Source organism: Cydia fagiglandana, chromosome 26 (genome assembly GCF_963556715.1).
Source record: "Cydia fagiglandana chromosome 26, ilCydFagi1.1, whole genome shotgun sequence".
Taxonomy (NCBI): domain Eukaryota; kingdom Metazoa; phylum Arthropoda; class Insecta; order Lepidoptera; family Tortricidae; genus Cydia; species Cydia fagiglandana.
Window position 1 is genome coordinate 3582061 of NC_085957.1, and position 72089 is coordinate 3654149.

Here is a 72089-nt window from a genome sequence, read left to right on the forward strand (position 1 = left end):
TGGTGGGCAGCCAACGTGTTAATTGAAGGAGGATATCACAATTCACAATATGGGACCGGCAAGAAACTTGGCGGGACACATCGGACTGGGGATACCTGGGCGCGAATTTACAAAAGCTATACTATTTCAGTCACGACACAGATTCTAATAGGGGAGCTTTTGTTTATGCATATTAAGTAGTTAACAATATCTATACCGTGTCGGTAAAAAGTAATGACTGAAATGGATAAGCTTTTTGCTTACACATTCAAATATTATTCACCACAAAACCTAGTCGAGTTTAGTAACGTCAACGTCAGTCACGTTTCAATGTCATATCTAATTTTTAATAATACTCATATACTGAAATGGATTAGCTTTTGTCGCGATATATACAAACATTTTGCTCTCACAAAACCTAGTCGAGCGAGCGGCGGAGTCTCGCCGCCGTCGCCATATTAGTTTACTGTAAACATTGCGCAGATATGATTCGCCAGCGCGTTTCGTGCCTTACTTCGCATTTGTTGTGATCGTGATGTTTAGCGGCAGTGAGTAGTTTTGTCTTTTTACGGTTATACGGTTATAGTAGCTTTTGCCCGCGAAATTATTCGCGTGGAAATTTATGTTATTTACTTGTTATAATTGAAGGGATGTTTACAAAAACAACATACCTGGTCAGAGCGGTTGACACTTTTTTAAGAACATTGTTAATCGTTTCAGGTGTCAACCAGTGTAGTCAGTTATGTTGTTTTTGTAAACATCCATTCAATTCTTGTCCAATTGAGCCTAAATTCCTTGTTTTTTTAATAAATCTTGTACACAGTTTCAAGTCTCTTACTTAACACATCTCCGTACGAAATGTCAACCGACTTTTTTAAACGCCTTAAGGAAAGAAATAAATAAATAGAAATACTACTTTAGGCAATGTTATAACATGTCAAAATGTTAAATACCTCATAATATACTTTCACGAAATTTCAGAACACGATTTACTTAGAATAGTAATAACCTATATACATCCCTTATACATATTTAGATTGGGTTTTACAAACTAATTTAATATATAAGAAATCTGCTATACAAGTTTCAAACTTCTATTTTCCGTAGTTTTACTCTGCGTTAACGTGTTAGGCTGTTAAGCAAGACAATCTCTTTTTTATTTCTTACCTATACGTACCTACCTATATATATAGGAAATAGGTAGAGAGCAGTAAGTAGGTATAATATACGATGGATAGTTGGTAATTTTATCGTATATCGCACCTACATCATTATTAGATCATAACAGAACAAATAGTCTATAGGTGACAGTCCATTTCCAACGACAGCAGCACTACCATTCATTTTACTATGGGAATTGACAATAACGCCGACGCGTTTGGTACTAATAGTGCAGCTGCGGTCAGAAATGGAATGTTACCTTATGACAGACGCTCAAAATACGACCATCATATCCTTTAGGTATTGATTAGAATATCGTTTATTTTGGATAGAACAATTGTTTTCAGTTTAATCTGGGATTCTATTTAGTCCAAAGGGACATAAAATGGTATGGTATGGTTCATTATCTCTTCAAAGTCTTACCGATTTTTAAAACTACATAGTAAATCTTGGTCCTGAAATAAATCAGCTATTTAGTTATCTATCTATTACCATTTCACACCTAATAAGAAGTATTAACGGAAATAATTCTTCAGTGAAAAAAAAAGTTTAGGCATTGTTAAGTAATTGCATGAACGGTAATTTATTTAATACAATCGGAGTCGTTACTAAAATATTATTCAAGTTTTAGATCGCAGCAGACTAGCATTTGTAGCAGCAATAACCGTATAGATTTAATTAATAAAGCCTATACGATTTCAATACTTTTCTGTACTATAATAGATTAGGGTTTTGTTAAGTTTTGTCCAAACAAAAGCTAATCCAGTTCAGTTCGCATCTGAACCCTATCAGTATAGCTTTTATAAATTCGCTAACCGTATGGATTTAATTAATAAAGCCTATACGATTTCAGTACATTCCTGTACTATAATAGATTAGGGTTTGGTTAAGTTTTGTCCAAACAAAAGCTAATCCATTTCAGTTCGCATCTGAACCCTATCAGTATAGCTTTTGTAAATTCGCTACCTGGGCTATAACCGCGAAAATCGAAGTTCGTAAATTGCGGGCATTTTTCTCTGTCACTCTTATTACACCTTCATTGGAGTAAAAGAGAAAGATTCCTTCAATTTGCGAATTTTGGTTTTCGCGGTAACCGCTCTGGCCGCGTAGCAAAGATGCCGATCGCTTACGCTCCGTAGCGATCGAAACGCAACTGTCACTGTCGCACCAATATGGAAGAGTGATAGAGACATAATGCTTTTCGTTGTCGATGCGATAGCGATTGTAACCTTGGCTAGGCCGGCTGTTCACTGCTATTCGACGCTTGCGCTGCGTCGTAGACGAAATCATTGTTTTCCCGCTATTACGTAGCGAAAATGCTGCGTAGAAAGTAATATGTGTCGTGATTAGGGTTTGCACGACGGATCCGAAATGTATGGGAAGATCCGCGGATCCGGATCCAGTTCCGGATAATTTCATACATTTCGGATCCGGATTGCAAACCCTAGTCGTGATTAGTCAATCAAATGGGTTCAAAACTTGTCAATTAAATATATTGCGAATGTGGAGTCCCCCAAACAACAATACACATGAGAGAGTGTTCTCTCTGCTCAACGACGTGCACTGAGGAAGATCTCCTGAGGGCTACACCCCGAGGGCTCGAAGTGGCAAAGCATTGGCAGACAAAAATTTAGTTTTAAGAAGTTTGATCCCTTTACACGAAAAGAAGAAGAATTAAATATATTTCAACGTAGGTATTTATTTCTAGAAACAAACGGCATATACGTGATGTATACTCATACACTAAACGATTTAGAAAATAGCAAAATCTACTAAAGCAGGAGCACTCTACTATCATATGTTTTGACGACCGGTCTGGCCTAGTGGGTAGTGACTAGTGACCCTGCCTATGAAGCCGATGGTCCTGGGTTCGAATCCCGGTAAGGGCATTTGTGATGAACACAGATATTTGTTCCCAAGTTATGAATGTTTTCTATGTATTTTAAGTATTGGTATATTATATATATCGTTGTCTGAGTCACAACACAAGCTTTCTTGAGCTTACCGTGGGACTTAGTCAATTTGTGTAAGAATGTCCTATAATATTTATTTATTTATCAACAGCAAGAAGATGCCTTGTAAGCGCTGCAGTCGCGCGCGTGGCACCAAAAGTATGAAGTTGCCTCTGGTTTAGTAGATTTTAGCTTAGAGAATATAACCAACGGAGTGGTCATTAACAGGCGTTCCCCTCTGTCGAAAATAGGCAGCCAATGGTCAACGACATGTCAACCACATGTATGGACTGACGTTTATCTGACATGGTTATGTTTACGTTACGTATACATTTGATGTGCCCCTCCCCCGCAAAAAACGGCAGACTATTTTGTACCGAAAATTATAGACATGGCGTCTCCGTTGGTTATATCCTCTAAAGATTTTAGCGAATTTCTAAATGATTCCGCTTTCGAAATACCCAAATGCACGTTAAAAACATTACATACCTATCTAAATGTGTTTATCTATACAATTATTTATTATCAGGACTGCCATGAATGAAAAGTCTATTGAATCGGTGGCACGCAAGAACGCAAGAGCCAACCTTGACACGCCTACCGTTCGGCCCACATGCTTGTGTATTCTCAACTCCAAGTTGATCTGGTTTAATTCTTGATGTCAGATAATCTTTAACAAATAAAACTACTTCACAAAACATATGCCATCATTGCATGGTCTTCATCAGCAGTTCCACTTCACCAAATATAAAATTTATTGTTAAAAGTCTCGTAAACTTTTTACTATAGTCTGATTTTTTGAACATTTGCTGTGCATTTCCTATGTAAGAAACAAATGAGCGTGTCATACTATTTTCTATTTATAGTTCTTTAAAAACAGACAACTATAATATGTATAATTAATTAATTAATGTACTTATAAAATTGTATGTACCTATACATTTCTTTAAAAACAGACAACTATAATATGTATAATTAATTAATTAATGTACTTATAAAATTGTATGTACCTATACATAGGTAGTTAGATAGTTAGGTAGGTACAAACCGAAGCGTAATATTTTAAACATTTTTTTAAGTATTGAATCTTAATTTTGACGTTGTACGGCGTTGACTTTTTATTTGACTTCCGCAATACAATTGGCAGTACCTAACATACATGCCTAAATAAAATCAATATTTTAAGGATTACATTGTAAATTGAGCGTAATATTCGTAATCAAAACAAAGTAAACGAATTTCATAAATATTCATAATAGTCTTAGAAATTTTTCATAGAAATTTCACGATTACGGTGGCGCTGGCGATCCCATATTTTGCCGACTGCTATGTCGGGCTGTAGACTTTTAGACCAGTTAAACGGCCTTTTACTCCTTAAATTTAATATTTAAATATTGTGCAAATGTAGGTCCGGGAAATCCTAGCCCAAATGTCAATGTCATTGACATATTCTAGATAACACCATTTCGATTCTGCGTCTCAACTCGCACCAAAACAACACGTCACAGTGCAAAACATGTTATCCTGAAGTACGCGTTGTTTATGTTATGGTATGATACATCACTTATTTTTATTATGAGAATCTCTATTTACTTATTTAGGAGATTAAAATATCAGCTGATATCACGGCCTAGCGGTAAGAGCGTGCGACTTGCAGTCTGGAAGTCGCGGGTTGAAAACCCGGCTCGTACCAATGAGTTTATGGGAACTTATGTACGAAATATCATTTGATAGTTCGCTTTTGTAAAAGCTACTGCCTACGTCAATTCTTGGGATTAGTTGTCAAGCAGACCCCAGGCTCCCAGGAGCCGTGCAAAATGCCGGGATAACGCGAGGAAGAAGAAGATCACGAGCACTTTTTTTCGTCGTTTCGTCGTGATTTCGTCGCTTTGCTACAGGTAGCTAAAAGTACATCAGTTCCACCCCAATTTTGGGGAAAGCCATAGGCCGCGCGTGGCGCTGTCGCCACCTAGCGGTCATATCTGTGCTGATCGGAACAGACGCGTTTTGTTATATAGAGTGAATCTTCTGTACCTTATACTGTTATTTATTCTGTGGTCTAACGGGATTAAGTTTCATTATTTTCGGAAGACCGTGACGACAGCTAGTGCAACTTGGCTGAAACGTCGGAAAAAAGTTGAAAATTATGGTGGAATAATGAAATTCACATACAAACATGAACCCTGAAAACAATACTCCTTTTTTTGGGCAGTCGTGTAAAAATGAAATTTTATCGCATTAGACCCGTTAATGACTTTAATTATTTGTACAAAACGCGACAGTTTAAAGTGTTACATATAAATGCTTACATATTTTTACAATTTGAATGTTATACCTATACCTAGGTACCTACCTATCTATTACGTCAAGGGGTCTGTTTGGTGAATTTAATACCCGTATCATGTTGTAAATTTTTCCTTCTAGGAAAAACCTAGTTTTATGCCAGGACACGATTTAGGTTTACGTAGCCTATTTTATAATATTAAAAAGAAAATCATGTCAGCAAAAAATTTGAAAAAAAATCGGCAAAAAAAAGCGAACCAATCTTCCTAACCTACCAGAAAGTCTAGACCGTCTAGTCCACTTTTAGTGCCAATTTCACAGGCACCATTCAGTCTGAAGTACCAGGCAACCATGAAACGCAGAAGCTGGGGGCGAATTTTCAAAACACGCAGGGTCACTGACCTCACACGAGACGTCTAGGTTTTCGACCTTGGAAGTCCTGGCCGATCGATCGGTCGCCTGGTACCGAATGTGAAATAATTTATATGTAGCTATCTCTTTCTTTATGTGGCTTCAGTGAAATAAATATAGGTATATATCTTTATTCAGACCTCGCAAAAGATAACCTTCAGTAGCGGCCAAAAGTCTAGACATCAATAATATGTACAACACCTACGAAAATGTTTACAAAGAGAAATCAATCCGAAAATAAAATGGGATTGCACCAATCGTATTAATATTAACACAGTATGTATAAGTATGAATATATCGTGTGAAATAGTTATTTGTACAACAAGAGATCAAAGTTTGATATTTCTTCGAGTGCTTATTTTGAGTCCCGTGCAAGCGAAATCTAATTTAGAATCTTGAGCGTAGTAAGGGCTTCAAAAGCGCACGAGATGTAAATAACTTTGATCTCGTGTAGTACACAAAATTTTCCACCCTAAGCAGTGAGAACATACCTAGAGGGACAGAGATAATAGAACCCAAGTATATCGAACTTGTATTAGACCCCGCATGTTGAAATGACATTTGACTATAAAAGTCACTTGAATGACATTTTGTCTCACTCAGTGAGCAAAATGCGATTTTGCTCACTCATACTGTCTCACTAAGTGAGCAAAATGCGATTTTGCTCACTGAGTGAGACAAAATGACTCAGTGAGCAAAATCGCATTTTGATCACTGTTTTTAAGAAGCAAAGTACCTACCCTTGTTCGAGCTGCTGAGTTGAAAAATTAATTTCACAAAGTCTTAATTAAATCAAATGTAGGATAAAAGGCCCAACCACACCGGAGGGCCGGAGGCCCTACTACAAAATCACATGTCTCGAATTACAGTGAAACCTGGTTAATTGGCACCTGGATAAATGGAAAACCTCAATAATTGCAACCAAAAGTCCGGTCCCGGTCCCTTGAGACCAAAAGGCCTCTATAATTGAAATTTTGGAACCTCTATAATTGCAATTTAGATTTTAGTGCTTTTCGTTATTTTGCCTCTGTAATTGACCACATCGCAACTTAAGACCTCTATAATTGACACTGTGCTAAAAATCCGTTATTTTTGCTCTTGTTTTTACCTCTATTATTGAAACGAGTCTTACTTATTACCTCTGTAATTGAAATAATGTAGTTGTAAACAGCAGAAACAATATTTTAATAGCAATGATCATTTTATTTATATCTCTATCCAGAATTCAATTTATTTATTGGGTATCTATCACAGCCTGTAGTAGGTGAAATAGTTTTGATCAATAAAAAACAAAGTATGCTTTTTACATTCTAATAAAACTTTCTTCTACAATTCAAGGAAATTTTTAAAAACCCAAATGAAAAGAAAATAAAGTGGTAATTAATGTAGTGTAAAAGTGCAAGTATAGACAGAAGCAATATATAGACCAGAAACCCAGAACGTAAGCGTGTAAATCTACTTTTCTCAAAAATGGACGGCAAAGTAGACTTTGCTGTTTAAAAAATAGGTCGCGAAGCGCGTAGTTTATGGTCAGTCAAAAATTAAAAAGTTAAAAACATTGCAGTCTCGATTTTGGGACTGCAATGTTGCATACAAATTCCATTATTTGTCGAGTTCCAAACTTTTTAAAAGTTGAAATGGCCATATCAAATGAAGGCACAGGCCCATTAAACAGCCAAACAGATGATTAGTACCGCGACTATTTAGTTGTCTCAAATAGGTTGGCGTATTTTCGGCAGAAAAATACACTTCTATTTTTTTATAAAAAAAATAAAAAGGCGGCAAGGGCTTTTTTCTGTGAAAATATATACGTAACAACGTTGCTTTTGTAAAATATTTCTATGATATTTATATTTCTTGCACCATTTTTGAGAAAAGCACTATATATGTCTCGGCTGGAAGGCTACTTGCTGGCTTCGGATTCAATTAAACGGACTCCCAAGGTCGTCCGTTTAAAACGAATCCTCAGCCTGCAAGTAGCTACTTCCGAGCCTCGACAATAATGTACTATTAAAGGGTTATTTGCACCTCCATAAAAGAAATTTGTCAGAACGCAACCTCTATTAATGAAAACCTCTATAATTGACACAACGATTTTTTGAACCTCGTTAATTGACACGACCTGCTTAAATGAAAAACCTGGTTAATTGACAAAAACTGGCCGGTCCCTTGATATTGCAATTATCCAGGTTCCACTGTACATATAATAATTACGCACAGGCCTTTAGTACCCCTTAGCAACATTGCATTTTTATGATTAAGTATACATATAAATGTAAAAACAAATGGACATTTTATGAATACATCTTTGTACCTTTTAAATTAAACTCCAAGCCGTGTAAAAACAAAAAGGAAAGATTGGAAAAATACGTTTACGAGTACATCTACGCTTGAGAAAAACAGACCGAAGTGATCCCATAAGTGTTCCGTAAACAAAGTTTTGTACGGAACACTAAAAATCCAAAAACTCCTTATTTGCGTGCGTACTTTGTTAAAATAGCTAATAATATAACATGCAATAAGTGCATCCTATCATGCAGCACCGTTTAAATAAATTCGAAAATCGAACGTCGTTTCCCGCGCTTATCAATACAAACTTATATTTACCGATGCCCAAAACACTTTTCCTTTCAAATCCTTGGCTTCCTCACAAAGTATAACTGCAAATATATAATTGCCGGTCTAACATAAAAACAAAGTTATCTTTACCGGTGGCTAAATCGCGGACTAACAGTTTTGCATGCAAATATTTGGCTTCAGCGTCAAATTGAACTGTAAATGTAAAATTGCGGTTCAAGTTCAACGCTCGCCGCCATTATTGTTTACGATGCAGTGGCAGTTTGACCTTCAAGGCGGGCAGACGTGCTGATAGATATTGTTTGGCTACGGGAGACGCCTATCTTATTTATTGACAGTTGTAGGCAAATTGTGGATGCAAATTAAAAGATGAGTAACAAAATATGTTTTGTACACGCACACAAACAGTTTTCTGTTTTTCAGTTGCATAGATATAGTAAGACTAGCGACTTTAAACTTTCAACCCCAACCCCCCTTTGGGATTCCATTTCCATAACATTCGAAGTAGGTAGTACAAATAACGGTACCTATATTATATTTCTAATTCCTATGTTTAGGTTGTGTGTTGTCTATCAGTATCTACCTAGGTCAGCTTTTGGAAAGCGAAATATTTGACGGAACCCCAAATTAAATATTTCCGTTCGTCACTGTCGACCAGATATACCAATTGTTTTTTTCTTATTATTAGAAGTATTTTCGCGGAACCCCAACAGAGGCTTTGCGGAACCCTAGGGTTCCGCGGAACACACTCTGAGAATGGCTGACCTAGGTTATATTATGAATAAAGTTACATACTTAAAGCCAAGTCGTTCAGTGATAGATCCACGCGGTTTTGTATTTGGTTTGTTAACCAATAAATGTTATAGCCACCCAAAAATGTATGAAGTTTGTTTACGTTTATTTAAATACCTAAAAGTACAGACTATGTTGACATGTTGCACAAAGTCGAAGCGACTTTCAATATTTAGATAAGGTAATTAAAATGAAAGTAGTAAACACACGGATTGTAAACAGGTAGTTTATTTTTAGCTGGCAATGGCAGTGAGGAAAGAGTGTTTTTGTTTATATCAGAGCAGCGGTTAACAACAGACGGCCCGCGGGCCGCATGAGGCCCGCGAACCTCTCACTTGCGGCCCGCGAGCCTCCCTGTTTAAGCATGTTTTTGTATGTAATATCAGGCGTGGCTCACTCCGCGATTTCGTCGCTTTGCTACAGGTAGCTAAAAGTACATCCGTTCAACCCCAATTTTGGGGTTTGCCATAAGCCACGCGTGGCGCTGTCGCCACCTAGCGGCCATATCTGTGCTGACCGTGACAGACGCGTTTTGTTAGAGAGTGAGTCTTCTGTACCTAGTACTATTATTTATTCTGTGGTAATATTGACAAACGACAATGTCTGATAAAGTCATAAATATTAACAAAGTGCGGCCCGCGCCAGCTTCGTTAACTACTATGTGGCCCTTGGTTGCTAAAAGGTTGCCGACCGCTGTATAGGGTTGCCAGATGGTCGGGATTTGGCGGGATTCTCTCGATTTTTACCATGTGTTCCCGATTCCCGACAAAGTGAAACTTGTCCCGAAAAACAGCTTCACGTTATAAAACAATAATTTCAAGTTCCGAACTGTCGCCGAGCAAGCGAGCTGACTTAGTGCCAATAATGTAAAATATCGTTGTTTTTAATATAATCACTTTAATATGAATGTATTTTTTTTTCCCGAATTAAGTCCCAAAATCCCGAAAAATTGATATTGTTTCCCGATATTAGCGCCTTTCAATCTGGCAACCCTACCGCTGTATGAGAGCGTAGATAGATTTAAATAAGATACGTAGGAAGATACATTTACGTCGTCAGCATTCGCAGATTCACAAATATACAAAACAGATCATTACTCGTAGTATTAAAAATAACTATGAAATAAAGCGGAAACTGTACCGATTGACACCACACCACAGGCAGGCGTGGCTCACTCCGCGATTTCGTCGCTTTGCTACAGGTAGCTAAAAGTACATCCGTTCCACCCCAATTTTGGGGAAAGCCATAAGCCGCGCGTGGCGCTGTCTCCAGCTAGCGGCCATATCTGTGCTGATCGTAACAGACGCGTTTTGTTAGAGAGGGAGTCTTCTGTACCTATGTAGTACTATTATTTATTCTGTGCCACAGGTGCGGAAAATATACGGTGTAACATGAGGAAACCGAATAATTTTAACAGCGTATCGTATCTTGATCTTATTTAGAGACAAAAATGTCTTATAAACTTTTTTGATATTCACCTAGTTTCAGATTTCATAACAATTTAAAAAAAAACAAGTTGTTATTGTTACATAGTGCAAAACGTCTTTTTGGTGGCGATATTGCTACTATGGGACGTAGTCTAAATATCCTAATCGATAGATGTCAAAAAGTAACAAGTAAAAACTAATTTTAAGTGACATGTTTACCAATAACATTTACTTTTTATGTACAAAATACAAATACATTCAAAAAATTAAAAAAAAAAACAAACAAAAACAATTTTTTTTTGCCGAAACTGACCTAAACTCATATTACATTTTTTCCTTCTTTTAAACTCAGAAATGCGTGGCTAAAATCTTTCGCATACCCCATGAAAACCTTGTATATCAATGGCCTTATTAGAATCGATGGTGAAATGTAGTGGGCACTTGCCAAAAGCGTGCAAGTATGGCGTCATAAGTGAAAACATTTTTATTTATAGAATATTCATATTTAGCAAATAAACTGCTCGAGTTAGACCATGAAAAGTCTGCAGCGATTTTGACGCAGTGCACATTTTTTTTTTTATCTTCGTATTTTAAAGGGAACCTTTATCAAACGGACATGTCGGCTCCGTTGGGCCTCTACATTACCTACATCGCACACACATCACATTACATTATCTAGTTTCAATAAATGTTATACTAGTTATCAAAAAAATGGTACACTAATTTTGCAGTTTTAGATAGGGGTTCCGCAGTGCACATGTTATTTAGAACGTCAAACTTCTATGAAATTATGACGTATAAATTAAACATCCATTGCGTGGGCTATCTATACGGCTATACGTGTTTCCTAATAGATTTAGATTAGATTAGATTAATTTATTTCTTATTGTAAAAATACATTAAATTTTACATGACAAAATAAAATGCATTTCACAAAAAGATCGTCACAACAAAAATATCAATAATAATAATAATAGTCTGAGTCCCCTGTGGTTCTGCCTAGCTCTGAATCCTCTCAGTACCTTGTTGAAGGATTTAGAACTAGGTTGCCGGCTTCGGAGAGGGGGTGAAGTCATTTCTCACCTTCTGTACATGGATGACCTCAAATTATTTGCACCAAATAGCCAAGACTTGCTGGAGCTACTGAAAACCACCGAAGTCTTCAGTAATGCCATCAACATGGAGTTTGGTGTCGATAAATGTGCGGTTATGCACGTACAGCGGGGGAAAGTTGTAAATTCAACAAATTTACAACTTTCTGAGACAATGTCTTTCAGATCCATCTCTGAATCAGAAACCTATAAATACCTTGGTATGTCACAGTCGTTGGGTATTGAGGAAGAGAGTATTAGACGGTCGGTGAAGGAGCGCTTTTTTAGTCGGCTCACAAAAGTACTTAACAGTCTTTTGTCAGGAGGCAACAAAGTGCGCGCCTTCAACGCCTGGGTAATGCCTCTACTCACATAATCCTTTGGCATACTAAGGTGGACTCAGACCGAGCTGGATGCCCTGGATCGGAGGGTCCGACAGCTGCTCACCACACACCGTATGCTGCACCCACGCTCGTCTGTTATGAGATTGTACATCCCACGGAAATGTGGAGGTCGCGGCTTTCTAAACGCCAAAAATCTCCACAACCGTGAGGTGTACAATCTCAGGAATTATTTCCTCAACAACGAGTGTGGGATGCATCGTGATGTGGTGGCAGCTGACAGGGGCCTCACGCCGCTCTCCTTGGCGAACGAGAACTGGCGCAAACCTGTAGTACTAAGCACCGAGGACCGCAAGGCGGTATGGAAGGATAAGCAGCTACACGGGCGGTTCTACAAGGCCCTCATGGGACCCGATGTAGACCTACCCGCGTCGGTGAACTGGCTACGATTCGGGGACCTCTTCGGAGAAACCGAGGGTTTTGTCTGTGCAATTGCGGACGAAGTTATCATGACGAATAACTACCGGAGATATATCCTGAAGGACGGTACGGTCGACATTTGTCGGGCATGCCGCCGTCCCGGAGAGTCACTCAGGCATATTATCTCCGGTTGTTCTCATCTTGCTAACGGCGAGTACTTGCACAGACATAATCTCGTAGCCAGAATTATTCACCAGCAACTTGCCCTCCTATACGGCCTTGTGGACCGTGAAGTGCCGTACTACAAGTACTCACCTGCGCCAGTTCTCGAAAATGGTCGTGCCACGCTCTATTGGGATCGATCTATCATCACTGACAGGACTATTGTAGCCAATAAGCCTGACATCGTGCTGATAGATCGATCGCAGCGCCGGGCCGTGCTCGTCGACGTCACCATCCCCCATGATGAGAATCTCGTGAAGGCCGAGAAGGACAAATCCAGCAAGTACCTAGACTTAGCTCACGAGATAACCGCCATGTGGGATGTTGACTCGACGATCATTGTTCCTATAGTCGTGTCAGCGAACGGTCTCATAGCGAAGAGTCTCGACCAACACCTAGAGAGACTCTCGCTAGGTGGTTGGATCAAGGGTCAGATGCAGAAGGCGGTAATTTTGGACACGGCGCGTATAGTACGTCGGTTCCTCACTCTGCGGCCCTGACCACCGGCAGCTTGGGCCCTGCCCCGCTGCCGGCGGCACCCTAGGTTAGGTTTTTTATAATGTGTTTATAATTTTTTTTATTGTTTTGTAAGTGTTTTTATATTTTACTTTTATATTCATATTATAATTAACCTAACTTAAGAAGAAAAATAAATAAAGATAATAATAATCTGCGAATGGTCTCATAGCGAAGAGTCTCGACCAACACCTAGAGAGACTCTCGCTGGGTGGTTGGATCAAGGGTCAGATGCAGAAGGCGGTAATTTTGGACACGGCGCGTATAGTGCGTCGGTTCCTCACTCTGCGGCCCTGACCACCGGCAGCTTGGGCCCTGCCCCGCTGCCGGCGGCACCCTAGGTTAGGTTTTTTATAATGTGTTTATATGTATTTTTTATTGTTTTGTAAGTGTTTTTATATGTTACTTTTATATTCATATTATAAAAACCCTAGCCTAAGAAGAATGATGAATAAAGAGAATAATAATCTAAAAACAATAAAATAAAAAAACAGTAATATAATATAAAACGACTTTCTATAAAATAGAAAAGAGTAGGTAAAAAGTAAAAATCAGTCAAATTATAAAAAATATAAAAAATAAAAATGTCCAAAAATAATAATAGTTTCCTCTCAATGTTCTCCTTCGCCAAACAACTGGTTAAAAACCACATGATATTCCCAATCAAACGCCTACACAACTCCATACATGTTATATACCAGCAACGATAAGTATGCTAATTTAAAACACACATGATACGCTTTCGAGAGCAATATGCAGTCCTGAACCAGAATGGCTTATAAAAGTGCAGTTCAGCAAACGATTTTAGGCCTAATTGCGAGAGGATAGGGTAAATATTTGTGTGTTGTTGAGAACAGAATTAGGCTACCATTGCTATTTGAGATTAAAATTGAATGCTTCTGCAATCTTAGTTTATTGCAGAGCGAATGGTCAAAATAGTGCTATTACGTTCAACTATGTGTTGCTATTTTACAAATGCCTACTAATAATATTATAAACGCGAAAGTAACTCTATCTATCTGTTACTTCTTCACGCTTAAACCGCTGAACTGATTTAGATGAAATTTGGTTGGTATGGAGAAACTTTGAGGTCCAATTGTAGGACATTTGAAATTCCCCGTGACCGCTTCCATCCGTATGCTTGTTAGCCACCAGCGTGATATAAAAAAAACCGGGCAAGTGCGAGTCGGACTCGCGCACGAAGGGTTCCGTACCATAATGCAAAAAAAAAACGGTCACCCATCCAAGTACTGACCACTCCCGACGTTGCTTAACTTTGGTCAAAAATCACGTTTGTTGTATGGGAGCCCCATTTAAATATTTATTTTATTCTGTTTTTAGTATTTGTTGTTATAGCGGCAACAGAAATACATCATCTGTGAAAATTTCAACTGTCTAGCTATCACGGTTCGTGAGATACAGCCTGGTGACAGACGGACGGACGGACGGACGGACAGCGAAGTCTTAGTAATAGGGTCCCGTTTTACCCTTTGAGTACGGAACCCTAATGAATTGATTTCCTATAATTAAAGCAATATCAATACATCAAGTAAAACGGAGCGCGTCCCCACGGATGATTGCCGTACGAACGAATGCCTTGCGCAATTGGGTTATTTTTAAAAGTTCGACGGCCTCAGGCCCCCTGTACGAGTATGATGGGATCTTGCGTTTATCTACAGTCACAGAATAAATAATAGTACTAGGTACTCAAGACTCACTCTCTAACAAAACGCGTCTGTCACGATCAGCACAGATATGGCCGCTAGGTGGCGACAGCGCCACGCACGGCTTATGGCAAACCCCAAAATTGGGGTCGATCGGATGTACTTTTAGCTACTTGTAGCAAAGCGACGAAATCGCGGAGTGTGCCACGCCTGCTACAGTCGCCCTCAAATATATAGGAGCAGCCAAGGTGCTCATAAATATCTGAACATGCACTTTAACGTTGATAAAAGAGGCTTTGTTCAGATATATTTGAACAGATTGGCTGCTCTGATATATCTGATGGCGACTGTACTTGTACAATGTTATATTCATCATCATCATCGTCTCAGCCATAAGACCTCCACTGCTGAACATATGCCTCCACCTTGGATGGACCTCCATACGGGCCGGTTGGAAGCGACCCGCATCCAGCGTCTTCCGGCGACCTAAGACGAACGATCCGTAGACGAACTAAAGTCACCGACATAGCCCACCGGATTAGCAAGCTGAAATGGCAATGGGCAGGCCACATTGCACGCAGAGAAGATGGCCGATGGGGTCGAAAAGTGCTCGAGTGGACACCACGGACTAGCAAGCGCAGCGTAGGACGTCCGCCCACAAGATGGATAGACGACCTTGTTAATGTTATACACGGTGTAACATGAGGAAACCGAATAATTTTAACCACGCATTTCTGAGGTCAAAAAAAGTAAAAAATGTAATATAAGTTAAGGTCAATTCCGCCAAAAAAAAATTTTTTTTGTTTTGTTTTTTTCACGTTTTTGAATGTATTTGTACTTAATAAATAAATGTTATTGGTAAACTTGTCACTTAAAATTGATTTTTACATGTTTTTTTCGTAAAACCCACTTTTTGCAAAGTGTTACTTGTCACTTTTTGACATCTATCGATAAGGATATTTAGCCTACGTCCCATAACAGCAACATCACCATCAAAAAGACCTTTTACACTATGTAACAATAAAAACTTGTTATCTTCTTTAATTAATAATATCTCTGAAAGTAGGCGAATTTCAAAAAAGTTTATAGGACATTTTTGTCTCTAAATATGATCAGGAATACGCTGTTAAAATTATTCGGTTTACTCATGTTACACCGTGTATTATAAACCGAAATAAATGTCATAAACAAAGAAAAGTGACCAAGGCCTCCAGTGCCCTAGGCTGGAATCGAACCAGCGTCCTCTGCTATCTGCAGGTGCCACTCGGGTCAAATTTTTCCAAGTACTTATGTTTATTTAAACTTTATTGCACAAAACATAAAAATAATGTACAAATGGCGGACTTAATGCCTAATAAAATAAATAAATAAAATAAAATTCATTTATTTCGGACCATAGAATCCATATCGTAACTAAAATTCCATTAGATTTAAAATAATTAAATTAAATTAAATTAAAATTAAAACTTATAACATTGTCAAGATTTACAATAAAAATAAAAATTAAAAATATTATTTAAAAATTAAAAATTATAAAAATTTAAAAATTAAATTTCAATAAATTACAATCCCGTAAAATTTATACAAATAAAAATATTACATTAAACTAAATATATTACATTAAATTAAATTTATTATTGAGGCTAACGTGCATAGAGGACCAGTGTTTCAGAAGGCCACTGTCCCACCTGTTAGCCACGACGTCCACGTCCACGTCGACGTCCTAATGGCATTCTCTACCAGTCAACCATCGGGCCAAACAGAGATATACAATATGCAGTTTCCTGAGGGCTTATGGCGCCCCCTGGCGATCCCTAAGGACGCTGGTTCGATTCCAGCCCTGGGCACTGGAAGCAGAAAGTTGAAAAATTCAATAACTAACGTACCTACGCCAGGCGTGGCTCACTCCGCGATTTCGTCGCTTTGCTACATACATACATACATACATCACTGGCTCAGTGACCCAAAGAGGATCTTGGCCTCTGACACAAGAGAGCGCCATTCTGCCCTATTCTGCGCCACTTCACGCCAGTTGGGTATTCCGAGGGCGGACAGGTCTTTTTGGGCTTCGTCACTCCAGCGGTATCTGGGACGCCCAGGCGGACGTTTTCCGCCCGGGTGCCCCACATACGCTCTTCTCACAGCACGATCCTCCCCCATCCTCTCCAGGTGACCAAGCCAGCGGAGTCGTGTGGCTTTGATCTCGCCAATTATATTAGGCATCGCAACGTCGCTTTGCTACAGGTAGCTAAAAGTACATCCGTTCCACACGAATTTTGGAGGCTAGCCATAAGCCGCGCGTGGCGCTGTCGCCACCTACCGGCCGTATCTGTCCTGATCGTAACAGACGCGTTTTGTTAGAGAGTGAGTCTTCTGTACCTAGTACTATTATTTATTCTGTGCCTACGCGTTAAAGTGCGTATAGCGTAACGAACTAATACTTATCGGTAACTGATAGCTTATCAGTAGTTATCAGCGAGGTTACTTTAACAGGGCCAGGATTAACCGATAGTGGCAAACTATAAACTAGGAAATACTTTTACATGTATGTACATGTACAGGCAGGGGTGCGAAACTTCTGACTTCGGGCAAACTCGGCTCCGTTCGACTCAGCATTGCTCCGAGCAATTATTAGGGGTGACACATCTTGACGTCCCTTTGCGTGCACGACCACAGATAAGATAATCCGCCGTTTTGTCGTCTAAATAGTGTTAACTTTTAAGTTTATAAAATACATATGTATGTTAGTCTGTAAGGTATTTGTAATATGGGCCTTGTTGCCTGAATTAAATATCTAAATAATGGCTTGAATTTTGACAACCCTAAATAGCCGAAAGGGATAGTGCCATATATTAGAATGGGACAGCAGGATTCGGACCCTGAATCGCTGTCACATTTCGGTTTTGTAGGAAGCAATTATATTATAACTTTTCCAGGTAAATTATACTAAAAATAAAAGAAACGACGCGTATTTGCCTTATCAAAGCAATAAAAATGATTTATAAGCGTTTAAGCCAATGACATATTAATTGGGAAGGAATGACGGATGGCATTGTAATCTCATTATTGTTAAGATTTAAGACGTGGAATGTGCAATTGATTATTGACCATAGACTAGGAATCCTCTAGACCGAGTTTAGAGCAATTATTTCATGCAACCGATGATGCCAAAAATGCGGGGCTGCGCGGGACGAGGTGAGCGAAGTCCCATGCCGTGATTGGTCCGGTCAAAGACACGGACGTCACACAAAGACACTTTCGAGAATTACCGTATGCGTGGCAGAGGGGGTAGCGCTACTATGCTCAGTCTGGTGGATGTTTTGTCTGTGGACATGACCTACTTCAATTCATTTAATCATATATATGGTACAAAAACAAGTCAAAAAACAATAAATAAAAATAACTTAAAATTAAACTAAATACAAACTATTCTAAAATAAAATAAAACTAATCTAAACTAAATCTAAAAAAGGCCCCTGTGGCAAGGTCCCCAAGATGCTGGCTGCGTTACCCCGCTGAACTGCCAGACTAAAGCGTTGAGCGAGGTAACTGCCAGCTCTCGGGTCCCCAGTTGCGTCCCTGAGTCTCTTTGAAAGGTTTCCAAAGAGACTCAGGGCGCCAGGACCCCACGGACCCAGGGTCTCGACGCCGAAAGGAACGAAAATGTATTCATTTAATTACTTTGTATTTGACCTGGACTATGGAAATTTTGAACTAAGCTTTGTTTTTATACCCTATAGTCTGTATCTTTAGGGCCCCCCCACATCTGGCGTCTTTCGAGCGTCGGCGTCTACAATTCTATGGCCGACGTCGACGCAACGTCGACGCAGCGTCGACGCAACTGCGCAGCGACGTCATTTTCCATAGCGCTGAACCGACGCCGACAGACGCCGACGCTCGAAAGACGCCAGATGTGGGGGGGGCCCTTAGGTATTTAAATAAAAGTAAACAAACAATTTGTACATTTTCGGGTAGTTATAACATTTATTGGTTAACCGACCAAATACAAAAGCGCAGTAGATCAATCATTGACTATGACTAGTGACTTTCTACCATTGAATAAAATTAAACTCACAGTTGATTGTGATCATCTATTTAATTACAGATTACCCCCCAAAAGGTTTAAGGGGTAAAAAAACCGGGCAAGTGCGAGTCGGACTCGCGCACGAAGGGTTCCGTAACATAAAGCAATAAAAAAACGGAAAAAAATGCAAAAAGAAAACGGTCACCCATCCAAGTACTGACCACGCCCGACGTTGCTTAACTTTGGTCAAAAATCACATTTGCTGTATGGGAGCCCCACTTAAATCTTTATTTTATTGTTTTTAGTATTTGTTGTTATAGCGGCAACAGAAATACATCATCTGTGAAAATTTCAACTGTCTAGCTATCACGGTTCGTGAGATACAGCCTGGTGACAGACAGACTGAGAGATTTTGCACAACTAACATCAAACAATATTGTCTGCATTGTATGAATCAAATACCCAAACTGTTGTAACAATCCAATTCACCCACACATTCTATTTTCAGATATAACCTCTTAAAGAAATTAATATATGACTTACATTCATATGACCCCGCAGTCACATGAGATCCGGCAATCATACAAGAATAGCAGTCTCTATTGGGTAAACGCTCCAAATATATATGGGTCTATGGACTGAAATTGGTTACAAATTGGCTAAATTGGTTGCAACTGTAGAATGATTGGAGAGTATATTTTCAAAGGAGCTTATTTTGTATGGTTTGTAAAGAGAAATAAGCCCTTTTGATAAGATACTCCTCAATTGGTGTTTTGAAATGGGAAGATTTGTAGTTCCTTTTTAGCTTTTATTGAACTTGCAATGTATGTTGCTATGTAGTTTCTTTTACAGATATAGTGCACAATATATTTTTTCAGAAACATACGTATTTGTCAACCTCATTACTTTTTGTACTGAGATTGACTGAAATTGCAAGACACGTTCGTATGTTTCCGTGAAAATAGGATGGAAAATGATATATTTCCGTCAAGGGCGTACATTGAATCCTGAATGAAGCGATGGATTCTAAAGTAGAATCCTGAGCGTGATGAGGAATTCAAGTGTTAACGACCAAGACGAAATAATTTTGATACCGTGTGACACATACTGCTTTTCACATCAACTATGAGGAAAATAAAAAAATCTTTATGTTGACACAATCTGATGCTTAAACAGATTATTTAAGCTAAAAAAAATGATGTACAAAAAAATGTAAAAATAGTGTGCTTGAACCAGCGAAATGCTATGATCGCAGGCTTGAACAGAAAAGTGTCACTTTGATCCCTCCTAGCAGGGAGGAAAAGTGGCACTTTGATCCCTCCTAGCAGGGAAGAAAAAGCTCTTTTCCGAATAGGTGGTGTGAAAAGATTATATTGTTATAAACTGATATTTCCTGTGAATTTACATTGATCAATGTTTCTCAGGAGACAGGTAAGCAGAATCTTTGTTTACAAACAAAATTTGTAAACAAAATGTCTACCGATCAATAGGTACAGGTACCAGGAAATCAGCATTCACCAAGAGGCATTTTACTACAGAATAATACACTACCAAATTAGGATGTCCACACTTCCTACTCAGTACAATGATATATACGCATTTACTACATAGACGGTTTCTATTCGAAGTAAACTTAATCACGTACGCAATCTCTAACATTAATTGCATGACGCAAATGTATTGCAATGACCCTTCTGCTATTTAAAAAGTTCAATGCTTAATGACGCCATATTTGAGCGCTCTCATCGCTCAAGTAAACAAAGACAGCTGTTGCAAAATTGTACTAAATTAACTGCGTAATTGATCAAACAGGAGCCAAATCGCAATTAATCAAGCGTATAACGAGCTAACGAACCGCACAGATGTCGGAAATCTAAGTGTAAATAAAATAAATTTCGTCACAGCTCGGAGCATCATTGTTTATTTACGGTGTACTTACCGCTCAAATCTTCGATGGTATTCAGCTTCCGCGTCGCCATTTCAACGATAAACGTGAACACTACACTTGAAAATTCGTTTTTGGATATAGATAATCACTTGAAACAATGTTTCGCGAACTTTTTGCGTATTAATTAAGACGAACCAGGCGTACGTGATCGTGCGCCTTTGTTTTCTGTTTTGACAGGATGGAGGTGCAAAACCAAAATATGGTGCGAGATATTGAACCAATAGCAGCATTATTGGTGACGGCGGCACGTTGTGATTGGTCAACATATTGTAAACAACAATTAATGTTACCGGTGGAAAAAAAATACAAAAAAACTGATTTTTCTTTCTTTTTGGTGTCTAAAAATAATTTGTAATAATTAAGTGCAAACAATCTAAAAATATATTTTTTTACGTTTATATTCCGTGCATAGAAAATTGGATTTTAAGGTTCTATGAATTCAGTACATTTATTTGATGCTCACGTCCACTTACGTCATTGTCCTTCCAAAGTAGCGGTTATGTCTCTGTGCTAGTAAAGAAAAGCAACTATGAATAGTTCTAAGTAAAAAGAAACTATTTTAATATGATTTTAATAGCTTTTTTGAAAAACTATTTCATTACTGTTAAAAAAATTAATATTGATGAACCGGTTTTTATATGGCAACATTAACTGATCCACTCCACTTGTCTATGTCTAATTACTCTAATTGTCTATTTTTCGCTGTGCTGTGTGACGTGATGTGCGATCATTAACCGCTAATTTTGCGTGAAATACTTTTAATTTTCATAACGTAATGAGCGTTAACAATTTCGACGATGTGCATCCTTTATCCAGTGGCCTGGACGAAGTGGATAGTCCTCGGTAAGCTGGCTGTTCCTCTCATAAACCCTTTAAACTTCCACCGGTACCTGTGACAGCTGATATTTCGGCGCTAAAAGTCAAAAGGCGCGAAACGTGTCGTGAATTATTTTAGCTTAATAATCAAAATATACTGATGCTATGTGTATTTTTAGGAAACGTATGCGTATTGAAAGCCCAGCACGCAAAAGTTGGAGCTTAACGGACAGGAAAACTGATCAGGAGGTAAGTTTTTACGCCCTAATTTTGACAAGTGCCGGTCGGTTCCCGCTTTTTTTTCTAGCCTGTTATTCTAAATTACACTTTTCTTCAAGATTCAATCTTGATTTATAGCGCATTAACTATGAATTTCATATCTATTAGGATACTTAAATGCATTTTGACGTCATAATGTGACACTAATGCAGGCTAGAACTTATTTAGAACTCACGGTACATGTGGCATGAAATCATAATCCAGAAATATCGAATTTATTGGCATTGGCACATAAGAAAGCTTGTAAAATTACCTACATCATGTAATTTATGTACCAAACCATCATGTTTTATTCAAAACATGTTTTACGTCTTCCTGATTTTGTATGCATTGAATTTATACTAAATTTAGCCTGTCTGTGATGGACAAAATCATTCAGAAATCATGCTTTGTACAGTATTCAGTATTATAGGTATTACTTTTTATACATTTTCAATGATTGTTTAATTTTTATTCATTAGCATTTTAATGTGTTACACTGCCTTTGCATTATTAAAAAAAATATGATTAATGTTCTTTTTTTAATTAATCAGGTGTTGCAAGAGATGGGAGTTAGTTTTTTAGATTCAGATGAAAATGAGCAGCCTTGTGAAACGGAAACAGTGGGCAGTCCAGTAAGTGTTTTCTGAGTCACAAAATGATCATTATTATAATACTTGTTGGTCTAGTTGATATTGTAATGTAAATCATTAAGAGGATAGGGACAAGTTAGGAGCTTTTAAAAATCTTATAATAATTAAAAAAACGAATTATTAATTCAAATTGTGTAAAAATATTTTCCATAATGTCAATAGGGGTCATCCATTAATTACATCACACGTTTAGGGGGTGGGAGGGGGTCAAGAAAATGTGACATATTGTGACATGGGGGAGGGGGGAGACACAAACTTTGTGACGTCACTTTAACTTCATCAGTAACCGAAAATTTATTTAAATTATTTGATTTGCTGTACATTTAAATAACAACTTTTTAAAACGATAATCGTTTTTATTCGCTTAATTTTCTTTCATAAGCAGTTTTGGGTTATAAAATTACTAATATTTTATATCGTCAAAAATATTTTGATAAAATATTAATAATACTTAGGTACTTACTTAATTCAATTGGCGATTTCGTAGAAAAAAATGTGACGTCACACTAGGGGGGAGGGGTTTGCCAAATGTGACCAAGTGTGACAAGGAGGGGGGAGGGGTCAAAAAACCTAGAAATTAGTAGAGGAAAATGGTGAATATGTTTGTATGGAAAACCGGTTTCGAGGCAGTCATCCCCTTCCGTCTTAAGTTGGCTGTCCTGCTTGTACACTGTGTCTAGCAATGTGTGTTACCGCTTTTTACTTTATTTTTATTGTCCTACCAAAACATCGGTTTTTGCCCCAGTTAATAAAACGTATAGGGTCTCTATTGTTACCCAAATAGTTTTAAGTCATAATGTATTGTTTGTCCGAATTTTCGTTAGTCATAATTTGTTTTTCTCAGAAACGCGTAACTTTTCAGGATTGCCATAAAACAAACCTAACCTTACGAAAATCCTGAAAAGTTAACGGTTTCAGTTTTATGACAAACAATACATTATGGCTTAAAACTTTATGGGAAACTAAGGGACCCCAAACCTATATGCTGGTTTGCATCTATGCATTGCAAACCTTTGACAGTTGCAAACCCTATTATACCTCCAAAAAGCCGCAGCCTTTCCCGACCTTTAACTTGCCTATTCTAATAAAATCACACGCACGCACGCTCGGCAGTGGTTACATATTTGAGCCTTTTGGGGTGGAGACGTTAGGGTCATGGGGGCCCAGCGCCCGGCGCTTATATAAGGATTTGGCGTCGCGTTTGGTCGATGCCACGGGTGACCAAAGGGCTGGCCAGTATTTTGCCCAGAGAATTAGCATCGCTATTCAACTGGGAAATGCGGCCAGCCTGTTGGGTACACTGCCTGCTGGTGGCGAGTTGGAGGGTGTATTTTATTTGTAGGTTTTTTTTTGTTTCTTATTAATGTGTATTTTTAGAGTAAGTGAGTTGACGAAGCCTGTTGCGGATTTTATAGCTGTAGTTTTTTGTGACGATGCCTGTAGCTGATTGTAAATTTGTGTTTACCTGACGAAACCTGCGTTGCAGATATAAAAGTTTGGTCTCTGAATATTTTTTTTTTATAATAAAATTATTTGATTACAGCTTAAACCCAACCTCAAGCGGAAACATGACATAGAGAATGTGAACCCGAACGTGAACAGTATCACTTCACCGCGCTCCAAGTACAGCCCCCGGAGCCCCCGAGGCAAGATATGCAGCCCCAGCCCGGGGCCGTCTAAAGCCAAGAGCCCTAGGAGCTGTGAGAAATGTATGTATTAATATTAAGCATAGAGATAAAGATGATTTGTTAGCGTACCATGACTACGCAAAAATCGGCAAATAAATCACCTTTCTTGTATCGCAGCCCCACTTAAATATTTATTATATTTTGTTTTTAGTATTTGTTGTTATAGCGGCAACAGAACATACATCATCTGTGAAAATTTCAACTGCCTAGCTATCACTGTTCATGAGATACAGCCTGGTGACAGACAGACGGAGAGTGGAGTCTTAGTAATAGGGTCCCGTTTTTACCCTTTGGATACGGAACCCTAAAAAGTAACACAAGCCTTATTGAGCTTACTGTGGGACTAGGTCGATTTGTGTGTGTCCCATAATATTTATTTATTTATATCTTAATCATGACACCCTATTTCTAGTTCATTGGTGTTTACACATTTTATTTAAAAAAATGTGACGTTCCATGGGAAAAGGTACCTTATGGCGGTCGGCGCATACGTCACGTAACACCGTATTAGTATTGGAGGTACCTTTACGAGTGGAACGTCACAAACATTAACACTGATGCTGACGATGATGCTATAACACCAACCTACTTTAATTTTTGTTGACTACCAATATTTCTGATGATTCTGTGTGCTACTTGAAATTGAATTACATGACTTGTTTATGTTACGATTTGCTGATGAATGTACTTATTTATTTGCTGACACCTTATACAGTCAGGGTATTAAATATCACCACTGAAAACGTGCCAAAAATATGTACACACTACCTTAATGTATAGATAGACAATAAGGTCGTCAATACATCTTTTATATTGTCCTGAATTTTGTACATTATCACACAAAATTTTAACAATTTTATGTGCCCAATCTGTTACAAATGATGCCATTGCGAATCTTTCGAATAAACATGCGCTTCTATGAACTAGTAGTATGAAGTATGCTCCCATTAAAAGTGTTATCTCTGGGTGATATACAGTGTGGAAAGATAAGTCGGGCCCTGGGGGGAAACTACCTTAAATCCTTAAGCTGGCTCATTTTACTTAAAGGAGACATTCTTTTATTTTTAAAAAGAAACAAATTACATTCAAAGATTTTCTAAAACTCGCTTGCCTCGCCCGGGACTCAAACCAAATAAAAATTCCAAAAAATAAAAACTCTCAATTTTATTCTACTAGTCAATACAGTTAATGTTAATGATAACTTTTCTCCAAGAAACATTAGGTCTTACACTCGTCTTTTGTACAAAATACTCATAAAATCTAATATTTAGTACTCAAGTTTTTTTTTTGACAAGCTAAATTGAAGAAAAAAGGAAACATTCTTTGAATGTATATTTGTTTTTTTTTTTAAATTAAGGAATGTCTCCTTTAAGTAAAATGTGCCAGCTTAAGGATTTAAGGTAGTTTCCCTCCAGGGCCCGACTTATCTTTCCACACTGTATAAATTAATCAATTGCTCAAACGAAAACCGAAACCGATAACTTTGTCTCAATGTAATGGAATGATTAAATGAATTATTATTTTATAAATGAATTGACATTATTATTATTATAAATAAATTGACACTATTATTATTATAAATGAATTGACATAATTAGTTATTGTATCGCTTAGTGTTAGTATGATTCACGACAGCTTAAATTTGATTATTAATATTTGACATCATTGCATTATAAAAACAAGTATAGCATTTAAATTCGTATTGATTATTATTAGTGTTAAATAGATTCCATAATTATTATTTACTATGATGAAACTAACTAATTAAGCAATACGTGTAATATGTTTTGTAAGGTAACTTTAAGTATTTAGCTATTAAGGTTAACTTGCCATACCCTATTCAGGGTCCATGTTGTACAATTCAATTTAAAATACCATCTGTAAATACCATGGAATGCAATAAATAAATGAAATGAAATGAAATGAAAAAGTACTAACACACCTATATTTCAGCAAAACCCCTGCACCCGACGGACCTGGAATCCACACTGCTCCACGACTATGTGATCGAGGAGGAGACCCCGATGGGACAGTCAGTGGCCGGGGCTCCGCGGTACCTGCCCGCGTCGCCGGGGCAGTCCCCGCTGTCCATATACACCGACACCAAGGACGGACAGGATAAGGATGTCTGCCAGTGTAAGCATAAACATATATTTAGCAATTAGAGCGCAAGGCAGTAGTACTATCTCTGTCAAAGCTAGCTTGCTAGACTATGTGATCGAGGAGGAGACCCCGATGGGCCAGTCAGTGGCCGGGGCTCCGCGGTACCTGCCCGCGTCGCCGGGGCAGTCCCCGCTGTCCATATACACCGACACCAAGGACGGACAGGATAAGGATGTCTGCCAGTGTAAGCATAAACATATATTTAGCAATTAGAGCGCAAGGCAGTAGTACTATCTCTGTCAAAGCTAGCTTGCTAGACTATGTGATCGACGAGGAGACCCCAATGGGCCAGTCAGTCGCCGGGGCTCCGCGGTACCTGCCCGCGTCGCCGGGGCAGTCCCCGCTGTCCATATACACCGACACCAAGGACGGACAGGACAAGGATGTCTGCCAGTGTAAGCATAAACGTATTATTTTAGGAGCCACTTGCACCATCCCACTAACCCGGGGTTAAGCGGTTAAACCATTAACCTAGTGTCAAATTGTACTGGTAACCATGGTAACACCAGGTTTAACCGGTTAACTCGGGTTAGTGAAATGGCCCTAAGTTGTGTAGTACCTAGTAACAATTGCTTCATAAGTCATAAACGCGCATGAGACACTCTTAATATAGCAACGTCCATAGACTACGAAAACCACTTAGCGTTGCTTGTTAGTCTCCATAGGCTACGGTGGCCAAAGTCGAGAAAACAACTGTCTAAAAATTTAATTTAACACGGAGCAAGTACCAGGGCCTCATGAGTTACGAGAAGGTGTCGTTGACCAACGCGGCGGCCGGGGCCCGGACGAGTATAATAGACAGTCAAACTGGTCAAACCTAACGACACCGAAGCACAGAATAAATAATAGTACTAGGTACAGAAGATTCACTCGCTAACAAAACCCGTCTGTTACGATCAGCACAGATATGGCCGCTAGGTGGCGACAGCGCCACGCGCGGTTTATGGCTTTCCCCAAAACTGGTGTGGAACGGATGTACTTGTATCTACCTGTTGCAAAGCGACGAAATCGCGGAGTGAGCCACGCCTGCCGAAGGCGAAAGTTCGGTTGGACATTACTTTTTAAGTCAGGGCATTTTTGAGATCTTTTTGTACACTGTGACAAAGCATACGACCTGCCTGATGATAAGCAGTCATAGCCTATGGACGCCTGCAACTCCAGAAATGTTACATGCGCATTGCCGACCCCAACATCTTTTTCAGTTTCTGTTTTTTTAAGTGAAAACTTCTTTAGCGGCGATGAGCACTTTTTGAGGTGGGGAAAAAATAATAAACTCGAGACAGCGTAACGCGTAACGCGCTGACACCATGCGTGACGGACAATGTTATTCACCAAAGAACTTTAGTCATAACGTATCAGGTCAATTATTTAAAACTGGACTTTTATATTAAGCAATAAAGCTCTTGTAATTTCGGAACTAAAGTTTTTCAATAGAAAGGAGGATGGGTCAATTATACATAGTGCTGCAGACATTTTGGACTAGTCATTGAGTTTTCACTTCTGTCAGAGATATATATAACTCCGTATAAGATAAATAAAGTCTAAGAAAAAACGTGCCTCGGTGGTCAAGCAAAAGTCACTCTCGAATAGATGGCGCCATATACCTTTGGCCTATTGTCGGTTAGATGGCGTTGGTGACACCGTTTGATATTTAACAATTTTAACACGTATCAGTGAAAGAACATGGGTCAGTGTGGAACAATAAAAATTAATAATCATATATCCGTAAACATATTTTAATTCATTTATACATTTTCAATTTTATTTTAAGTTTTAATCGTGTGTCGATAGATGGCAGTAAATGTACCGTGACTACAAAATTTACTTTGACAGGACCCCTCTATACTATCTATTCTTTTTGCTTCTGTCGACACTCCCGTTGTTTTTTTTTTCTCAGCACCCATAGCCGAGCTGCAACTGGCGAACTACCAGACCGGCGTAGATTCCTTCTCAGTATTATCAGATGAGATGATGCTTAGTGTCTTCCGGTGGCTCCCAAAGAGGACCCTGGCGCACTGCATGCTGGTCTGCAAAAGGTGAGCCCATAAAAAAAATATCAAATAGCTTTTGCCCGCGACTTCGTCTGCAGCTAAAGTAGGTATAGCGCCTAGATAATGATAATAGCAATCATTGCATGCTTGTCACGCCTTAAACATAACAGAATTCGCAATACATTGCGTCTTAGAATAAACTTTAAAGTGTATTAAAAATCAAACCACAAGTTATTTTTAAAAGTCGCTGAACAAATGTCGGTCAGTATGAGGAGTACAGTCTACAGTTTAATTTTTTGCTCGTATTACAGGCCACACTCGGTATATATCTAAGATATCTAAGCAATGTATATAAATAAATAAATAAACAAGAATTGCTCATTTAAACGTATTAGAATTCGGACCACGCAGCGTAAGGGTATTATTAGGCAACTAACGGCCCGGCCACGACATAGATTGAAGGGAGACAGTGATCGAAACTTTCGGTCCCATCTATCCCACGGCCGGTCGCTCAATGTCGTGGCCGGGCCGTGGTGTGTATAGCCAGCTTTAAATATTACTAGATGAGAACCCGGCTTCGCTCGGGTATAATAAAAGATAATACTCATTTTGGATTAAATAATTATTTCATTTTAGACTAAACGTTTATCAAGGCGGCGGTTAGCTATCCCATCTCCGAAAACTTTATACTTATGCGTTTATTAAAACCTCGATCTTTCCCCTTTTTACCCGACTGCGCGACGCAAAGGAGGGTAATTAGTTGACCTTAATAATGTTTGCCCGAACAATCATTGCCAACATTTTCAAGAGCCCGGTTTATTGCAGGTTTAGTTCGAAAATGATTTTTTTTGCATTTCTATAGTGACTATAGTAACCTCTATAGTGATTATAGTAACTGATATTGAAATAACCGGACCTAACCTAACCGGACTTAACGTAATCGTTTTTTGTCAATTTTTGACCCCCCCCCCCTAAAATCATCCAAAAATTCGAAAATTCTTCGAATGACCCCGTTTCCTCCTACGTCATGCTACCATCATCCGATGTCCCGACCCCCCCCCCCTAATTTGAAATGACGTAATTTATGAATAGCCCCTAACGGCGTAACCCACTTTTCAATCTCAAAGGACGGAACCCAAATTTCATAATTTCATGCACCCATCCAACCAACCCAAAGTGGGTTGGGTTAAATAACCTGACCTAACCTAACCCACTTTTCTGTTAGTAGTTTGGTTCTATAAGGATCGCAGTTCCAACCTAACCTAACCCCCTTTTCTGGTAGCAGTTCGGTTCTGTAAGGATCGTAGTTCTAACCTAACCTAAACCATTTTTATGGTAGCAGTTCAGTTCTTCAAGGATTGCAGTTCAAACCTAACCTAACCCACTTTTCTGGTCGTACGTAGTTCTGTTCTGTAAAGGCAGCAGTTCTAACCTAACCTGCTTACTTGTTGCATTTCGGTTCTGTACCTCTCACCTAAGGGGCTGTCCATAAATTACGTCATCGTATTTGACCATTTTTGAATTTTTGACCCCCCCTCCCCCTAACATCATCCAAAAATCATGCTTCGAATGACCCCGTTTCCTCCTACGTCATGCTAGCATCATCCGATGTCCAGACGGGGGTGAGGGGTCCCCCTTATTTGAAATGACGAAATTTATGAATAGCCCCTAACGGACTAACCCACTTTTCCATCTCAAAGGAGGGAACCCAAATTTCATGCACCCATCAAAATCTCAGTATGGAAGTTGTGAGTACAATTTCATCTCAATTCACCTGACGATTTATAAAAAGACATGCTGACGTTATTTTTATTTATTTTTACTAGAATTTACAAAAAATATATCTTATATAAAAATAGTACAATTTACTACAACAATCAGTCTTTTGCAATTAAATACATATAAATAAACGAATTAAACTAAGTATATCATATAAAGTTAGCCTTTCACAAAACCAAGTATAGTAAGGCTATGAGGTATTCCACCAAAGATTAGCAAGGACCATTATTCCATCAGAGATGTGCAAGGATGCGTAGAGAGGTAGATTTGTTTCTTTAGAGTGAATATTAGAATTACTTCAATTACCTATCCTCACTCAGCGCAGTCCTGGAGGACAATTTGTATTGGTTCTTACAAACACATTCCTCGCTATGCATCCCCACATCCCAGAAGAAACCGCAGCTTTACCATCTGTCAAACACATTCTTCTCAAAACATTTTTTTGTTTCAAAATGTCTAGAACTTGAAATGACTTACAATTTCTTAAAACATTAAAGTTTTTATCTGAATTTTAATTTTGGATTTTCTCCCCTTAATACAAATTTGAAAAGAACTGAACCTAGTTAATACATTTTCATCATTTGGGTGGTCTTCGGGCCGTGATGTTTAACTTTGTTTTATAATACCGTCCTGCTCTTCATCTCCTTTTAAAGTGACATAATTAATTCCTTCAGCATTTATGTCAAGATAAGTGACCTTAAATAAAAATAAAATACCTAATGTAATAAATACATGTCCATAAGAAACAAAACTTTGTGCATATAATTATCATTATACATACCGGAAAGTCATCAAAAAAAACCAGAGAGCTCTTCGATATAGAAGCAAATGATTTTGAGATTTCGGATGCTGTAGTGTGGATGTATTTTTTTTTTATCTCCACAACCTTATTAATCCACATTTGTCTGGCAGTCTTCTGGCTACAGCATTCAAAATACTTGAAACTATCTGCAAAAAATGAATATTGTATGGGTATATAAATACAGATTTTAAAAGTATAACTGGAACTGGAAGGGAGGATTAGAGCCACTTGCACCATCCCACTAACCCGGGGTTAAGCATTTAAACCGTGAAGGCAGGCGTGGCTTACTCCGTGATTTCGTCGCTTTGCTACAGGTAGCTAAAAGTACATCCGTTCCGCCCTAATTTTGGGGAAAGCCATAAGCCGTGCGTGGCGCTGTCGCCACCTAGCGGCCATATCTGTGCTGATCGTAACAGACACGTTTTGTTAGAGAGTGAGTCTTCTGCATCTAGTACTATTATTTATTCTGTCGTGAAGGCCCACTTGCACCATCTCAATATCCCGGGGCTAAGCGGTCAAACCGTTAACCCAATGTCAAATTGTACTGGTAATCATGGTAACTCCAGATTTAACCGGTTAACCCCAGGTTAGTGGAATGGTGCAACTGAGCCTAACAGTGTCAAACTGTACTGGTAACCATGGTAACTTAACTCCAGGTTTAACCGCTCAACCCGGCCTAAACCGGGATAGTGAAATGGTGCAAGGAATAATTTCACTTTTTTTTTGGGTGATAGAAAGAGTTTATACATATTAAGTAGCTACATAAAATAATAATAATTATTCATGGATACATGTGTGTGGACACAGCACATTAAAGTTCAATTTAGATTTAATCTTAGGAAAAGCACTTACCAAGATTTATATGACTTATATTTATATCACATTATATGTATGCATCTGCTGCATATTATATTTGCAAGTACTTTGTGTACAGTCGGCAAAGCTATTAGCTTGGTATGGTACCCCTGTATATACATTTGTATGCAGAATGCTAAGCTAATTTTTGCTGATGGTACCTGGCAAATATTTTACCGTGACAATAGTTACATACAGTAAATAAATCTTTACGAACCGCCCTTCGTTGCATTGTTTTTCAGCGTTTGTGGCAAGGTTTGTTCAGGTAACAAAATTATTTGTCAACAACATGACAACAATAATAAAAGATTGAAACAATTATGTCGGTTAAAGATACTCACGATTTTCGGCATAGGTTTGTTTTACGCGGCGGTGCCGTGTCATCGTTAGTAAGTATAGTCCTCCTCCTCCTCATCGTTTTCGATGACGGCGACCCCAAATAAATCGTTGACGTTGTCTAGCGTGAACCCTGGCTGGCCAGGCCGAACTTGGCCTTTAATAGGTACTCTATTGCACGCGTGACAATAAAGTTGGCTAGCTGCGTCGAGCGTGTACACGTAGGAGGGCTTAGGTTAGTCACAAACATTTAGACCCTTTACTGAATATTAAACTTAATTTCAGACTGGTAAAGCACAAAGTTTTGGTTTTACCATGGTTTTACCCGTCAATCAATGCACAATACATGTAACATGTTTGTGTGTCATCTGTCACCAGTGTCATCTTACACTGACAGTAGTCGTTTTTTTTAAATAGGCTTACCCACACTCTCACCAGCAATCTGTCCAACATGCATGACGGACGTAAAAATATTTACAATTTCTGAACGAAACCATAGAGCTGTCAAATGTCAAACAACAAATTGAACATTTGCATTCTTTGTCGAAATTTTTTCACTTTTAAATGCAAAATACTCGACAATACGAATTTTGCGGATACATGTTCTCGATTCTAAAGTGATATTTTTTCAAGCTCTTTCGATTGAGCATAATTTCTTTTGGTTTTTCCGTCAGAGCCGCTCGCGTTTATATATAAAGAAGATTTCAGACTGGTAAAGCACAAAGTTTTGGTTTTACCCGTCAATCAATGCACAATACATGTAACATGTTTGTGTGTCATCTGTCACCAGTGTCATCTTACACTGACAGTAGTCGTTTTTTTAAATAGGCTTACCCACACTCTCACCAGCAATCTGTCCAACATGCATGACGGACGTAAAAATATTTACAATTTCTGAACGAAACCATAGAGCTGTCAAATGTCAAACAACAAATTGAACATTTGCATTCTTTGTCGAAATATTTTCACTTTTAAATGCAAAATACTCGACAATACGAATTTTGCGGATACATGTTCTCGATTCAAAAGTGATATTTTTTCAAGCTCTTTCGATTGAGCATAATTTCTTTTGGTTTTTCCGTCAGAGCCGCTCGCGTTTATATATAAAATAAAAAGATCTATTCCCGATATTACATTTTCGTGAGACATATTTTAAATTGTTTATACGACAACGGTTTCACTCACTTGAATTTTTAGTCGCTATTGGCGACATGTTTCGGGCCCGTCGGGGGTCCTTCCTCAGGCTCGAGTGCTCGCGGCGGCTGCAACTCGTGCACTGATCGCGCCGCCCGCCTCGTCGCGCGAGCACTCGAGCCTGAGGAAGGACCCCCGACGGGCCCGAAACATGTCGCCAATAGCGACTAAAAATTCAAGTGAGTGAAACCATTATCTATTCCGTTGTAGGTGGCATCGTGTGGCGTGCGACGAGACGCTGTGGCAGAGACTGGACTTAGGCAACAAGACTCTCAACAAGAACGCTCTAGGAAGGATACTAGGACGATTACCGGTCATAGTTCGCCTTGCGAGCTCAGAGGTAAGGATATTGAATCATTCACTACGCTCAACCTTCAATAATTGCACTCGAGACATTTATTAACACTTGTTTTTATACAGTATATATCAGAACGAACTCTCTCGTTAGTTAGTTATAAATGCGGTCGCAAATGCCGGTCCCGCATTGGCTTATACAGCCACGAGAGACGTTGTTCCTCGCTAACAGACGCTGCATAAATCATCTGTCAAGATGCTAAAGGCCTGAATGAATCAGAACGAAAGGCTAAGAAAGACACCCATTAATGTTTATGTCATACTGAGCAACTTTTACTATGGGACCAACCCCAAATCGCGGAAAAAAAATTGGCTCTCCCATAGGAAATTTCAACATCAGACCAGCAAAACATCCAATTTTTTTAGTATGACCCAAACATTAATGGGTCTCTTTCTTTGCCTTTCGTTCTGATACATACTGTATACTAGACACTAACAATGCTTATTTGCCTTGATTTGTCCGATTTTTACTAACTTTAGTACAAAATAAAGTTACAGATTAAAAATATAGTTAACTGATCATTTTATCAAAAAAAAATTGTGTATTATACCCAAGTTGGAAAAGCGACACCACAGGCTAAATAGTAGTATGTACTACCGTACCGAAAGGACACTTCCTACTTCCTACTCAATCGAAGTTTGACAGCGATTCAGGGTCGAATCATGCTGCCCCTTTCTACTATATGGCACTATCCCTTTCAGCTATTTAGAGTTGTCAAAATTCAAGTCATTATCTGTGGTCGTGCACGCAAGGGGACGTCAAGTTGTGCCAACCCTAATAATTTCTTGGCGTAAAGTTGAGCCGAACGGAGCCGAGTATAACCAAAAGGGGGAGAATCTCTCCACTGCACTGTAAAAATTATGTAATTTTACATGCAAAATATTACATAATCCTGTAAAATTCCCGAAAAATCTGGGGAATTTACTGAAAAATATGACATTTTACATAATTTTCGTAAATTTTACATTTTTTCGTTAAAATTGCGTCTGTTTTAGATCTCAGAATGGCACCCGACCTCACCGCCGGAGCAGTCTCGAGTCCAGTACTTGGACCTCAGCATGAGCACCATAGACCCGCGCACCCTGGACTGCCTTCTAGAACGGTGCGGGGGCGTCAAGAAACTCAGCCTAGAGAGTATTAAAGTGCAGGATAGCACCTGCCAACTTATTGGTAAGTTTCATTTAAATCGATATTATACCGGGTGTGGCCTGTAATATGAGCAAAAAATTTAACTGTAGACTGTAGGCTGTACTCCTCATACTGACCAACATTTGTTCAGCGACTTTAAAAAATAACTTGTAGTTTTTAGTGTTCCGTACAAAACTTTGTTTATTAATTTTAAATACACTTTAAAAATTATTCAAAGACGCAATGTATTGCGATTTTTGTTATGTTTAAGGCTTGACAAGCAACGTCAATCACAATGATATGGCGTGGCGATGGCGTCCATTGAAGATAATATTTATTTTGTATGAAAAATAGGGAGTCTAAATATTTCATAATTTTTAAAAGTTGTTGAACTAAAGTGTCACCGTTTGAGGAGTAGAATCTATGTTTTGATTATTTGCTCGTGTTACAGGCCACACCCGGTATAACTATAGATAGGTTATGCTCATACTTGAAGAGCCCAAAAAATACTTCCATATTTTATTTCTTTACCTACGAAGGAATATGTAATTTTTGATTAATTTTCGTATTCCATCCATTAAGTTTGCGTCTTTATCGCTCGAATGTGCAAGAGTGATAGAGAGGTTAGATAACGAAATTTCGAAGTTCTTGTTTCGCGGTAGACCCCCAGATTGTGACGGATCGTGGTAGTGGCGCCACCTACGCAGAGTTTCGCGTAATATTCCCTATTTTTTTTGTTTTTAGAACAACCCTATCTGTACCTATTGTACACAATAAATATTTTCACACCACCTATACGGAAAAGAGCTTTTTCTTCCCTGGGCCCTGAGCCATGTCTAAAATTTTCGGTACAAAATTGTCTGCCGTTTTTTGCGGGGGAGGGGCACATCAAATGTATAGGTACGTCATGTCAGATAAACGTCAGTCCATACATATGGTTGACATGTGGTTGACCATTGGCCACCTATTTTCGACAGAGGGGAACGCCTGTTAATGGCGGCTCCATTGTTAATTACTCCGAGGTGTCACACGATATCAAAATTATTTCGCCTTGGACGTTAACACTTGAATCCCTCATCACGCTCAGGATTCTATTTTAGAATCCATCGCTTCATTCGGGATTCAATGTACGCCCTTGACGGAAATATATAATTTTGATCCCGTGTTGCACAAACTACTATTGTATGCTTACTTTCAGGCAAATGTAGTAATTTAGAAACGTTGAATTTGACGATGGCGCAAGGGGTCTCCGCCGAAGGACTGACTGCGATACTAGAAGGCTGTGTTAGGTAAGTGAAAAAAAAACCGCGCAAGTGCGAGTCGGACTCGCGCACGAAGCGTTCCGTACCATAAAGCAAAAAAAAAACGGAAAAAAATGCAAAAAGAAAACGGTCACCCATCCAAGTACTGACCACGCCCGACGTTGCTTAACTTTGGTCAAAAATCACGTTTGCTGTATGGGAGCCCCACTTAAATCTTTATTTTATTCTGTTTTTAGTATTTGTTGTTATAGCGGCAACAGAAATACACGGTTCTTGAGATACAGCCTGGTGACAGACAGACGGACGGACGGACGGACAGCGAAGTCTTAGTAATAGGGTCCCGTTTCACCCTTTGGGTACGGAACCCTAAAAATGAAAAAATAAAACAACGGGCTGCACTCCGGGAGTGCCGACAGAAGTGAAAACTCAATGTCTAGTCAAAAATGCCTGCAGCACTATGTATAATTGACCCATCCTCCTTTTTATTGAAAAACTTAAATTTAGTTCCGAAATTGCTGGCCAGTGAGCTTAAATTTGTAGGCGTTAATTGTTTAAAATTCGAATAGAAATTGTAAAGTTACCTTGCAGACCTTGCTTCTAAATTTATATTTGGTCATGATATTTTGAGTTTTATTCACCAGTACTAGAGTTCACTTTTATTAGCGATTTCATCAAGATGTAGCTTTATTGAATTATATTGGAGTGACATAAAGTTAGAATGTAACTGTGAGATCCTCGTATTTCAGCCCGTACAAGATTAGATTAGAACATTGAGCTTTATTGCTTAATATAAAAGTCCAGTTTTAAATAATTGACCTGATTATGATACGTTATCAGTGTTCACTAAAGTTCTTTGGTGAATAACATTGTCCGTCACACATGACGTCAGCGCGTTACGCGTTATGCTGTCTCGAGTTTATCATTTTTTCCCCATCTCAAAAAGTGCTCAGCGCCGCTAAAGAAGTTTTCATTTCAAAAAATATTTATTTGTAAGTATTATCATCTTCCTCGCGTTGTCCCGGCATTTTGCCACGGCTCATGGGAGCCTGGAGTCTGTTTGCAACTAATCCCAAGAATTGGCGTAGCCACTAGTTTTTTACTACAGCGACTGCCACTCTTCACTTTATGGCATAAAACACAATATTGTATTGTAATTTGACTTTTCAGTTTACAATCGTTGAACATATCTTGGTGCAACCTGAGCGAAGCGGCGCTTACGGTGCTGGTGTCAAAACTGCCGCAAAAACTGCAGCGGCTGAACCTGGGCGGCGCGAGGATTATGACGGATGACAGTAAGTAAAACCACCAGGCCCCTGTTTCACCAACGTGACAGGTGCGACGAATTGTAAAATCACTGTTGCTGACGTCACAGGCATCCATGGGCTACGGTTACCGCTTATCATCGGGCGGGCCGTATTCCTGTTTGCCACCATCATTGTATTATTAAAAAAAACTTTATGATATCGGAAAAAAACAGATATTTCTCTTGCCTAAGTTTATGACAATTGTCACAAGAAACACTACAATTGTCACGAAATTCCGACATATAACTCATTACCTGTCAAGAATTACCTACAATTCTTCTAAATCTTTGACAATTGTCAGTAACTTCGCAGGAGAAATATCTGTTTTTTTTCCGATATAATAAAGTTTTTTTAAATAATACAATGATGGTGGCAAACAGGAATACGGCCCACCCGATGGTAAGTGGTAATCGTAGCCCATGGATGCCTGTGACGTCAGCAACAGTGATTTTACAATTCGCCGCACCTGTCACCGATGTGAAATTGGGGCCAGGATAGCTAGACCAAGACTGATTTATTTTTATTGTAAACCTATCGCACATTCCTCAGCTACCCACATGTATTATTATTAGAGATGCCACGAATATTCGGCAACTATTCGGTATTCGGCCTATTCGGCCACTTTGCCGAATATTCGGTATTCGGCCGAATGTTGCCTACTATTCGGCCGAATACCGAATATCTGTTGCACCTGCCTAAAAAGAAAAAATTACAAAAAGTAACCAAAACCAAGGTATATTTAATATTTAAAATGTATCCTTGGAAAATGGTTAAATACGAAGGCACTGATTTGATCATGGGTCTGATTTGATTGACTCTAACTACATTCAAAAATTCTGTTCAATGTTTGTTGGCGAACAGGTTTCATAATAATTGTGACTCAAAATGTACGCATGTCATGCCGAATATTCAGTCGCCGAATATTCGGTATTCGGCCGAGAGGGGGGCCGAATATTCGGTATTCGGCCAAATTCACTATTCGGGGCATCCCTAATTATTATAATATACCTATGTATATACATACAACATATGTCTATGTATATGTTTGTTTTGGGTGCTAGTGCTAGAGACATCATTTAATCATCGTGTAATGTTTTTTTTCACTTTTATTTAAATACCTAAAGATAAAGCGACTGCCATCTGACTTTCCAACCCAAAGGGTAAACTAGGCATTATTGGGATTAATCCGGTTTCCTCACGATGTTTTCCTTCACCAAAAAGCGACTGGCAAATATTAAATGTTATTTCGTAACTCACTGCAACGAGCCGGGGTTTGAACCCGCGACCTCTGGAATGAAAGTCATACGCTCTTACCGCTAGGTCATCAGCGCAATATTTTATTCTGTGCCTTTTTTTTAAAGAACGCAGTGGTGGCCGATTGGATACGATGTCCGACTTTCAATCCGGAGGTCGCGGGTTTAAATCCTGGCTCGTACCAATGAGTTTTTCGGAACTTATTTACGAAATATAATTTAATATTTTTCACCTCAGCAGCTCGAACAAGGGTACTTTGCTTCTTAAAAACAGTGAGCAAAATGCGATTTTGCTCACTGAGTGAGACAAAATGTCATTCAAGTGACCTTTATAGTCAAATGTCATTTCAACATGCGGGGTCTAATACAAGTTCGATATACTTGGGTTCTATTATCTCTGTCCGTCTAGGTATGTTCTCACTGCTTAGTGTGAAAAATTTTGTGTACTACACGAGATCAAAGTTATTTACATCTTGTGCGCTTTTGAATCCCTTCCTACGCTCAAGATTCTAAATTATTATAGAATCTTTCGCTTGCACGGGACTCAAAATAAGCACTCGAAGAAATATCATACTTTGATCTCTTGTTGTACAAATAACTATACCACTAAGGTTGCCTCCAGAAACTCGCGAACTAAATTGACAGGTCAATGTGCACAAATGATACCACAGTTTGGCCAGTGCTGTTCGTATCGATATTTTCAAAAAAGTTTGAATTAGAGAATATCGCGAGAATTCACCGCTAGCGGCGCTACTGTTGCGCGGTCAGTTAAAATGTATCTTTAAGTAATTTAAATTATTTTACAAATGTTACTTGGTATTTCGAAAATTGTGCAATTTTATAGTAATAAATACAGGAATATTGGATAAACATATTGTAGGTAACTAAATAAACATTTTATTTTATTTGTTAGGAAAACTTACAGCTAGAGTAACAAGATGTAGGTGATAACATAGAAACAGTGATTTTGGCTCAAAATACAAATAAGGTCGACCCAGAAGGGAAAATAAGATTAGGTCAGAATTTAAATACAGTTAGACCAAAAAAGTCTGCAGCAATTTTAATAGCCCACGCAGTGTAAGTATTATTTTAAACGTCAAAATTCTATGAAATTATGACGTCTTAAATAACAGTTGCACTGCGTGGGCTATCAAAATGGCTGCAGACTTTTCTTGGTCTAACTTTAATTATCGATCAATCTCATCTACCGATCACATTGTATAAAATTTAATCACCAATTTTAGATTTATGGCGACAACCGCGAGCTCTTGATATAAACAACTTGCCCCCAAACCTGCATATTAAGAGCCAACAGGAGTGGTCATATCTTGATACAAACGTACTCGACTGTTTCCTCCGTGGGTTTTGATGCTAGAGCAATGATTTGTCGGACCGTTGTGCTTTTTTTTGATATTTTTGTTTTTTAAGGCGCTAGAGCCTTTCAAAAATGGCCAAAATGGCCTCTTTGACTATGCCGCAATAAGAGACGTAGCATTCAAAACGGATATCAATTAGCCAAAAAAGCAAAACGGTTCGGCACAGATAATTTCATAAATTCTTTCCAAATTTGGTTACGATTGGTTAAGTTTTGGAGGAGGAAACAGTCGAATACAAAACCTCGATTTTTGAGATTTTTAAGGATTATATTATAAGGATTTTTCGCCTTGTCCTTATCGCACTAGTTATAGGAGCCGCTTCCGTTAGCGAGATGTGTATATTACCTAAAATCAGCTCCTGTTTCGTCTTAACATTGAAAATTGTCAGTTTCACATCCGCACCTCCTGATTTGATTGGTAACGTCACAATCTTACAATCGAATCAACCACTTTTCTAGGGGGAGGCCTATGTTCAGCAGTGGACGTCTTATGGCTGAGATGATGATGATGATGATGAACCACTCTTCTCGTCACATTCATACAAGTCGAAATCGTTTGTGACCCCTTTATAATTAATTATCACATGGGTAGTAAGTGCATCTTACTTATCGATATCATTTTATCGACATATACCCCTGACTATTTTTTCTTTGCTATTCCTGGTATCATTTTATTTGTCAAACTCATGTCAATTTAGTTCGCGAGTTTCTGGAGGCAACTGTAGCTATTCGGTGAAGGAAAACATCGTGAGGAAACCTGCATACATCTGCGAAGAAATTCAAACGTGTATGTGAAGTCCCCAATCCGCATTGAGCTAGCGTGGGGACTATAGCCCAAGCCCTCTCGCACTTGAGAGGAGGCCTGTGCCCAGTGAGACGTATATAGGCTGAATTATTATATTTGTTTAAACTATTTTTTTTTTTTTTTTTTTTTTCAGTGGTGGCGACCCTATGCTCCCGGGGCTCCCGACTGCTTGAGCTGGACCTGTCCGACTGCTCCCGACTGGGGGCCAAAGCGGTGACCTCAGTAGCTTTGCTGCCTCGGTTAGAGCACCTCGCTCTGAGTCGGTGCTATCTGCTGCCTCCTCATGTGCTGACGTTAGTATGCATCTGTACAGTCGAGGTCAAAAATATCCTTACAATGAATAGAATAGAAGATGCTTTATTCAAATTTTATTTAAACTTAACCAATAACAACACTGACATAGATTGGTTATAAAGAGTTTCTGAAATGGGGCTGGCAACTATCAAAGGCTTGCATAGATGGCGCCATCATAGCTTGCCCCTTTTTCTATGAGATTTGGCTTAAGGAGCTGGCATCCAGGGCATTAAAAAAAATTTTTTGACAATTCTAGGAATTGACAGGGCAAGCTATGATGGCGCCATCTGCTTTGAAACTGCCAACCCTATTGAAAGCTACAAAAATATCTTAAGTACCCCACGCACTGAATTACCTATCACATTAGGACATGAAACCATCATCATCATCATATTTTTATTATATTATTTCATTTCAATTTGAGAAAAGCACTAAACAAATCTCGGGCGTGAAAAGGGGTTGTCGGCCTCATAATTATACGGCCTCACTATGTTCGACCGGCAACCCCTTACTTCCCGACTTCTATAGTAATGTACTATTACTTACAATGGTAGATAATAGTTATTTACGATACAAGTGCGGAAAAGAGGAAATTCGAAACGAGTGGCGATAAATTAAAAGTCCGAAGAGAGTGTTCTAAATCGACATGAGTCGCGAATTACCTATTCGCACGCGTATCGTACAACGTTTTACAGTACATGTGGCCTTTTATATTTTCTTCGTAGTTACGTAATGTGTTTATTATAGCACAGGGTGTCGTAATGGAGCAGAAGATGTACTGTAAAGCTAATTAAGTGTGTAAAAAACCGGCCAAGTGCGAGACGGACTCGCGTTTCTAGGGTTCCGTACATAAGTCCGACTCACGCTTGACTGCACATTTCTAATAGGTTTTCCTGTCATCTACAGTAGAGAACTATTTTGTGTATTTTTTTCAAAATTTTAAACCCAGTATTTTCGGATATAAAGGGGGGGGGGGGAATGGTAATTTTTTGGCTATTTTCTTAAATAACTTTGAACCTATGTATTTTAAAATTATAAAAAGATCATGGGCATCTTTGGGTCACTAATTTACATATGTGTACCAAATTTCAACTTAATTGGTCCAGTAATTTCAGAGAAAATAGACTGTGACAGACGGACAGACAGACGCATGAGTGATCCTATAAGGGTTCCGTTTTTGCCTTTTGCGGTACGGAACCCTAAAAACGTAATATGTTACAGCAAGCTGAGCAGTATGCCGTCACTGCAGTATCTAGAGGTGTGGGGGATGCTGCAGACTGCATCACTGAATGCCTTGAGAGCCGCCCTGCCCGCCATACAAGTCAACCAGTTCATGTTCAGGTAACTACAACCGGATATTCGGTTACTATTTTAACGACCATTATTTTAACATCCGGCCGGATACCGGTTAGTGGCGTACTATCCGGCCGGATACCGGATAGTAACATTGCTTAATTTCGGTGTAAACAAAATTGAAATAAGAAACAGTCGTTTATCCTCTAGCCGCCCATACGTCAAACCTTGCCAAGCAAAATTAAATTTTATTTTCTCAACACAAAGTTCAAGTTAGAATGGAACAGTAGACCTTTTTATAGGTCTCTGGGCGGCTAGAGGTTATTAGTACGATTGTACTCGTTTATTATTTGAAAACAATTTAAACATTCCACTCACTTGTACGCATAGTAATTTCGAACCTAGAATCATTTCTATGCCTCATTAGTGTTTCCAACTCGGATTTTGAAAAAATGCTAGACTAATGTCTAGATTATGGCAAAATTATGCCAAATATTTTTGAAATACGCTCAAAAAATGCTAAAGTGTCACTTGAAATTAGACACTTAAAACACATACATTTTTCAAATTTTCTACTGACAAGATCTGCTTGACCAGCTTTATATAGACCGTCGACGTCCATCCGTCCTCAAAAGTCAAAATTTATATGAAAATATGAACTACATACGGCGATGGCGCATAATATTGTTGATGCCAAGTTGGTGCAAACTTGGCTTACGACTAAATTATGCAAAAAAATATGCCAGATGCTAAATGGAAAATTTTGGTGCCAAAGCGAGTGAAAATATGCCAGATATGGCATCATTTATGCCAAGTTGGCAACACGGTGCCTCATGGCCGCGTAAAAGTTCACTACGAAACAGGTCAAAACCTGCACAATGCGCATCTGAAAAACCGAAATGTAGGTATAGTTCCGCCGGCCGACTAACATTGAATAATTTTACGGTTTAGCCTCACTTGTTTTTAGTCACTCGCGCGACATGTTTCGGAGAGCCTAGGTCTCCTTTCTCAAGCACTAACAGTGCGAGCAGCGTTCACGACGGCCGTGCTTCGCGTACTGCGGCGCGCCACTGCACTGTTAGTGCTTGAGAAAGGAGACCTAGGCTCTCCGAAACATGTCGCGCGAGTGACTAAAAACAAGTGAGTCTAAACCGTAAAATTATTCAATATTAAGAGCCAACACCATACAAACGTACTCGACTGTTTCCTCTGTGGGTTTTGATGCTAGAGCAATGATTTTTTCAACACAGATTAATATTATCAATATCTGTGTCGGACCGTTTTGCTTTTTTTGATATTTTTGTTTTTAAGGCTATAGCCCTTCAAAAATGGCCTAATTGACTATGCCGTAATTAGAGGCGTAGTATTCAAAACTGTTATCAATTAGCCAAAAAAGCAAAACGGTCCGACACAGATAATTTCATGATCATTTAGATTTCCAAGTTTGGTTAGGATTGGTTAAGTTTTGGAGGAGGAAAGAGTCGAGTACGAAACCTCGATTTTTAACCTTAATTGTTTTGATCCACAGTGCGATAGCGCGGCCGACCGTCGGCGCCAGAAGAACATCTATTTGGGGACTAAGGACCAGAGACTGACTTACACATGAAATATATTATTTTATTATCACTCTTCCAACTTTAGATTAATAAAGGGACATTACATGAGAATGTCGCTTACGAAATGATGATGATGATGACCTTAAACTGGAAATCGTAATTTAAGACCAAAAAAAGTAAGACAATGTTGCCAGTGTTGCCACTGCAATAATTTGTTTGTAAAATAGTAAATTCCTTTTTATAAATAAACACGCTAAGGTAATTTATTTATTGGTAATTTTACTCCTACGATTTAAAAAAGTACTTTTATCTACTAATTTTTAGGGTTCCGTACCCAAAGGGTAAAACGGCACCCTATTACTAAGACTTCGCTGTCCGTCCGTCCGTCCGTCTGTCACCAGGCTGTATCTCACGAACCGTGATAGCTAGGCAGTTGAAATTTTCACAGATGATGTATTTCTGTTGCCGCTATAACAACAAATACTAAAAATATAATAAAATAAAGATTCAAATGGGGCTCCCATACAACAGACGTGATTTTTGACCAAAGTTAAGCAACGTCGGGGGTGGTCAGTGTCAGTACTTGGATGGGTGACCGTTTTTTTTTCCTTTTTTTTTGCATTATGGTACGGAACCCTTCGTGCGCGAGTCCGACTCGCACTTGCCCGGTTTTTACATAAATACAAGACTTACGATTTTCTACGAGAAGAAGAATTACGATTTTCAGTATAGGTGGCAACTACCTCAATCAATAGGGAATATTACGCGAAACTCTGCGTAGGGGGCGCCACTACGACAATCCTTCACAATCTGGGGGTCTACCGCGAAACAATAAAATCGAAATTTCGTTATATAACCAAGCATATTCAAGCGGTAAAGAGGCAGATAACTAAATTTCGATTTTCGCGTTTCCCGGTAGGCCTTTGTCAACAAACCGCTGTGATGGATCAATGTCATATTTTATTGTCTATGAAAACTTGTCAGAAAACAGTAAACAGTATGTATAAGTTACTCTATGGTTTTACATAGGCGCTAGTGCTGCACTCTGGTGGCAGAACATTGCAGTAATACCCCCTATTGCTTAAATGACAATATACCGGGTGTGGCCTGTAACGTGAGCAAATAATTAAAACATAGATTGTACTCCTCAAACGGCAACACTTTTGTCCAACAACTTTTAAAAATTATGAAGTGTTTACAGTCCCTATTTTTCATACAAAATAAATATTATCTTCAATGGACGCCATCGCCACGCCATATCGTTGTGATTGACGTTGCTTGTCACGCTTTAAACATAACAAAATTCGCAATACATTGCGTCTTAGAGTTAACTTTAAAGTGCATTAAAAATCAAACCACAAGTTATTTTTAAAAGTCGCTGAACAAATGTTGGTCGGTACGAGGAGTACAGCCTACAGTTTAATTTTTTGCTCATATTACAGGCCACACCCGGTATTATCAATATTATAATGATATAGTAGTACCAGCTTTTTCAGAATTTTCTGAAGTATTAGATGAATGACATTTTGTAAGCGATATTATCGTGGAATGCCCCTAAAGTTAATAGAGTTATACCAAGAAGAGTCTGCAGCGGATTTTATAGCCCACGCAGTGCAAGTGTTATTTATACGTCATAAAAGTTTGACGTTTAAAATAACGCACTGCGTGGGCTATCAAAATCGCTGCAGACTTTTCTTGGTCTAACTCATAAGTATTTTTTGTCGCATTTACTAAAACAATACATATCGTATTCGAAACTATTCACATATCTTTTTAAAATGTTCCATGGATCTCGTCTTGTATTACATCAACTATCAAATGGACGGATAGTTTACTTAAAATTATTATTTCTCAAAATTTTAAGGCCTAGGCCAAATTGCTGTAAGGATTCAATCTGAGGTTTAATTTAAATATGTTATACAGTGCATATGGTGGTACTTTACCGCACTAGTGCGATAATTTGCACTTTACTGGCCTGTGTCGAAAATTTAAAGGACCATATGTACTGTAAAACGTACGATACACGTGTGAATACTGAATAGGTAATTCGCAACTCGTGTCGATTTAAAACACTCCCTTCGGTTGCCAATTTCCTACTTTTCGCACTTGTATTGTAAATCATAATGTACTATTACTGTTATTTTTTTGTTGGTAAAAATAGTTCATAATCATAATCAGTTGTTATGAATTCATGCTATATTTTTTTTATACAGTCGACATCAGAGCGGCCGAATGCTCAAAAATATCTGAACACGCACTCTAGCGCCTTGACAACAGAGGCGTGTTCAGATATTTGTGAGCGCCTTAGACGCTCAGATTTATCTGATGGCGACTGTACACGAGGACAAATGAAGATATAGTGGGTAGCTTTCAAATGGAGCTCGACGGCTAATCCTATTGTCTATTGTTAAGTAAAACCGCCCGTGCTACTTACCTGCAAAAATTCTATTATTCTATTTGGCACCTGAGCGCGGGCTAGTCCAACGCTCAAAAAACCAGTGTAGGTGCGCTCTCCGATAACGCGCCTTTGTTACGCATCTCGATGACACATTTTAGACTGGTTGTGTAGTGTTCGACTCGCCGGCACTCAGTAACCGAAGTACGCAGGTTTTTATGCAGGTGGTGGTGGCACGTGGCACGAGCGGTTTTACCTAACAATAGACAATAGGATTAGCCGTCGAGCTCTATTTGAAAGCTACACACTATAACTAAATGTTTTAAATGTAAGGAAGTAACCGTTGAGTTATTATTACTTTAGAGGAGCAACCAAACAATGAGATTGTCGCAATCGCAGCCTGTACGAGTACAGTCAACTGTAAAAATATGGGTGCACAAATCATCTCAAAAATATGTCCCATAGCTCTTTATTTAGGTATGTCAGCTTTTTAAAAAAAAATTTTAAAAACATTTAATCTGTTTATTTCATAAAAAAAGCATGCATATTTACAATCTTAACTACTAATCTTAAATTAAAAAGATTTTTTGAGTTAAGGAGGAGCTAATTAAGAACTATGGGACATATTTTTGAATAAGTTGGCTACACCCATATTTTTACAATTGACTGTGCCACGCGACCAAAACGTCGTAAGCGCCGAAAATTCATGGCGCTTACGCGTTTAGGTCGCGAGATTCACGCTCCGTTTCTATGTTTTGTAGTCAAAACAACATCCCATAAAACCCGTACCCGTAACCCGTAAAATACTGGTTCTATAAGCGCCACTTGCACCATCCGACTAACCCGGGGTTAAGCGGTTAAATCGTAAACCCAGTGTCAAAATGTACTGGTAGCCATGGTAACTACAGATTTAACCGGTTAACCCCAGGTTAGTAGGATGGTGCAAGTGGCGCTAAGGAGTAATAATTGTGAGGGGGCAGGTAGAGGAGCCTCACAGGGATGATGGGAATGAAAAGGCAGGATCCAGAGCGATGAGGGGTATTTATTATTTAAATAAAAAGGCACCTGTAACAATACAGGTTACGTGTTAACAGATAGGTATGTATAAAAATACTTTCGTAATTCAGAAGGTTAGAAATCAAATAACTTACAATATGTGCCTTGGTGATGATGTAGATATATATCTGGAAGGTGTGCAGGGCCACAAAACGAGCGCTATACTGAACTGCACGCACTTATGAATTATTACGTTTACTAATAAAAATCACACTTAAACGGTCGTGTTTAGAAACTTGGGAAGTACAGTCCGTTAGATAAAATGATGTTTATCGATCAAAGTATGTGATCGAACTGAAAATAAAAATCATTGAATGGAATTTGGAATAGGATTTGAATTTCAAAAAGGAATTTAGAATTTGTATGGTGCCAGAAATAGTATGAAGGTCGATAGTGTAACGCTTCGTTACACGCACCGTTACAATAATAGTTCAATGGTCTAAAGAGGACAGTGGGGTTGGTAACTGTCAAAGGTTTGCATAGATGGCGCCATCATAGCATGCCCCTTTTCCTATGAAAGTTGGCTTAAAGGCTGGCATCCAGGGTATTAAAAAAACAAAAATTTGACAATTCTAGGGATCGACAGGGCAAGCTATGATGGCGCCATCTAAACTGCAAAACTTAATTCAAGACCAAATAAATTAAGAAATGTTGCCACTTTTTTTACTAGCGCGTCTTGTATTTATGTAAAAATAAGTAAATAAAAGTTTGGGACGCTACATGCGTCAGTAACGTTCGCCGCCTCCCACATCAGCCGTACATCGCGCGAGCGGATCTAAAGCGTCAAAAATATGCCCCTCTCTCCCCTGCCTACATAGTCATCCCTTTCTCTGTAGAAACGGCGGGTTGCTGGTCTGCCGACGCGAAACGCTTCACTCGTGATTTGGGACGTCGACTCAGACAGAAAGGGGAGGGTCCCCGCTCCGAGTCGTTCCTTGTGCAAAGGCTGTCCGTGGTGATCCAGCGTGGAAATGCTGCGAGCATCATGGGTACCTTTGCACCGGGAACGGCAGGGAGCGGTTTGTTTTCTTAAATTTATAGTTTTTTTATTTGTAAGCCTATTAGTTGTATGTTGTATGTTATTATCTTAGCCTGATTATTTATCAAAAGGAATTTACTATTTTACAAAAAAATTATTGCAGTGGCAAGTTGGCAACATTGTCTTACTTTTTTTGGTCTTGAATTACGTTTTGCAGTTTATTAAAAACTTCGACCGATCAACCCCATTGTTATAGTTCGTTTTTTAGCATTAGAAAGAACTTGAGAGAAGGTAAGCGATCTTGACATGTATTTTAATTGAAAAACGCTTTTTAAAAATCAAAAACTATTACTTATGAAAGCAGAAGAATATAAATGATCGTATTAGATTCATAATTGTTACATATTTGGCGTAACTTATTTTTAAAATGGGTTTTTCAATTAAAAGACACATCAAGATTGTTTACCTTATTTCTAATGCTCAAAAAAACGAACTAAAGTCTATTTCAATAGAACTTGCTAACTATGTAAACAAACCGCCATATTGAAATTGTCTCTGAATGATCAATTTATTAGTGATGGGCAAGACTCCTACATACTACTTTACTAATGTCAAACCATATCGAATAATATAAAAATTTTACCTTCCAATAAAATTATTATTATGTTTCCTATCCACATCGGATATCTTCATTGAGAGAGTAACGCGATCGTTGACCAATGATGCCGCTAGCGTCTATGTAGTCGCTCCGCCCCACGCCGTGACGTAGTTCCGCTTCCACTTCCTGCGAACCGTTGCTCGCTTCCCGCCACTCGCCACCGCCATGTCATTGTTGAGGAGAAGTACCGTCGGCATAAAAGTAGCCTAGTAGCCTGCCAGGAAGGCATTACTCAGATATCCGATGTGGATAGGAAACATAATAATAATTTTATTGGAAGGTAAAATTTTTATATTATGTGTTCCGTACTCCACATCGGATATCTTCATTGAGACCTGTTTATTATCTCCTGGTGGCGAGTTAGCGGGCGCGCAAGCGATAGGGCTACACCTACTGTCATAGAACTCAGAGAACGAATAAATATGTATACACCATATTGCAACCCATGAAATCACAGTGACTCGTTATAATGTGAATTACAGGAAATTGAGAATTGAAATTGTAATCTCAGGTTCGAATCTGACTTAAACTGGTTTAAGAGAATTCTCATTCGAAATCGCATCCGATCCGCAGAATCTCGGCGAGTCATGTTCCCAATTAACATAAGCGAAAATATCGCTAAGTGAATAGCTTTCCAGCCAATTTAGTTATTAAGTACATCGTGGATCAAAAGCAATCGTAGGCGAGGCCGGCTTGGATGAGACTGTGGCTGAAAGAAATAAGCGAAGTGTCCCCTAACATTTTGTGTAATTCTCGCAAGGTGACGTACCCAGACTACCTACTTATACTGGGTCTATACTTTATTCCGGAGCTTCTAAGAGTCCAGTCGGTAAGACACGTTATCTGGTTTAGAGCCGAATTTCGGACACAAAATAATAGCGTTAAAGTTATCTATATAATTGCCCGGGCTACAGTGTAGTAGAGTAAGGTCATTGACCCTGCGGCCTGATGCTAACAGCAAAAGTGCGGCAGCTATTCTATCGTACTTCTTCTAACGTACCTAACGTTGTAGGGCTATTTAAATTAGGGCAAGTAGATGTCTCGCGTCCCAAGCTGGTGCTTTGGGAGGCGCTGGTCTCGCTATTAATGGCGTTGGAAGAAGGCATAGTGTCCGATAGTGGTTCATACACAGCACTTGTGAGAGGCTTATGAACGAGTATCGTTCTGAAAGCTAACATGGATAATAGAAATAGACGTCTGAGATAGCTCGCTACTTCACTGGATAGAGGTACCTGGCAGTTGATCTTATTTTTGATGCACCACAAATACCGTTTCTACATTGTGGCCGTACATGCAGCCTAGACAAGCGGACGATCTAGGGGCTCCCGTTACTGTTTTCTATACAAACACAGTACCGGAATCGGGAATATCCGGTTCTTCCATATTAGTGAGACAGTGACAGTTACGTTTCGTTCGCTACGTAGCGTTAGACCTTGGCATGTTATATGCATGCGCCAGTCACGCCAGTAGCGGACGTCACTCCTGATCCCGCCAGCTCGGTGTTGGAGCGTCCTATCTGACAGGAGGTACGCCTCATTCTTAAGGTCGTTGACTCGTAAGGGAGGGCGGTCTGACGTTGTGTTCACTAGGACCGCCAGTAAATTGCAAGCTTACCACAGCTGCTTTAAGACTCCTTATCACGCCGTCGCAGTACACAGACTAGGCTGGGAGGTGGAGACATCCATGCCAAGTCTCACAGGCAGCTGTCAAAGGTCGTGGTAGCAGTTCAATGAGTCTGTTAAGAAATACCGTGGCACAGTGCGAGGGCTCTCGAAAGCGGAGGCCGGCCAACAAGGCGCCTGTCAGGTGAAGACAGTCTCGGCGGCTGCTGGGCGCAGCTGCCACTCGGGCGCGCAGTGACTTCTTGATAAACCGTTGCCCTCGGGGGTTGTACCGACCTGGCAAGTAGCAAGCAACCAGCGCGACCAGTAGACGATCTGCTGGCATCAGCAGTTTTTGCGACAGCCGTAGTAACGGAAGGGATGTAGTGTCGCCGTCGTTTTATGTATACTGTACCGGTGCGGTTGTATGTTTACACTTCTGTCGTCAGCGCTGCAGATGCGGCCCGTTAACGGTTACTCTTCGCTGAAAGGGCCTTACCTCGTACATTGTCTACCAATATTGGAGATTGTAACGGACTGCTTGCATAAGATGAGGAAGAAAGTGGTGCGAGGCTTTCGGCAGCTCCGTGTTGCTGGGGACTGCGAAGGCTTCACCTTCCTCCATGAACTAAAGTTTGCGAATTTGAGACTGAACAGAAGGCATTGAGTCTCATTTCTGCGAGAAACTCTGCAGCAAGGCAGGCCTGTATGTCGCGAAAAAGAAAACTTTCAATCGGTGTGTTGTGCCGCGTGTCCCACGTGATGTCTAGGAGCGTGATGGTCTAATTCGCTTTATCCGAAGAGACACCCTATATCGAGTTAGTATAGGGCATCGAGTTAGTAGCATGCTTTTAAGGAAATCGAACTGATGAAATCAAGTCTAAAATCGATTTTGGCGCTTTGCGTAACAAAACTGTTTCGATAAAGTCGAATACAGACAGATGGAAACTGCTGGAGTCCTCCTGGCCCCTTTCTCTTAGCACCGGAAACTCAAGCTTGTTCAGGCGCAGCGGGTTTATTTGTCCCATTTTGTTTATTATGGCTTTTCGCACGAGTTCGTCTTTGTAAGACGGAACTTAAGCTGGAGAGCGCGAGCAAGTAGAGATAATTATGTGAAGTCTGCAGACCTTTTCGATGCCTTTCACCTCGGTTTCGAGCGGTCGCACAGGGCCTTGTCGCTAGCTGTTCTCCGGTTGGACCACTCCATGGCCTCGAGAAGTCGTAGGAGCTTCGAAGCGACACAGCGAAGTCGATCAGCACCTTTATGAAGCCCGGGAACACGACGTATTTTCCTCTGAGTATCGACATATCTTACCGCTTTCAACTCCGGGCAGTCGAGCCGCGCTAGGACGGGGCTCTTTACGACCTCGTCTGCCGTCGCCGGAGGATTCTTTAACCGAAACCAAGAGCTTAGCGGTCTGTTCGTGCTGTACCATACCATACCTATACCTGCACCATAGCTATAGGCGCCTGCGTACCTCAATGGAACCATGTGGACAGGACAAAACTGATACTGTGGCGCCCAGCGAGCAAGGGACGACATCGTCGTAGTTGCAGCATCGGTGGACAGCATCGGCGTGATTGTGGCAACCGCCGCCGCTCGGGAGGCGCCGGTGCGTGAAGCTAGGGGCGCCATCGTGGCGGCCGGCTCGGGGGGGGGGGGTGGGGCACCGGTGCCTGAGGCCGGGCGGCTCATGGCGGCCGCCACTGGTTCGGGAAGCGCTGGTGCGTGAGGCGAGGACCCATAGTGGCGGCCCGCTCTAGAGGCGTTGTCGCGTGAGGCGGGCGGCTCCATCGTGGCGGCCGCCGCCACCGGCTCGGGAGGCGCCGGTGCGTGCGGCGAGAGGCGCCATCGTGGCGGCCAGCTCGGGAGGCACCGGTGCATGAGGCGGTCGCCGTCTGGCTGGCTGGTCTGGGAGGCACTGCTGTGAGGCGAGAGGCGCCATCGTGGCGGCCAGCTCGAGAGGCGCCAGTGCGCAGGTGGTGGTGCCATCGTGGCGGGCGGCATCATCGTGGCGGGCAGCGCCATTGTGGCAGCCGCCGCCGCCGCGTCGATGCGTAATGCGAGAGGCGCCATCGTGGCGGCCAGCTCGGGGGGCAGGCGGTGTCATCGAGCGGGCGGCGCCATCATGGCGGCCACCGTCGCCAGGCTCAGGTGCGAGAGGCGCCGTCGTGGCGGCCAGCTCGACAGGCGCCGGTGCGCGTGACGGACGTTACCGGCACGGGAGGCGCCGATGGCTAGGCTCGTAGTTGCACGCATCATCACGGCGACGCTGTTGCCCTCGGCGGTGCCATCGTGGTGGCCACCACCGGCGCGTAGGTCACCAGCGACGTCATGACGGCCGGCAACCAACGCGGCGATCGTCGCTGTACTCGTAGCCTTTCCACTGCTTACACGTAACTTACCTTCCTTCCGCTCGAGCAGTCGGGACGCAGAAGCGGTCCGCCTTCACCTTGGCGCGATCCACCCGCGATGCGCCCGCAGCTGCAGGAGCGGGCGTGTGACGCGCAGAGCCACGCGGATCTCTCGGAGTCCCGCTGGACTGGAAGCGTCCGCACCGCAACTGCAGCAATAGGAGCGGGCGTGTAACGTCTCGCGGAGTCCCGCGGACTGGAGGCGTACGCACCGTGACTGCAGCAACAGGAGCGGGCGTGTGACGTCTCTCGGAGTCCCGCGGACTGGAGGCGTCCGCACAGCGACTGCAGCAGCAGGAGCGGGCGTGTGACGCCTCTCGGAGTCCCGCGGACTGGAGGCGTCCGCACCGCGACTGCAGCAACAGGAGCGGGCGTGTGACGTCTCTCGGAGTCCCGCGGACTGGAGGCGTCCGCACCGCGACTGCAGCAACAGGAGCGGGCGTGTGACGTCTCTCGGAGTCCCGCGGACTGGAGGCGTCCACACCGCGACTGCAGCAACAGGAGCGGGCGTGTGACGTCTCTCGGAGTCCCGCGGACTGGAGGCGTCCGCACCGCGACTGCAGCAACAGGAGCGGGCGTGTGACGTCTCTCGGAGTCCCGCGGACTGGAGGCGTCCGCACCGCGACTGGAGGCGTCCGCACCGCGACTGCAGCAACAGGAGCGGGCGTGTGACGTCTCTCCGAGTCCTGCGGACTGGAGGCGTCCACCGTGGCCCGCAGCGGCGCGGTGTCTCGGAGTCACCTTGGACGACAGCAGAAGACGCGGCGCGCGCGGGCGGGGGCGGGCGCCGGGCCCGCGCCCCCGCGCCGGGGGACGGGGCGCCCCGGTCGCGCCGCAACTAACAACACGAGGTACTCCCAGGCTACTGCCTGAGAACCCTCCTTTAGTGACGAAGTAACTTCTGAACGCCAATAAAATTAGAATATCTTAAACTGGCTCACCGGATGGTTCGAGACAATCCAAACCTCCTTATCAGCGAAGCGCGGCGCCCGAAAGCAGCGCGCGCAGGCCGTCCGCCGCCGCGCCGCCGCCGCCGCCGCAGGCACGATGACCGCACGTTCCCTCTCCGATGCGGAGCGACTTGTTACGTCTTGTTAACAAAAACCACTGACGCACTTCCTACTTCGATCTCGAAAATGCGAGTTAACGGTAACGATTTTAGCAGCATGGAATGTGAAAATTAATTTAGCAAGAAAAAAGTGGGTAGAATCGAAAAGCACCGTTCGATGACTTCGATCGCGAGACCGCCAAAAGACTAATAGTGGCGATCTCTGCCATATCTCACTATTTAATCGACCGAGCTTTGGATCGGAAATGTTAAAGCACCATGCTGCAAAAATATACGCAAAAAATATTTGCGGACCATCGGTCAAGACGGTCGACGAAACAATGACATGGCGGTGGCGAGTGGCGGGAAGCGAGCAACGGTTCGCAGGAAGTGGAAGCGGAACTACGTCACGGCGTGGGGCGGAGCGACTACATAGACGCTAGCGGCATCATTGGTCAACGATCGCGTTACTCTCTCAATGAAGATATCCGATGTGGAGTACGGAACACATAATAAAATACCAAAAGTAAAAAACAAGTAGTTACTTATTTTTAATTTGTATAATCACGATCAGGAGACAAATTAGTACTTAAGAATCATGTATTGATGTATTTTATAACCGTGGCGGTAGGTACAGAGCGTGAGTTGGGTAGTGTGTAGCGGGTTTATATCACAAACTTTAGTCACAACACTACCCATCATAGACAATTGTAGAATTTAAAAGAAACAAAACCGCCATTCCATCAGGTCCTAATAACTTATGAAACCATTTTAAACTTTTAATTAAATATCCAAGATATAGTTACATATTTATGTATTTTACGGAACGGATCGTTTCAATAGTGTATATGTGTATGGTTTAAATGGTATTTGATGAGGTGGTGTGAAAATTCAAAGAGAAATAGTGATAAATCAAAATTGCGTTGTTTGTTTACATAGTTTGCAAGTTCTATTGGAATAGACTTTATAGTTATTTTAACGTTAATCAATTCGTTAAAAGGCAATGCAACTGGCAATGTCACTTAAGTATTTAATGTTTTAAAAATAAATCAAACATGAACAAGAGCGAGTGAGCTGATATTGTAAATTAATTTAGAAAAGTATCTAATTATTAAATGTTTTTAAATAAAGATGTAATTTTGTAATTGGTGTGTTTTGTTATCCCTTTGAACGCGACGCCTATAGTCAGGGTTGCGAAATTCCTCCCTTCGGGCAAACTCGGCTTCGTTCGGCTCAGCATTGCTCCGAGCAATTATTAGGGTTGACACAACTTGACGTCCCTTTGCGTGCACGAGCACAGATAAGATAACGGCTTGAATTTTGACAACCCTAAATAGCAGAAAGGGATAGTGAATATAAGAAAGGGACAGCAGGATTCAACCCTGAACCGCTGTCAAACTTCGGTTTTGTAGGAAGTTTCCTATCTGTAGTAGTACTATTACCAGTGGGGAGACACTCCCGACTTCGGTCGAGCTCGGCTCCGATCGGCTCAGCATTGCTCCGAGCAAATTATTAGGGTTAGCGCCACTTGACTTCCTTATGCGTGCACGACCGCAGATGAGATAATCACTTGAATTTTGACAACCCTAAATAGCCATGGCCAATATTAGACATGGACAGCATGATTCGACCCTGAACCGCTGTCAAACTTCGGTTTTGTAGGAAGTTTCCTTTCTGTAGTAGTACTATTACTTATTCTATGCTGTCATGCGCAGCGCGCCATCGTGAACCTTATCCGAATGCACTAAAGGTGGCCACTGACGAGCCTTCCAACAGTCCAAATAGCGTGGCTGCAATCCGAAATCGGTCCGTGAATGTCAAAAACGTACAATGTTTAATATTAGGATGCCGTCCATTTGGATGAATCCATTGTAACGGCATCCATTTGGAAGGCTCGTCAGTGGCCTGCTTAAGGTTGATATTCAGCGCGCGCGTCAGTGGATGGGGTTGGTTGTTAAAGGATTAACCACTAAATGTGCAGCATATTGTAACATAACACTTGAACAGCTGTCCACTATCATAGTAAAGCGTTATTAGATCCACCATCCACCCGTTCGCAAGTGCCCACCGTCACAGAATAAATAATAGTACTAGATACAGAAGATTCACTCTCTAACAACACGCGTCTGTTACGATCAGATATGACCGCTAGGTGGCGACAGCGCCACGCGCGGTTTATGGCTAGCCACCAAAATTGGTGTGGGACGGATGTACTTGTTGCGACCATGGACATTAAACATAACTGGATGGCGGACATTGGCCAAAAAGTGTGTCCACATGAGATAGTCAAGGTGGGCCGTTGTATCTCTTTCTAATTAGGGTGACCATACGTCTTATGTATGTGGGATATTAGGATAACATTTAAATATATAGTTTGACCAGGATCTTTTCTTAATCGTGCATAGTTATATTAGTAATAGAAATCATACTGTCTTTTCGCCTAAAAAGGGATGGATATAGTTTTTTCTCTTCTGTAAAACGCTTCACACAACCTTAGGTACTTAATTTAGTTGTTCTAAATGGTGTGTCCATATTACGGCACCTATGCAATTAAAACTGCACGAGGCCATGCGCTTGGCGAGGAAAAGAACCCTATGGAGGAACCTGGTCTTCAACAGAAGGATATGATGTCACGATCCTCAGTATTGAGGGACCAAGTGAAGAAGAAAAGTTGTTACTAGTAGGCGTAGGTACTGGACCACGAACATGGTCGATCGTCAGGAAGGTGGTCCGCCGTAACGTCTGTCAAGAACACAGGTATGAGTGAGAGAGATAGAGAGACAAATATGCTGACAGAACCAGAGGGTCTACTGTGAACCATGTTCGACGTGTTGCCTCTCTGTCACACTTACGTACGAATTTACAAGTGCGACAAAGACGCAACGGGGTCGGCTCTCAGGACAGTGGAGGAATTACATACAGTATTTGCCGCCTTAGGCCCCAAGCCCAACATAGCAAGCTCTAGCCGCCCCCCCTTTTCTCAGCACCCATCATATAGACTGCCGCCCAAAATATCTGGCCGCCCTAGGCCCGGGCCTACTCGGTCTTAGGGCAAATTCGTAACTGCCTGAGGGTCGCGTGGGTCCGCTACACCCGCTTGCTATCGTTTTTAATATGTTTTTAACTAGGACGCTTGTCACTGGACCATAGACATCGAAGTTTGCAAATTGCGAGCATCTTTCTCTGTTACTGTAATTACTCCTTTATAGGAGTAAAAGAGAAAGATGCCCGTAATTTGCGAACTTCGGTGTTCACGGTGCTAGGCCACCTGTGCGAAAAGAGAAGAGTCGTGAAATGTAAAGAAATTAGTGATGTGCCGTTCTTAGTAAATTTTCCAAAGAGGGTAAATTCCCAGTAACGTTTCTGGTATCGTCCCAAAAGTCAGTAAATTACGATAAAGTTCTATTTTTCTTTTATTATCAATGTGTTTATTATTATTATAACAATGCATAAATGTGTCTGTAACTCGGAGTAATTAACAATGGAGCCGCCATTAACAGGCATTCCCCTCTGTCGAAAATAGGCGGCCAATGGTCAACCATATGTATGGACTGACGTTTATCTGACATGACGTACCTATACATTTGATGTGCCCCTCCCCCGCAAAAAACGGCAGACTATTTTGTACCGAAAATTTTAGACATGGCGTCTCCGTTGTTAATTACTCCGAGGTCTGTAATGTTTAAGGACTTGTAAAGCCTCCTCCACACTCGTGCGCGAATCGCGGCGCGAAGCCGCGAACGTGAGTGTGGCGTCGATTTTCGCAGACAGTGAAATCGACTCCACACTCGCGTTCGCGGCTTCGCCCGCGATTCACGCGCATAGTCTGGAGGGGACTTAACATGGCAAACCTGCATGTACAGTCACCGCGCACACTGGCCGGTTGTAAATAAAAAAGCTAAGGGTCTCGCCCGTCTTTTGTTTTTTATTCATAAAATTTTCCTTTAGAAATGTTGTTGGATATAGCAATTCTGTAATTATTATTTTAATGCGACTGTATGTTTATAATTAGTCATAAAGTTTAATACCAGGGCTGCCACTAATGCAGGTAAAGTTTGTATAATTGTATATATAGCATTAAGTTTAGGTTTATGTTGAAATTAAACCTAATCCAAGTCTTATTTGTACGTAATGCACGTCACTGGTTCTTGTAACGGAATAAGGCTTGGGTTAGGTTTCGACTACAAGTCTAAGAACGTACGATTGTTCCAGCCCTTTCTTCTACCTTTTAAATTGAAGAGCTACTACTGTTGCTGCTTATTATTTGAATAATTGCTGCTGAAGCTTTCCTCTCTGTGGACCTTGCTGCGTGGAGCCTACGTTGCCAAAGCTGATTCCTGCACCCGCAGCCACAGTTGATCGTACGGTTCGACTAAGAATGCATGGGATTCAAGAACGTTAAGGCCAGTGACGATATTTATTTGGTTTAGGTTCAAGTACTGACAGAAATTATTTTATAACCCCCTACCCGGTTTTGTTTTAATTAGAAACGATCGTATCGGTAAGGGCGGGGGCGGTGTTGCCATTTACCTCAGAAGTAACATTCCGTACAAAATCTTAAATTTATCTCCTTCTCTTTACTCTGGTGCTGCGGAATGGATATTTCTTGAGGTGAATGTTAAAGGAGTCAAGGCTGTACTAGGCGTAGTCTACTGTCCCCCTACAATTGATTATTTTTCCGACCTAGAGAGAGCCCTTGAATCGTTGAGCACGGATTACACACATCACCTCATTATGGGTGACCTTAACACTGATCTGTGTAAGGACACTCCACAAAGCCGTAAACTAAATTTTTTAATTCAATCTGTTAATTTGTCTCTTCTGCCCTTAGCTCCTACTCATCATACTGCTTCATCTGATACTTGGCTGGACGTAATACTTACTTCTTGCACTAGCAATATCATAAAACACGGCCAGTTTCCTGCACCCGGCTTCTCACACCATGACCTGCTTTTCGCGTCCTATAATATCAAACCGGCCAAGTGTAAACCTGCCATTATAAACATTCGTAGCTTCGCTAAAATCGACCCTGACGCGCTGCTGCGTGACGCTGCGGCAATTGACTGGTCCCCTGTACTTGCAGCTACCACTAAGCCAAAGTATGTCTCTTCAATGATGCAATTTTAAAGACTTTTGATAAACATGCTCCGTTGCACAGGGTTAGGGTTAAGCGGCCTCCAGCGCCGTGGATTACTGACGGTGTGCGCATGGCTATGCGTAGAAGAGACCGTGCCTTTAAACGCTTTAAACGTGACCGCACAGACGAAAACTGGGGGCTCTTTAAGACTGCACGAAACCGGTGTAACCAGATGGTGCGTTCAGCGAAGCGGCGGTATATCCATCAGAATGTCACCTCCTCTTCCATGGCCGACGTTTGGAAGTTCTTAAAATCCCTCGGTCTTGGCAAGCCCGTTAACCAGTTTGACGGTATGTCTTTCTCCCTTTCTGACCTTAACAAGCATTTCTCGTCTGCCCGATCCGTTGATAGTAATGCTAAAATCAATACCATTTTCGAAATTTTGGCCCTACCTCCAATTGACACTGTCTCGTTTTCTTTCTCACCCACTACTCAATCGGAGGTTAGGACCATTATTAAGTCCATTAAGTCAAAAGCTGTTGGTTGCGACGACATCGGTCGGTATATGATAGTGTCTGTCCTTGACTGCGTGCTTCCCATGCTGACTGATATTATTAACTTCTCTCTCTCTAACGGTGAATTTCCGTCGCTTTGGCGCAAAGCATTTGTCATACCTCTGCCTAAAACAAATAATCCTTCGTTGGTTAGTCAGTTCCGACCTATTTCTATACTCCCTTTTTTGTCGAAAATCGCTGAAGCGGTGGCTCATAAACAGCTGTCAAGGTTTATTTTCTCACACAAACTTCTGAGCCCCTTTCAGTCTGGTTTTCGACCGGGACATAGCACCTGTACCGCACTGCTCAAAGTGACAGAGGACATCAGGCGGGGCATGGAGAATCAAATGGTCACAGTACTTGTCCTCGTTGACTTCTCAAATGCTTTCAACACTGTCGACCATGAGATCCTCCTTGCCCTACTTGAGCACCTCAATGTGTCGCCGTGTGCCTTAAAATGGTTCTCGGCATATCTGTGTGGACGTCAGCAAGCAGTACGTGTCGACCGCATTTTGTCGGAATGGTGTAACTTAGCCACAGGTGTACCACAAGGAGGTATTCTTTCACCCCTATTATTTTCTATATTTGTCAATTTTATCACTCCAGACCTTCGCTGCTCGTACCATCTCTACGCCGACGACCTGCAACTCTATGACCAGTGTAACATTGCCGACCTTACTGCCACCATTAATAAGCTAAATCTGGATCTCAGACACATCCAACATTGGTCTGAGAAGTTCGGTCTATTCGTTAACCCCTCCAAGTGTCAGGCCATTGTCATAGGCGGCGCCCGACAGCTCCTTAAAGTCGATATTACACCTCCTGTATACTTTAATGGCACGCCTATTCCCTACAGCCAAAGTGTAAAAGACTTGGGTGTCTTTCTGGATAGTACCCTGAGCTGGAGGACACAGGTAGCCGAAATTAGCCGTAAAGTTACTGGTTCTCTTCATGCACTCAACAGGCTTAAACACTTTTTACCAATTAAAACAAAAATATTGCTCGTACAAACTTTAATACTGCCAATAATCGACTATGGTGATGTGTGTTATCCGGACTTAAATGAAGAGCTCCTGGATAAATTAGATCGTTTAATGAATAATTGCATTCGTTTTGTTTTCTGTCTCCGTAAATACGATCATGTCTCCTCATTCCGCTCTAAACTTGGCTGGTTTCCTATTCGTATTCGTCGCAAAATTCGCATGCTCTGCACCCTTTTTTCTGTTCTTAACGACCCTCAGTCCCCCGAATATCTAAAATCTTTCTTCCACTACTATGGTGTCTCTCGTGTCCGTCAGCTTCGCTCTTCTGGCAATCTTTCTCTGTCTATACCATCTCACCGAACTGGTTATATGTCCGATTCCTTCTCAATTCAGGCAGCTCGCCTTTGGAATAGTCTCCCTGTCAAAATTAAACAGTGTCCGAACAGATTCGCTTTTAAAAAATCCTTAAGTGAGCACTTTGCTGGCAGTACTGGAAAATCTTGAATGTTTCTGTTTTGAAAGTTCATCTGATTTCATATGTATGTATGTATGTATATGTATATGTAAGTAGGTATATGTATTTGTATCAATATTATTTATATTTATGTATGTTTATATTAGTGTATTTATTATGATTGTATTGTGTTCGTACAGGTACCTAATTGTATCATCTACTACATGTTTTTGCACCGCCTACAACTTATCTGCTTTGCCTAAAGGTTGACTGGTAGAGAATGCCTTATGGCATTAAGTTCGCCTTTTGTACAGTGTATTTCCTTATGTGCAATAAAGATTAAATAAATAAATAAATATTTTATTGTACATATTTTCATATTATATTGTTTACTGTAAAGAACCTGGTTTTCTTTTACCGCACTAGCGAGCCGGTTACAGACTTTGGATTTCAATATTGGCAATTATTTATTCTGTATTGGCTCTCATTTCACCAATTTAAACATGCCGAAATAAATACATACCTATTTATATAAACTTACTTAAGTACCTAATAAAAATTGTGTAACACTGATTCTCATCGTGCCGACATCATAGTCACCCTAATGAGTTTGACAATGTTGTCTTGTATTTTTATCGCAAAATGTAATAATTGTGGCTTCCTGGTGAAACAATATTCCACAATTAGAAATTCTTTCACTCCCACAACCTTTAACGCAACATTTATTCGCCATTTTTAGGAAATTTTGCATTCACGTGTTTTGATAACATGTCATGACGATAGGGATACCAATTAACATTCAAAGTTTCTACAATGTCTACCACACCAAAATAAAAGGTTTTTTTTTGTTGTCCACATGCTTGGTTACATCAGGTAATAATATTGACATCATACTTATTTACAAATTTCTTAAAAGATATCAGAACCTTACTCTGAATATAGCATTTAAATAATATAAGAAATTATTTAATTTGAGTAGTATATTGATATAAATACTACCACAATGGTATATTTTTAATATTGGCAACACGTGCGAGTGAGACACCGCGACCCACCTTTGCTATCTCAAGTGGACCGTTTTCTCTAGTCTGGTACGAACGTCTTTCTAGCTCGGTGATAAAGTTCAATTTAGTATGGCAAAAAAAGTGACAATGCAGTCCATCTTATAAGTCCATGGTTGCGACACGACGAAATCGCGGAGTGAGCCACGGCTGCCACCGTATGGATCTATAGCCCCATCCAGACTATGCGCGCGAATCGCGGGCGAAGCCGCGAACGCAAGTGTGGCGTCGATTTCGCAGATTGTTCACGCCTTCGCGCCCTTCGGCCCTTTTCTCCGTTTTTTGCATAGATATAAACTATGGATGAGCGCATGCATATGAATTGCCCGTTGCGATCTTCATGTCAGCAAAAAAGCGCCATCTGTTACACACTGCGTACAACTACGTGAGCTCGACTCTCGCGATAACTTTGTACGGGCGTACAAGGCTTGTTAAGTTTATTCGCGGTTTATATCAGAAGAGCGTCGATTAAGTTTATGGTTAATCAAAATTATTTGTTGTATTTGTTGGCGTTGTTTGATATCCGTGTCGTCGACACTGACGCTCCTTCTTACCTCTCAAGACCCGTGACATCTGTACTAAAATCAGCTGAAGACGAAAAACAGAGAAAATATTCCACGGCCTGTGAAATGCGACATGCAACTTTCACACCACTTGTAACATCTGTTGACAGCGTCTATGCACCCCAAATGTCCTCCGTTATAAAACATATGGCAGAAACCATATCTCAACGTTGGAACCGATCTCTAAGTACTGTACTGGGCTGGCTGAGATGCAGGATCAGTAACGCCGTTATACGTGCCACCACCATGTGCATCCGAGGCACACGCCACCGGTTTAAGTCCCCCGCCTGGTGGCTTGGGTTCGACGACGGTGCCGCCCTTCCACACATCGACTGAAACCCCTTTTCTACCCTACCTACATATGTCTTAACCTAACCCTTTGCCTATGTATTACTTATGATTCTCGTAATAAATGCTTTAGTTAACATATTTATTGTATTAAAATGGGCGAACTTATCCTTATAAGTTTCCGTTCTTCTACGTTATTTCGTGATGTCATTATCGTCTCAGGTGGCAATGCAATATTTTAAACATTCGCGCAGTGCGGTGTGCCGCCCTGTGTAAGCCGGCTCTGTCAAGGTCGACAAGTTGGCCGAGCTACTAGCTACAGCAGTACAGTTCGATAAGTACCTCCCGAGTTTTCGCGAGTAAAATGCGGCGAACAACTATTTCTGTTAGTTTCTTGCTTGCAAAACAGGTAGAGTAAAAAAGAAGGAAACAGCAATACAAACTAACTATTTTGGCTCAGTGATCCAAAGAGAATCTTGGCCTCCGAAACGAGAGCGTGCCACCTGTCCACAAATATGATGCAAAAATATAAGTAGGTAATGGAAAGTATTAAATACAGCGATGTGAATTAATCGGTGTTTGAAAATGCGCGCTTTGTTTCTAGCGCTCACCTGTTAATTTTTTTTGAGTTTTACCTACAGTTAATTAAAAACTTTAACCTGACAAGAATTAATATACTAGGTACCTAAGTCAACGAATAAAACAATAACAAATACTTGATCTTGTTATTTCGAATGTTTTTAATAATTATGTAAAAGAAACGGGAACAAACTCTGTAAGACAGACAATAGGTACTTTAATTTCGGTAATTATATCCGGTAGGTAATCAACTAATCATATTTAAGTAAATTTACCTATACAAATCACGCAGTATGCATTTCTATTTCATAATAACTTCCAAAGAGAAATGACGTCCTTACAAGGTTAATGCATTAGCGCTATGACGTACGAGCGAACATTAGTTGCTCGTGAGAATGAAATAAAATTATCGTTTAAAATTGGTTTTAAGCAATAAATAAACCTAATTGGAAATTACTTACCGATGATATGAGATCCCATTTTTTTTCTTATACTTCCTATAATGGTTTTTGCACCCTTTTACAACGCAATAAGGCATTTTTGTGTTATGCTGCGTGACAACTTTCTACTGCGCAATTCGCCACACGACTGAGCGCCGGGGTGTGATAAATGCAAATATCACACCCATGTAGCGGCCCCCTTTTTAGTGCTCGTTAGCCGCGTCCTTACGAAGTAATATATATGTCCATGGTTTTTTGTCGGTATTTCGGCCCGCGTCAAAGGAGACGCGAAGCGCGAACTTGCAAGACTCCACATTACACAATATTTTGGCTCCTCTGTGGCAAGATAAATATGAATTATATTATGATTATATTATATTAAGCAGCTATGTTTACGGTTTTACAATAAAACAAAATGGAAAAACAGCTAAATCACGTATGATGCCATAGATAACTAACAGTTAAACTCGATCAGCTGATGCTTCTCCGCCATATTGCCGCAAACCAAACTGCGAAATCGCCATGAAGTGTGCGAGTGTGGAGTCATACGTCAACTTCGCGATATGTTCGGTCCGCGACGTCGCGCCGCGATTCACGCACATAGTCTGGAGGGGGCTTATCAACCGCTTTTCCCCAGGCCGCACCAATCTACAATCTAATCCAAATATACAGTGTGGAAAGATAAGTCGGGCCCTGGAGGGAAACTACCTTAAATCCTTAAGCTGGCTCATTTTACTTAAAGGAGACATTCCTTTATTTTTAAAAAGAAACAAAACTGCATCAAAGTTTGTTTTTTTTCTTCAATTTGGCTTGTCTAAAAAAATCTTGAGTACTAAATATTAGATTTTATAGATATTTTGTACGACGGATGGGTGTAAGACCTAATGTTTCTAAGAGAAATGTTATCATTAACTTTAACTGTATCGACTAGTAGAATAAAATTGCGAGTTTTTACTTTTTGGAATTTTTAGTCGGTTGGAGTCCCGGGCGAGGCCAGATAGTTTTAGAAAATCTTTGAATGCAGTTTTGTTTCTTTTTAAAAATAAAGGAATGTCTCCTTTAAGTAAAATGAGCCAGCTTAAGGATTTAAGGTAGTTTCCCTCCAGGGCCCGACTTATCTTTCCACACTGTATTCCAATTAATCCAGCTTTGATTCATTTAGAACACAAGTCATATTTCCCGAAGGTGCAATCTGATTTGAACTTTAACTGAAAGTCTTAAGTTTGAATCTAAAGTTGAAATTCCATTGGCGCGTAAGTATGTGGTAGATATATCGTGAAACGAGAAAATCTTTGACTCGTTCCCTGAGTCGACGGAGCCCCGCTAAGCGGGGCTCCTATTTCTGGGCAGTTTGCCCTTCGGGCATCTGAAGCTACCTATTACGAACCTATCCGACTTATATATTGGTTTAATGTGACTATCCTCAAAACAATACACAGGAACATTACGATCGGCCGCCGACAGATATATCGTGGAAAAGAGTTAATGTGTCCCATGTCCCACAACACACGAGCGGATTTTTTTAGCAAATTCAGCCGAGATATATCTCGGCTGAATTTTGAGTGACCATAGTAAATATATCTATGGTCACTCAGATCAGATTTTGTCTATGACACCATTTTTGTGTGAAAAAAATCTCTGTGGCCACGGAATATCTAAGAACAGAGCGGCTACCGCGAAAACCGAAATTCGCAAATTGCGGGGATCTTTCTCTTTTACTCCAATGAAGGCGTAGTTAGTGACAGAAAAATCCCCGCAATTTGCGAACTTCGATTTTTCCGGTTATAGCCCTGATGTAAAAAGTAATGAAATAAATGCATTTGTAATTGTATATCTGAATTAAGCGACCTTAAAGAGGCTGTTGCTGAACGAATTCATTTCGAATATGATGTGCCTTATTGTTAGGTAGTGCATGGTATTGAAAATTATGGTGTAAATAAAAAAAACAATAATTTTAATATTCACGTTTATTTCATTATTTATCAATATGTCGTGTAATATGTCTAAAAATAAACTCTTAAAAACATTAATATACCATTGTTATAATTTAATAGTTAAAAAAATTAAATCACCCTTTCCTTACAAACCAGCGCAGCACTTCGATAAAAAATCGCTGCTGAGAAGAAACGCCAAAAAACTCAAATGACTTATTATAATTAATTAAAGTAATTATGTTTATTCTGTTTTTTTGTAAAACATTTTTTATGTTTATTGGTTTACATAAAGATGTTCTAAACCTATAATGTTTCACAATATGACACCCTGTAAGGGTATTGCAATTTTATTTAACACTTAACACATAAAACAATATAACATACAAATTACAGAATACACAAAAAAGACAAAAGAAAAGAAGTTAATACATTTATGATATTTAGTATTTATTAGCATCCAAATATTCTTGAATAGAATAGGAACAATTCCAACTCACAAGTTGAAACGTGCAGTCGTTTTACGACCAAGACTTTTTTATCACATTTGCTTGAAAAGGTAGTCGTTTCAGTTTCACGTATGATTAATAGCAAATTCTTCCTTGATTTAATTAATATTAGTAATATTAATAGAAAAAAGAAAAAAAAAAGAAAAAGCGGAAAGCGGAAGAAAAGCGGAAAAGATTCTCAGCGATTATCAGTGTGGGTTCCGTCGAAATCGCAGTACGGTTGACGAGATCTTCCTCCTAAAGCAGATTATGGAGAAAAGATGGGAATATGCACAATCTGTACACATGGTGTTCGTGGACTTCGCTAAGGCATACGACAGCATAGACAGGGACTCTTTATACGCCATACTGAGGAACTTCAACATCCCGAACAAGTTAGTCACCATGGTTGAGGCGGTAACGAGGGCCAGTAGTATGAAGGTAGGTACGGGTGCAGGGCGATCTGACGGATGCTTTTTCAGTGGACACGGGGCTAAAACAGGGCGATGCCCTATCACCAATGCTTTTCAATTTAGTGCTGGAGTATGTCCTCAGGAAAGTTCTAGATTTGGATGCTGGACTAGAGCTAAACGGAAAGCATATGGTGGTGGGGTATGCAGATGACCTGGCTCTATTGGGTAGTTGTAGAGAAGGGGTCCAGGTGGCGACTAAGACCCTTGAGACTGAAGCTCTGAAAGTAGGCCTACGTATTAACCACGATAAAACTGAGTATCTCCACATGCGACGTTATAAAACCGGTCGAGGCAAACCTGCAGATCTACATGTCGGAGATACTGTGTTCAAAGGGGTGGCCAAATTCAAATACCTAGGTTGTACAATCAACGACAACAATACCCGTGACGAAGAAATCGACATTCGCATTCAGAATGCCTTGCGATGCGGCGCAGCTCTGCATAAAGTCTTGGTGCCCAGGCTTCTCAGCAGAAAAACTAAGATCCGAATTTACAAGACCGTGATACGACCTATTTTAACATATGGATGTGAAGCCTGGACACTAACTCTGAAGGAGGAAAATAAGCTGTTGGTGGCCGAAAGGAAGATTCTCCGCAAAATCCTCGGCCCAACGCAGAGACCCGATGGCAGCTGGAGAATCCGAAAGAACGCCGAAGTTGAAGAACTAGCTGCTGAACCAAACATCATTGGTGTGACAAAGGCGCAAAGGCTTCGGTGGCTCGGCCATCTTCAGCGAATGGAAGGTGATCGGGCGGTGAAAAGAGCGTTTGAGGGAAAACCGATAGGACGCCGCCCGGTTGGTCGACCTAGGTATCGATGGGCGGATGTGGTGGACGCTGATCTGCGCGAGCTCCGGGTTGAGAACTGGCGAGACACGGCGCAGGACCGGGATCAGTGGCGAGCAGTCGTGTTGGAGGCCAAGACACACTTTGGGTCGCTGCGCCAGAGGAGTAAGTAAGTAAGTAATATTAATAGACATTAAACAACAATTTCGATGACAGACGTGTTTTTTTTTTACTATCGTTAGCATTTTTTTTGCATATTCTACTGAGTATTTTCGATTACTGGCCTACAAATAAATATAAAAATTTCATTTCATATTTTAAAATGATCCATATGATCACTTACCTAGATAAAAAAAATTGTCATAAAATAAAAATAAATCTTTGAAGACACCGCTATTGAACGTGTTCAAAAGGTAACCTTATTGCCTGTAGGCATTCTCTACAAGTCCACCATGGGCCAAACAAAAATTAACATTAATTACACGAACGATACAACATGAAAAACTTACAACTATTTAGTAACTAATCCTTACATGTCAAGGTGTAGACGGGCCATACGCTTGTTTGCTACAAACATGGCACAAGTATAAAAAACTTATACAAAGTACCTACTATTTATCTAAAAATATTTTAGGCACATGGTAAAAAAGGCATGATTCTTTTGGGTCTGGCTGACTAGTTAAAAAAAAACAACGGGTTGCACTCCGGGAGTGCCGGCAGAAATGAAAACTCAATGACATTGTAACAGTTTTTCGTTCAGGTCACGTGTCCGTCTTACGAATTTTCAATCTGTCGAATCTGTCGATCACGTGACCTGTCGCGAGTTTAACATTTTTTCCCCATCACAAAAAGTGCACAGCGCCGCTAAAGAAGTTTTCACTTCAAAACAAACAAAAAGCATTAGAAAGAAGGTAAACAATCTTGACGTGTCTTTTTATTAAAAGATATTGAAAAACGCTTTAAACCATTTTAAACGCTTTTTTTGCTTTCGCAAAAGAATTTATAAAATATTCTAACATATTTGCTGAGACTTATTTTTCATTGGTGATTTTTAATAAAAAGACATGTCAAGCTCGCTAACCTTCTTTCTAATGCTAAAAAAACGAACTTATAGTATATGGGAAAAGCATCGATATCAATAATACAGTTTATCGATATAGGAACGGACTGTCACTTAGGTCTTGGTCAAGTCCATACAAAGAAAAAAAAACACATACCGAGTACAGTACAGAGTGCCCTCTCTCGCCCTTATTAATCTGCCGCGCTCGAGTGACTCCCAAAATTTCCCCTTGAACCCCCCTACCATAAATATAATTCCAAGTTGTTACTATTATCCGGACGACGTCGAGCAAATCTTTGGTCATTTACATCTTCTCCAACCAATTCAACATCATCATCATCCGAGTCTTCTATAACAATAGCATCTTCAGTCTCCAAAATTCGAGAATTTTCTCTTTCGATTACTAAATTATCCTTAACAGCATTTTCGCTTTCCAAATTTTCCTCTTCATTATTTACTTGTGATCTTAACGAGTGACTTGGAACATTTGCGTCTTCATTAGAAGACATCGTTTGCGTTTGATTTTCTTTATTGTTCTCTATTTCTTCAATATGTAGACTGTTTTGATTATCTTTATTAGTATTTTGTGGCGTAGATTCGTTTTTTAACATGTCTCCTTCAATATTGTGAACTTGACCAACAAGTCGAATAAGTGTTGAACCTCTATTCTGTAAAGGTTTTCCAGATATTTCTGTCTTTTCCTCATCAATTGCATTATCTGATAATGTTATATCTTTCAGCATATCTTTTTTAGTTATTAAATCATCATTATTAAAATTAATTCGAGCAGAGTCTGTTGCAGTTTTGTTCCCTAAATTATCTTCGATAGCATCTCGACGTTCTTGACTATTCTCTGCATTACTATTCTGTGAAAATGATTCTTCTTTTAACATTTCTTTCTTTATATTTAAATCTTCATGAATAACCATTAATTGTTCCGAACCTATAGTCTCCAAATGTTCTTCGAAAACTTTTGTGCATTCTTGTATGTCCTTTTCAATAGTATTTTGTGACAATACTTCATTTTTTAGCATCTCTTGTTTAATATTTAAATCTTCAACATTAGACCCTATTTGTGTTGCATTAACTACTGTACTTTTGTTTACTAAATTCTCTTCAGAAATATCCAGGGTTTTATGACTATTATCTTCCTTTACCAAGTCCCTATTTAAAATTACATCATCAACAGTAGACATTATGTGTATCGGATTTTCTTCTACAATATCTATATTGTCATTGGTATTTTGTGACAATAATTCATCTTTTGTCAACTGTCTATTAATATTTGAATCTGTATCAATCGACATTTGTTGAACTGCATTTTCCAATGAACTTAAAATCTCTGAATCATCCTGGTCAATATTTATGTCACCTTGTGATAATGTTTCATCCTTTAACATCTCGTTTTTAATATTTAAGTCTTCAACATTATTATCTGTGGTAGATCCTAGTGATTCAGAACTGTTATGTTCTTCTTGGAAGGCGATTTTTTGTACTTTGAATTCATATTTTATTGCAGAATGGTGAAGTGACATATGTATCTCTAAATCTGAAGGTAGAAACCGCCGTAAACACTTCGTACACTGCACTCCATCGTTCGTCTCTGATTCACAGTCGACAAAGTGCAATTTGAATTGTTTTAACGTTATGAAACACAGGCCGCATATACATTTGTAGATCTCAACATTTAGTCGTTTTTCTTTATTTTGCGTTAATTGTAACTTGATTTTAATCAATGTTGAATTAAAGAGTTCATCCTTTTTTTCATTAAATACAATAGTTTTAAATGGTTGAGTAACCTCATCAGTATGGTAGATTTTGTGGTGCTCTCGCATTTCATGCATCAAAAATTTGCGGTGACATATGGGGCACGCGTAATAAGTAAGAGTGCACTTTTCCTGCAAATGCTTCTCTATATCTGAAGGTGGCACGAAAATGTTACACTTAGCACATAAATATAGAGCAGACTGCCATGGCCCTTGTTCTTTAACAGTCATTTTAACGCAATGTGTCTTATATATGCTTTGCACTTGCATATCTTCCGCATCACCTAACAATATGTGATTATTTTCGAAGACATCTTGCCAATTTGAAAACAGCCATTGGTATGAGAATTTAATCTTGATATTTATCAAATATTTGTCATGTGAGATTTCATGTCTTTCAAAGCAAGACGAATCGTATTTAATTTGACAAATATTACAATAAGTAACTGGATCTTCGATTAGATTGAAATGATTTTGGCAATGGCGTATGGTATCGTCATAGGTGTCCGTAGCGTAAGAGCATTCTTGGCATATGAAAATGTACAATTTATTTGCAATGCTTCTTACATTAATAATTTGTATTTTTTCGATATTTTGTACGACGGATGGGTGTAAGACCTAATGTTTCTAAGAGAAATGTTATCATTAACTTTAACTGTATCGACTAGTAGAATAAAATTGCGAGTTTTTACTTTTTGGAATTTTTAGTCGGTTGGAGTCCCGGGCGAGGCCAGATAGTTTTAGAAAATCTTTGAATGCAGTTTTGTTTCTTTTTAAAAATAAAGGAATGTCTCCTTTAAGTAAAATGAGCCAGCTTAAGGATTTAAGGTAGTTTCCCTCCAGGGCCCGACTTATCTTTCCACACTGTATTCCAATTAATCCAGCTTTGATTCATTTAGAACACAAGTCATATTTCCCGAAGGTGCAATCTGATTTGAACTTTAACTGAAAGTCTTAAGTTTGAATCTAAAGTTGAAATTCCATTGGCGCGTAAGTATGTGGTAGATATATCGTGAAACGAGAAAATCTTTGACTCGTTCCCTGAGTCGACGGAGCCCCGCTAAGCGGGGCTCCTATTTCTGGGCAGTTTGCCCTTCGGGCATCTGAAGCTACCTATTACGAACCTATCCGACTTATATATTGGTTTAATGTGACTATCCTCAAAACAATACACAGGAACATTACGATCGGCCGCCGACAGATATATCGTGGAAAAGAGTTAATGTGTCCCATGTCCCACAACACACGAGCGGATTTTTTTAGCAAATTCAGCCGAGATATATCTCGGCTGAATTTTGAGTGACCATAGTAAATATATCTATGGTCACTCAGATCAGATTTTGTCTATGACACCATTTTTGTGTGAAAAAAATCTCTGTGGCCACGGAATATCTAAGAACAGAGCGGCTACCGCGAAAACCGAAATTCGCAAATTGCGGGGATCTTTCTCTTTTACTCCAATGAAG

General features: G+C 40.2%; 2 protein-coding genes across 2 annotated transcripts; one reads left to right on the forward strand and one right to left on the reverse strand.

The window, feature by feature from the left end:
• Positions 1 to 21497: 21497 nt before the first annotated feature.
• On the forward strand, positions 21498 to 44176 carry LOC134677306 (S-phase kinase-associated protein 2-like). The gene is made up of 14 exons (XM_063535742.1): positions 21498 to 21651; positions 21804 to 21873; positions 22437 to 22517; positions 24079 to 24244; positions 26177 to 26359; positions 26421 to 26570; positions 28284 to 28422; positions 33554 to 33683; positions 34694 to 34868; positions 36025 to 36115; positions 37256 to 37380; positions 40959 to 41118; positions 42341 to 42460; positions 43941 to 44176. The coding sequence occupies exons 1-14, from the start codon at positions 21584 to 21586 to the stop codon at positions 44005 to 44007; spliced, it is 1725 nt and encodes a 574-aa protein (XP_063391812.1). The 5' UTR covers positions 21498 to 21583; the 3' UTR covers positions 44008 to 44176.
• Positions 44177 to 69096: 24920 nt separating this feature from the next.
• LOC134677308 (asparagine-rich protein-like) lies at positions 69097 to 70257 on the reverse strand. The gene has a single exon (XM_063535743.1). The coding sequence runs from the start codon at positions 70255 to 70257 to the stop codon at positions 69097 to 69099; it is 1161 nt and encodes a 386-aa protein (XP_063391813.1).
• Positions 70258 to 72089: the final 1832 nt, after the last annotated feature.

Excerpts from the sequence above, each read along its gene's own strand:
- LOC134677306 (XM_063535742.1), top strand. The coding sequence starts at position 21,584 with ATGAGCGTTAACAATTTCGACGATGTGCATCCTTTATCCAGTGGCCTG. Across the intron at positions 26,360-26,420 it reads GGATAAGGATGTCTGCCAGT|CTAGCTTGCTAGACTATGTG; the intron begins GTAAGCATAAAC and ends TCTCTGTCAAAG. Across the intron at positions 41,119-42,340 it reads CTGCCTCCTCATGTGCTGAC|CAAGCTGAGCAGTATGCCGT; the intron begins GTTAGTATGCAT and ends AATATGTTACAG.
- LOC134677308 (XM_063535743.1), bottom strand. The coding sequence starts at position 70,257 with ATGTTAAAGGATGAAACATTATCACAAGGTGACATAAATATTGACCAG.